Here is a 69,608-nt window from a genome sequence, read left to right on the forward strand (position 1 = left end):
TGCAAAACTATGAACTAGCCTTAATTATCCAGATATGATGTATGCATAATACACAACATGCAGGAGCAAATAATTGTTTCAGGAAACATCAGTATATTCTTTAGACTTAAACATTTTTTGCTGTAGTGCCCGTCACATTCCAATATTGTGTTTCTTGTATCTGTTTTCCCTCCTTTTTCCTCAGTTGGTTGTTTTGGGTTTTGTTTGGTGGGCAGTTGCCCAGCTCCGATACTTTGGTAGCTGTTGATGGCTTAATTTGTAAACACATGAAGTCCAATTATCTCTCAAGTTTGATGGAAAACTGTGGAAAACAGAATAAGAGGGAAATTTATCTTTTCAATATTTGTTTCACTGCAAATTCTTGAGGTAACTGAACTGGCGAAAATGGCGCCCAAGTAACCTTTCACAGCACAGAGAGGCAAGATCTTCTGAGAACTGTTATATGTGGTATGATTCATATCAGAGTTTGGGGCAACACGATACTCCAGATACCCTCAGCTAGGAGATCGCAAAGCCCATTTCTATTTGAATATCCCAGAATAGCACTATGAACCATACATTAGATGACATACAATGACTATTTACAGCAGCCCAAAGAATAGCCTGTGATGGATACCAGCTAGGACGTATTTTAAGCCCATATTCACTTTCATGTTTGGCCGGCATTAATGAATGGCAAGACATGCCACTGTAAACAGCCTGAAGACTGGGTGTACACTGAGATACACCAGTGTGGCAGATTTGCAGTATGTAAGCACTTCCACTGAAATCATACATCTATTTTGCATACAGATAACAGAAAAAGGAGGACACTTAATCTGCCAGGCAAGGATTTATCTGCAAAACTCACCAGAGGAGTAAGTTTTGGTGAAGCCTGGAGGCTGCAGACTGATATCAGGAGTGACGAGGGCACAGATAGAGTAAACCACTGAATAAAAGCATGATGAGGACACTTTGAAGAACTGACAAATGACCCATAGCATACAAATTAACAGTGATGCATCATTTTTTTCTCCATTTTGTTTATACCCGTGGGTTTTGAGGATTAGACATTTGTAATGCCTGCCATGCTGCAAAAGACCCATTTGCAGCTCAGAGCAGTGGATGGTATCAAGTATATCAACAACAAAGTATTCCTTCTTTAAAAAGTAGCCATGAATTTTTGGCCATGTTATCATTACATTTTGAATACATCCTGAGTCATATTTTCTTATATATATCTGTAGTTGATCAAAAATATAACTGAATTTGGAAAGTCTTAAGCATATGATGCAATTATGAAACTTTAATGCTTTTGCTGTTTTGTTTACATTATCTTCAAAAGGCTAAGAATTTCTGAAACATTTTGTATCTAGTTTAAAAGAGGCAAGCTGCATCTTCTACAGCCCTTTTTTTGTGATTCTTCTTCTGGGTTCTTCTTAATTTAAAATAAAATTACTGGTTGTTGTGATAATGAAAGAGAACAAAAAGTATCCAGCTATTTATCACTTTACTGATAAGCAACTAAGTAGCAACATAGACAATACATTCCAAATGACAAACACAGTTGGTTCAATAAGGAATATATATGTCTGATAGGAATTCACAGAGTATGTATTTAAGAGCACAAGAATAAGACTATTTGCTTCTTGGAAGAAGGCAAAGTCTGCCTTGATACACAAAATTAAATTGCTTCCTTAAATTAATGTGGCAAAGGTGCTATGTTACCTCACAGCTGAATTTTGCCTTGATACTTCTTAATGTACTGAGACATTTCTTCTAGCAGTACATCTCCACTAAAAGCATATTACAAGAGTTCAGAATAAGCTGTGTGTCTTTCAGCTGTCATGAAGTCCTAATTATTTCTTAGAAATATTTGTTACAGCCTTTTCATGTTTTGTACATTAGAAGTCTCATTTTTATAAGAAAAAAACATTCAGAAAATAGAGGAGAGTGGGGAGAATCATGGAATCTGTTCCACCTCAGACAGCTTACATCATGACACCTCAGATTTTGAGTTTATTTATTTTTCCCTCAGCCAGGGGGTTGTGTGTGGTGACCAGAACTGCCCATTTGGGCTGGTGGGGCCCCTGTCTCCCCTCTCCTTCCTGTCCCCATGGGCAGTATCCCTGGCTGGGTCCCAGGACCATGTCCTAGCCCAGGGTCAGCAGCCACACATGCCTGGTGGGAGCCGGTCGGGGCTCTGAGGCTCTGGACACTCCGACACTGAGCCAGGCTCTCTGCTCCCTGGCCCTGCCGCTGGCAGGGTCTCTCCTTTTGAAAATGGAAGTGGAAAAAAACAACAAAAAATGAGGAAACCGGGTGATGTTCTTTCTTGCCATTCATTGTGTTGTGGGTATGTGTTGTACAATATTATGTGCGCAGAGCAGCAGGCTGGTTTTGTTCCTTGGCACCTCACTCTACACTCAAGGACGTCTGAGGTTAAACACTTCATTATTATTCTGTCATTAGCACCGTGATGCAATTCCCAGCCCACTGACAGCTGCCAGAGCGGCGTCACTCAGCAAGCTGCCAGGAATTGCAAACGCGCAGGGCTGGGGCTGCTCAACACCCTCTGGGGCAAACGTCCTTCCTGCTTTAAATATTGAATTTCTCTGCCATGTGTTTTCTGTATCACTAGAACAAGGAGGAGTGATGTAAATATAGAGCTGGGAATTTGGAAACGTACTGATTGTAACACAGTGCTGTATTTTAGGCATGTTTTATCTCAGTATTAAAAGCATCCCCAAGCATTACATTTCACAAAATCCGTGAATGTTAAGATAAGTATCCGAATTCAGTTTGTGTTAGGATGAATCCACCAATCCCTTGGGCTTTCTTCCCAGAACGCTCCCCTCAGCAGAACTCTCCCACACCTCCTCACTGCTGGCAGGAGCAGGGTGGCTGCTGGGGTCCCAGCAGGGCAGGGGCTCCATCGCCCTGTCTGACCTCGACCCGCTCCTACCACCACTGGGACTATGGAACATGCTGGAACTTTCAGGGAGTGTTATTATATATATTTATTTATTTATTTAAATTTTAGCTTTTTAGGGATTCCTGATCCCTACATTTAGGGATTCCTGATCCCTAAAGAAGACTTTTCTCAGCACATTCACAAAGTGCTTGGTGGCTAAATGCTGCCCTGGAAAACATGATTGAGCTATAAAAATACAGCCTATAGGGATAGCAGCCCAATCCCTGAAGATTAGATATAATAATTCATTAAACTATTATTATGAAATTAATTAATATTAATAGTTTAATTAAAATATTAAATTTTACATGTTGATTAGAGACCAACTGTCCTACAAACCCTACTGGATATAAAGCAATTGTATGCTAAATTTTATTGGTGGCATAGCTGGGACGAAACTGTCTTTTAACCATGTTCTCCAAGTATGAAACCTCTAACGCAGCGCTGGGTTTTCTTCTGCAACTCAGAACCCAACAGAACATGGCTCCAGCCACTTGGCCTGGCCACATCTGAACCGTGGAGGTCTCCCATGTTTTACCTGCGAATTCCCACATGGAATCAAACAATGGTTTGATGAAAACTAAATACTTCGATGTGGTGTTTATATCCGTGCACCTTCTGCTTGGTGTTGCAGAGGAGGTCTAGGTAGAAAATGAGAGTTTACCTGGTCATTGCTGTAGAAGGGGACCGGTGCCCAACGCGTGGGTGCTGTGCCAGCGTGACCAGGACACCCTTCAGCGGGCTGTGACATGCCGACAAGGGTTCCACTTTTTTAGTACATGAGGTTGTTAAAATAGAGAAGGGTGGCAGAGATTTCACTGAAATTTTGGGAGGGTCAAGGCAGAATCACCTGTGTGGTCCTCCTGAATGGGGATGACACAAAATGACGAAGTCCTAACAGCAAACCAGAACCCCTTGGGGGACACCAAGGTCCTTTTCTGCAAAACCTGTTTCCAGAAATTGTCATTTGTTTTTCTTTTAGGTCTTTTTCTGCAAAACCTGTGTTTCCAGAAATTGTAATTTATTTATATTTAGGTCCTTCTCTGCTAAATCTGTTTCCAGAAATTGTAACTTTAAAAAATAATAAAAAATAAAATCCGTTTTCCTTCAGGCCTGGTGTGTTATAATCAGGTCATTACGCCACAGGGAAAAACAAATAGTTTAAATAAAACTGCCTTTCTGTTTGCGCCGAGAGCCACGGCCGCCTCCTTAAAGCCTCACCCGCAAAAGGAAATAACACGCAGCCCTTTACAGTGCTGCCAAGTTCTGACTTTGTCGCATTTTTCTCCAATTCTTAGAAGACTGTAAGAGTAAAACGGCCCACACAAGCAGAGTGGGGATGCCGGGACGCCCGCCCCGCCGCCGCGGAGGGGCGTGACCGCCGCTAGCCCCGCCCCGAGCGCGCTCCCGCGCCTGCGCCCTAGCGCCTGAGCGCAGTCTCGCGAGAGGTCGCCCCCCTCCTTTCAGCGCTCCGCTCGGCCGCGGCGCGACGGGATCTTTCGAGAAGTCCCCCCGCCCCGAGGAGGCAGCGCCCGCCGCCGCCGCGCATTTAAACGGGCCGAGCCGCCGCTCCTCAGGCGTCTCAGTCCTTTCGCTTCCTGCAGCCATGTCGGTGGTGGGCATCGATTTGGGTTTCCAGAGCTGCTATGTGGCCGTGGCTCGCGCTGGCGGCATCGAGACCGTCGCTAACGAGTATAGCGACCGCAGTACGCCGTGAGTGGGGCTTGGGGCGGGCCGCGCCGCTTTTCCGCCGTTGGCTGAGGTGCGGGGCTGAGGCGGCAGCCTCCCGCTGAGGGGAGGCGCCCGCGGGGCACGGGCCTGCTGCGGCGGCACGCTATCGGGAAGGGAGCGGGCCGGGCCGAACGGCCTCCGGAGTGCTGAGAGAAAGAAACGATGTCATGAGGCGCACGGGGAGAGGCGGCCGGGTGAGCCTCCGCGCCTTTCCGTGTAGTGTGATCAGTTTGTCCCCCTGGGGCAGGGCTATGTGACCATCCAGGGGATGGGCGTCGCGAATAGGACGGAAAGCAGCCCAGTCTCTGGTGCCGGACCGAAGAGCCGTGGTTTCTGTGCTGGGTGCTCCCGGCGGCGTGCCTGTCCGCTCTGCAGGCGGGGTCGTGCCGCCGGGCTGGGGCGGCGAGCTGCGGGTGGCTCTGGGCGAGCGCCTTGGCCTGCCGCTGGGTCTGAGCTTGGAAAAGCTTCTTAACAGCCTTCCCTTCAGCCTGTGTGTCTCTTTGTTCGACAGGGGTTCTCAAAAAAAAAAAAAAAAAAAAGTAATGCACTTGCTTGGCGTAACCGGTCTTTTAAACCCTCGCTTGAAACTAGGCACTGGGTTGAGGAGGGGACAGGGAAGCAGAATGTGAATGGATATACAGTGCCAGGCATCTGTTTCCCTGCGAAGGGGACTGACCAGTAGTGCAGTTTGCTGGTGAACTTGGTCTTCAAACACGTTATACTTTACAACCTGTGTAGTATATTTTAACTCTGCTTACATAAATAGGGCTCCCAACACATTTTTCAATACAGTGTGCACTGCCTATTTCTATTAAGAAACTTGCTAAGAAGGAGAGGGAGAACTGGGATAAAATTCTTCTAAGAATGAGTTGCAAAATAAAGGTGCAAAAGGAACTTCCAGTGCATCAGATCTGAAAGGGAACTGCTTGGAAAGCTGTATTAAAGTGTTTCAATATCTTACCTCCATTTTTAAGCAGTTACTAAAGTAAATGGCAGTCTTGTGAGATAATTGCATTGTCTTTGGGGTTTTTCTTGTTTTGTAGTTGCTTGGGTTTTTTTTAGATCTCTTACATCTGTTTATAAACACTGGAGCCATAAAATGACCTTGCTCCTCATTAAACACTACTTCAGCTTTGTGCCTGTTACTGTCACTAAGCAATGAATAAACAGAGAAGGAAACTTTATTTGGTACCTGTGCTAGAGTAAGGACTAGTTTCATAAGTATTCCTAATAATATGGAAGTTTTAAAGATGACATGAACTAAGAAGCTATTTTTTAAAATTTCTAGCGGTCTTCTAATAGTTCTAGGTATCTGGCCCTCAGGAAGCTGGAGTTATGCTTATGTCTATTTGAGATATGAACACAAATAGCACTCATTGAAGGAGATGAGCTATACAAAGTATCTGACCCAATGCATCTTTCAGAAAATAATTCAGTTATGAAAGGCTGAAGTGAAATTGGAAAATATTAGCATATTGAAAATGATAGCTTTTCGCAGAACTCTAATCCTCAAGTACTGTTCTGAGGGAATGCAGAAAAACATTCTGTAATATTAAAATAAATTCTTAACAATTAAGTGGCTATCTCTAAACAGAAAGCCTCGTTCAGGAAAGCCAGTACTTAGCATTTCTTTACAGTGACCTCTGGGGAAAGTTGTGTAAGGTGTTGTGATGGGCTGCCTTAGGACTCTGCCTATGGTCAGGGTTAAAAACTGTTTTCTATGACATACAAGTTTTGGGAAGGATTAGCAGATACATCTTATTGTAATCATTTGTATTGGTAAACAATACTGTGAATGTATTGTACTTAGTTCAGTAGCACAGATGATGCTGTCACTGAATTCCTATAATGCTACATGAATTCTTCCAGAATCCTGTAAAACTTGAATTTGTATCTCCAAAAGCAGTGCAAAAATGTTTGTCTTTGAATATGATAATTCTTAAAGTAGAGAAGTAGTAGAGAGAAAGGTAGTAAAAAATGTAAGGTAGTTTCATTATCTCCCTAGAGATGGAGGGACTTAAGTTAAAGAGGTGTAACTAATCTTTGGAAGCTGGCGCAGACCCTCAGTGTAGAGGAAGTGTGACAGGGAAGGTCCTCTGAGAAGGTGATATCAGGTGTGAGGGTTGGGGTGAAGTAGTGCCTGCAGGTGTGTTAACAGAGCACATAGCTCTGCTTAAGCTGCTCCGTTAGACCTCTGATGACCTTCACTGTGATTGTTTCTACTTAAAATGCTATGGTTAGTTACTCAACTTCCAGTAAACCATGTAATAGTATAACTTATCTTTAATGAGTTAGCTGTGGTGAACTGATTTGGGGAATGAGACTGGCTGAAAGATCTTCCTTACCCCTCTCTTCAGTTTAACTTACCTCTGTGCTGTGTCCCTCTGTGGCTCCCCAACGCTGTTAGGAGCCAGGGTCAACTCTGGACAAGGGTTGGGGTGGACAGAATGGGAAGGACTAGGGCCAAGTAAAAACCATCCCACCTGTCTAGCTGCAGCTCCCCAGAGACACTTGCCTGTTCATAAAGCCAAGCATATTTAAGAATAATGTACGTGCTTAAGGGTTTTATTCTCTGTATATCATATGGAAGCCTGTATGTTTGATTACTGTATATCTCCTTTTGTAGAGGGGGGGCTTCTACCTTGAGGTTTTAGTCTGGCAGGCTTAAAGAAATCTATAATCTAAATTAGTGGATTTGTGGTGAATGGGGGCTGATGGCTTGTGAATTTAGCAGTGAAGCAGATGGATTTTTTTTTTTTTTTGTCCAGGAGAAAAGCAACAATTTATGTTTGTCTTAATTCCTTCCTGTAGACCAGAGTAAATTAATAACTACCTTTCTGTTCAGGGCCTGTTAGATATTTTTTTAGCTGTATGCTCCGCAGCTCCTGTTCCCTTAGTATGGGCCTTAGGGTCTACTTAGCATAGAACTTCCTCACTTCTTGTGAAGTGATCCTTGAATAATTGTTTCAAATAACATTTCTGAATGAATCTGTTAATTCTTTTGCAACATAGGCTTTAGGGTGGGCCTTCTTTCATTTGTTAAGTTATTAATAAATTGGAGGAAGATATGAAACCAGTGCAATTATATCACTAGTTAGTCTTCAGGTCTGATTTCGATAGTTTCTGTTTGGAATACCAATTCTAAACCTCAGACTGAGCTGGAATTTGTTTCTTAAGGCATAATCCTGCTGTAAAGCAAATTCTTGACCTGCTGCATAGAGAGTAGCTTAATTGTGCTGTTAATATGTTGTATGAATGGTAAAGATCTGCTTGACTAATAGCAATTTTTTTCCCCCAGTAAGTTCACCTCAATGGTATGAGGAACTTGGATTAGAGGGCTGGATTTAATTTTGTTAGATATCTAAATCAAAAGGCTTAACAGGACTATGAATTTTTCCAAAAAGGAGGGATTTTCTTTGTCTCTTCCAGAGCTACAGGCTGTCACAAAGTAGTTTGAAGTAAAGTATGATTTTTTTTTTTCCCTGTTATCTACATTATTTCAGTGAGTACAGATGAAACTCATAAACACCAATCTTCCTGTGCAGGTTTTCTTCCTGCTCTTGAAGGGGTTTGCAAAGCTGGGAAGCTCAGTTACATTTGGTATAGATGTGTAGGAAGGTTTTTCTTAATATCTGATTTAACTCATGTATTTCTTCTGAACAGTTGCAGATTTCCTGTATGATTAGCAAACAGCTTTGAGTGGCTTAGATTTATGGGTAATTACTGAGATAAAGGGACTCTACCCAATTATTGCATAGCTGTAAAGCTTGAAGTAGCATGAATAAGCTTGGGTTTGGTGCTATCTTGCAGTGAGGAGCATTGCTGTTCTAATTGAACTTAGTGCTTTTTTCTTTCCAGAATTCACAGAATGTTCCGTGCACATGTTGCAGTGAGTGACCAACTTTAAACAGTATTTGGTCCATTAAGAATCTCTAGTCTGATTATTATCAACACTTCTTAAGAAAGAGATGCAGTGCAGTTCTAGCAATCACTTAACTGGCCATCTTTCTTGTTATTACAGATCATGTATAGCCTTTGGACCCAAGAATCGCTCAATTGGTGCTGCAGCTAAAAGCCAGGTGAGCGTATAGTTTGGGTAAAAGCAACTGCAGTAGTCAAGAATCAGATTAGTGAATGTATTTATCACTGAAGATGATGTCTCTGACCTGGTGTCCTAGTGTCTCTGTAACTGTAATGAACAGCTGAGCTGAATTCAGCTGTTCAGCATGTAATGCTGCTTTGTCATCTTGGATAGGAATCTAAGGGTTGGTTATTGTACATAGTGAAATGTACAAAACCCCCACCTCTTAAAAAAATCAGTATTATCAGGATTTCTTTTTTTGGTTGCAAATGTAAGTTCTAAAGCTAAGCAGTAGTGTTTCACCCTACCTTAGCTTGTTCCAGTTTGTGTGTGTTACGATAGCTTTTAATTATGTGACTACATTCTGTAGAATTCCATTAAGTGCATAGTTTTGGCTGGAAGGGGACACACTTGAATGTAAAGTATGTGTAGCTTTCTTGACTCTTTGTTATTGTATTGCAACCTAAATATCTTGAGCATTCTTGCTCATACTTTTTTGAGTTTCTCTTGGTGTAGGAAGATAAATATGATTTAAGGACTGAGAAGAAGTTAAGCTGACTTGTCTGGCTTATGACATTTGGGTCCTGCTGTATTGTATCTTGTGTTGCTGTGAAACCCCTATAAAACATTATCTTTTTTTGAAGTCCTCTACAGGAAGTGACTATTCAAACACTTGGTTTTTCTTAGCCTAAAATACCTAGAGATGTGTGAAGATTCATTATCTAGAATACAAAAATGACTGGACACAACCATGTTATTCAAGAACAGAACAACTGTACTAGAACTAAATACAGATGTTTTTTCTGGAATTGAGTGTCTGCTTAGTTAAAGAAATTCATTGATACAGAGATCCAGTAGAGATGAGGTACGTCCTGCAGAAACTAAACCTACAGAAAATCAAAACCAGGTTACTTAGGAAATAGAGACTTGACTGAAACTGAATCACAGGTAAATGTTATGTGGTACAGTGCTTGTGTGCTTTGTCAACTACTGCAGTTTTTTTCAGGATGTGTATTGCTGTAATGTAAAGGAAAGAATTTAAAAAGTTTACTTACACTACATGAAAACAATCTATAATTATTTTTCACCTGTTTGCACTGATCTCTGCTATTAATAAAAGATATATACCTTTTGTCAGTTGAATCAAGTTGACAGTATAGTCTTGAGGCCCTCTTGACTCTTTAAAACTTCATGATGAAGGTCCTTGAGCTGTTTTGTGAGAATCTGTTGACTGTCACATGCATGTGATGCACCTGAACTGGAGTTTACATCAATATGCTTGTTATGTTTGCAAAATTCCTGGCTGCAGCACAATAGAAAGGTAGGATGGTAGGAAACAGATGAATGGAGAAAGATGCTTTGCTAACACTTGTAAAGTGTTTCCTACACATAAACTATGAAACTGAGTGGTGTGTTAAAAAATTCTTGATAGAATCTTGGCTCTGCTTTCTAGCATACATTTTATTTTAAGTCTCAAATTCCTGTAGGTTACCTGAGCAGTCAGAGGGAGGCGGCCTTCTAGCAACTACCTTAATATCATTAAGATACAACTGACAAAAAAATTCTGGCGAAAGAAGCATGATAACAAAGCTCTGTTTTCTGTTTGAAATTCAAATGTTCCCTGACACATTGTATTAAAGATTTCTTTTCCTTTAGGTTATTTCAAATGCAAAGAATACAGTACAAAGTTTTAAAAGATTTCATGGTCGTGCATTCTCAGATCCCTTTGTTCAAGCTGAAAAAGCAAGCCTTGCGTATGAACTTGTCCAGCTGCCAACAGGCTCAACTGGCATCAAGGTAAGCCTGGCATACTTGACAAAGAGCCAGAGGAGGAAACTTTTATCAGTTTCCTTCTGTCTGTTTTGAATCTGCTTGCTGTAGTTTGTGTTCCCTTGTGGATGAAAAGCCTTAAATAAGGAATAAAAGGCTAATGATGCAGGTAGTCTCACCAGGTATTAGGTGAGACTTTTTTTTTTTAGTTAGTTTCTCTGCCTTGCAGAGCTGGTCCCACATGAACTGCTTTAGCAGTACTTTCTTCCTATGGTGAATTTGGAAGGCAAGCTGCTTGACCAGTATACATACATAGCTGCTGTCCAGATGCTACAAGGGTGTGTAAGGTGTCAGCTTAGTATTTCAGGTGATGTGGTTAAAGATTTGGGTTTTTTCAACAATGGCTGAACTTCTGATTAGGATTTTAGCAATAACATTATTATACTCCAAAACAGTAGGGGGAAAGGCATCCTAGGCATTTTCTAGCAGTTGTGATTAAAAGAAAAAAAACAAAACCTGTGTATGTGAATTTACACGTGCATTCCATTGTTTATCTTCTAAACTGATCTGCACAAGCTAGGCTATTGAAGAGAAGGTTGTATAGAGCTGCATTACTACTTAAGCTTGCTCTTAGTAAAAACAGTTCCTTGCATCTGTTTCTTGTGTTTGTAGAACATGGTTTTTGCTGTAGTGTAATGTGTGCACAATTTTTATTTGAAGGCCATGTATATGGGAGAAGAAAGAAACTTTACTATTGAACAGGTGACAGGAATGCTTCTTACCAAACTAAAAGAGACTGCTGAGAATGCACTTAAGAAGCCTGTAGTTGACTGTGTTGTTTCTGTAAGTATGTGATAGTAAGTTTTACGTATTTGGTTAGTATCTTAAACTGAGATGACTGCAGTATTAAATTGCCTGTGAAACCTGAATTTCAGGTATTTGTCTGCTCTGTTTAAAATAGGATCTTATTCACATCTTTTCTTCAAAACTAGACTTGCTTCATTAATGATAAAATGTCTTAAATTGCTGCTAATGAGAAGCATAAATAATATTTTATACCTCTTTCTGGTTCTTCACTCCTAAAATGAGTGGCTTGCAGGACAGAATGGAATAAGATTCACAAAATAACTTTGTCCTCATGTAATGTCTTCTGTGCTTATTCTGTTGCAACTGAAACTAACACTAAATCTGAAGGGTACATCAGCTGCACTCTATACTGGCTCTCTATACACACTTGTAACTATTAGCTAAAGATTGCTCTTCTAAATGCTATTATTAGCTGTCTAATCTTCTTGCAGGTTCCTTCTTTCTACACAGATGCGGAAAGAAGATCTGTGATGGATGCTACACAGATCGCTGGTCTCAACTGTCTGAGACTGATAAATGAAACAACTGCAGGTAATGGCTTACTATCTCTCCCTCACTTAATGTTGTGGGTTTATTAGCTAAAAGGGCTTTTAATCTGTCAGTGATCCATGCCCCTCTGGAATTACTGCTGGTTTTGTAAATTGAAAATTGATTAGTTGATTGTAAAGCTCCTTAATCTCTGGTCTGTTTTTTCATTGCTTTAGAGGCATAAAGATATTTCTTGAATATCTGTTTTTAAGCAGTGTAGCCCTTCCTACTAGCTGCATTGTGTTCTTCCATGTTCCTTTGGCATTGGGAGTTTCATTTAATGAGATACTGATTTCTGTAGCTTGAAAAATAAGATGAAATGCTAATGCTGTTTGCTGATGTACCACTTATTTTTTAAGGAATTACAAAACTGAATGTCCTAATTATACTCTTCAACTTGTTTCTGTGTAGTTGCCCTAGCATATGGAATCTATAAGCAAGACCTGCCTGCCTTGGAAGAGAAGCCACGGAATGTTGTTTTTGTGGATATGGGGCATTCTGCATATCAAGTTTCTGTTTGTGCATTCAACAAAGGAAAACTGAAAGTAAACAGTCTGTTATGCATCCATTTTAATTACCAGTAGAAATATTCATCGGTGCCTACATGGATGGTGACAGGCAGGCTTGCCTGTCTTGACACAAGTGTGTCCAGACAGCTCAATTCATAGTCTTAAAACAGCACTTTGTCTGGAGTTAAGTAGGGCAGGGAACTAGAGAGCTTTTGAGTAGTACGTGGAGGAAGCAAATATGCCTTAATCAGCAGACTTTAGCAAAGAATAAAAAAACTGGATTAAATTGTTTATTTGGAAATTATCTCACTGAATGCTGCTTTCAAAAATACTCAGCTCAATAATGAGATCTAGCATTAAACTAGGAATTCCTAGAATGGTGTAAGTGACTCTTTTAACACTAATGGTGCTTATGTAGTAAAAACATTCCTAATTACTTTAAGCTGCAAATGAAGCAAAGTGAGTTAGTCTACTTCTAAGTGTGAGTTGCCAAAGTATTATTGTTTTCCAGCAAATAGTAGCATTTGTTAGTTGGCTTTTTTGTGATGACAATCTGGACTTCTGCAGTTCCAGTAGCTTTCTCTTAATCAGCTAGAGAAACACAAACTTTAAAGGTTGAGGTAGTGAAATGAGGAGAAAGCTGAAAACATTAGTTTTGTTGTGGTTCTGTTTCCATCCTGTGAGGAAACGACCTACATCATGTTCCTCTCGGATTTGTCATTTAAACTTCAAAACCATAGAAGTATGGCAGGGATGCTTTTGAGTATAGAATGGAGAGCTGGACAGCAAGGCAGCTAAAACTGTGTAGAGACCAAATCTAGTCTTAAGGTGCATTGAGAATAATGTGATACTGTACTGAAATCCTACAACAGAATGATTTCTTGTGAACTGTAAATTTTTTTTTTAGGAATAGATGTTTAAGGAGTAAATCAGCTGAGGTGGATGGGCTACAGATGTTCTTTGCAGATAATTCTTTCATCAGAACTAAGCACCTATTTGCAAAAGTTACTAACAATCTCTTAATGTTTTATTTTTAGCTTGGTGTAGGCATGTTCTAGCCTTGTGAGGCATCAAATATTAAAACTGGGATATGATTCAAACTGACAGTGGCTAAGCAGAATTTGGAAACTCTGATGGTCTGCTTAAGAGTACAAATTACTGAGCAGATAGGGCAAGGCTTAACACAATCTTTCTAAATTTCTTTTGAAAGTTGTCACCTCACTGAAGGACAGCTGGGTGCCTAAGGCTGCTTTTTAGCATTTGAGATGGCAGATGTGTGTGTTCTTGGGTTTGTTTTCCTCCTCCTGGAGGAGGAAATTTTAGGCTTTAAAAATAAAGCATCTCTTAAGATGTGTACAGCTATTACTGAAGTTGTGATCCACATAAACTATCAGGTTTTAGTAATGCAATTGCTACTTGAATTGCCCTGAAATAGAAGAATAGCTTAATTGTTGCCAGCAGTGTGCATGAAATGTGAAAGATGAGTATAGGACATAGGCTTGTTGTTTGGGATAAATTAGGCTTCTAGGTGAGGCTTATCACTGGTGATGGCAGGGGCAGAATAGAAGTGAGCTGTAATGGGTTTCTTTCTGTTATGGTTGCATTAGTATGTCTTCCTCCATAGTAATGTTGGAATACGTGCTTTGATTTAAAGTTGGGCTGCATGTGAAACAAATGCTTTGACATTAAGTTCTCATTGGTTTTGCTGAGATAATGACAAATTGCACTATTACTGAAGAGTTAAATTTTTTTTAAGGTTCTTGCTACATCATTTGATACAACACTTGGAGGCAGGAAGTTTGATGAGATGTTAGTTGAATACTTTTGTGAAGAATTTGGAAAGAAATACAAACTAGATATAAAGTCAAAGATTCGTGCGTTGTTGAGGCTATACCAGGAATGTGAAAAACTGAAAAAACTGATGAGTGCCAATGCCTCTGATCTCCCAATGAACATAGAATGCTTCATGAATGACATAGATGTCTCTGGAACAATGAACAGGTAACACTTATACTTTTTCAAATGTAAGCTTTAGTGCCCTTTGTTCAGGTTGCTTTGGTCAAGAAAGAAACTTAGGAGGTGTAAGAACTGGCACTTTATACTTCCCTCCAGTCCTAACATGCAGAGGTGCTTATCAAAGTGATGTTTAGAAACTGGTCAGTGGCCTTGAGTTAAGAGGGCTGTGGATGTTGCATCTAGATTACTAAAACCAAGTTTGTCTGGGAGAATGTGCTAAGTAAGTATAAAACTAGGACTGGGGGCAGAAAACCCTGCAGTATGTAGTTAAAATGGCATTTTTTTCTATTTTGGCATCCTGTTGTATTTGCAGTATTAACTTGCTTATGGTATACTGCAGCTCTATTTATGGCTTCTTCCAACAGAAGCAAATTTTTAGAGATGTGTGACGGACTCCTTGCAAGAGTAGAACCACCCCTTCGCAGTGTGCTGGAGCAAGCCAGTAAGTGTATGCACATTCTCTATTCTGCATACAGAAAGGAGACAGGCTTCCTTTGGGTGTTGACAGAACCTGGACAGATGGTTTTAGCATAGCTAACAATTTTTTGCTTAGCAGTTACAGGCTTTCTAAAACTTCTTGCACAAGCTAAGATCTGAAATTCTTACTGCTTAGAAACTTACAGACCAACCATTATTCTAAGCTTGTTCCATAAAACTTTTAGTTTATGATATCAGGATATTCAAAAAATGTAGAAACACTTAATCTGTAAAACCTGTCTGACTCCCTTCTAGAGTTAAAGAAGGAAGATATTTATGCAGTAGAAATAGTCGGTGGTACCACAAGAATCCCTGCTGTAAAAGAGAAGATCAGTAAATTTTTTGGCAAAGAAGTCAGTACAACTTTGAATGCGGATGAGGCTGTTGCACGAGGTTGTGCACTGCAGGTAAAAAGTGCTGTTTGTTTTAGCTGTGAGTATTTTTACTGAAATCCATAAATATTTGAGCCAGAGTCCACATGTAATGTGAAAGATACTTAATGTGTATCATAGAATGCATTCAGATAAGCTTTTGGAAAGTGGTTGGAAGAATGAGAACAGCAGCTCAAGTGATTCCTTTGTGCTGTTCTAAGCCAAATTGGTGGATCAGTGTAGCTTGATGAAACATGTACACTGCTTCTGTTGTGGCTGGAAACTGGGAGTCTGATAAAGCTCTCATGTTTTCTCTTCTAGGCTCCTTTGGGGGCCTAGGTTAAACATGCAGAAACCGGAGTATTTTGGGGTTTTTGTGGTGTGTGGTTTCTTACAGCACTGTCAACTTGTGATATGGCAATTGCTTAATGTAGATGGAAGTGAAAGCTGTTCTTGCTGATGGAAACCTTTTCCCTGAGCTGGAGTCAATCACTGTTAAATAGCTTAGGCAGTAGTTAAGTATTTTACTAGTGCTACCACCTATTAAATATACCTTCATTTTGCCCTGATCACCTCATTTCTCTCTTCAAATGTTTAATGTGTGCTTACAGCTCCGTTCCATCAGTGGTATGAACTAGCTGTTGGAATCTACTTAAAGATAATTTTGTGTTACAGTATGCAAAAAGCCTGGTATTATTGTCACTCTAAAAAGTAAATTTAATTGAGGTTTTCTGACTTTTTATGTTGGCACTAAAAATTTGGTAGCCTAACCCTGGCAAACCAAACACCATGATGACTCTAAACCTTGTGTAATTCCATTTTCAGAGTGAACAGACTGTATAACAGCTCCCTGACAAGGAAGGGTATATACAAGCTTCCAGTGCCTGTTATGCAGATCCTATGTCTATCAGTATTAGTCTCTCTTAACCTAGAGTAAATCTACATATTAAGCAGCATAAATAGCTGCTTGCTGAATTAAACTGCTATTCACCTGAAGCTTGAATGTTTGTAATACGGTTTTTGTGCTCTTTCAGTGTGCTATTTTATCCCCGGCTTTCAAAGTGAGAGAATTTTCTATCACGGATTTGATACCATATTCTATTTCTTTACGATGGAATTCACCAGCAGAAGAAGGGTTAAGGTAAAAGTTCAATCTTCTTGTATGATTACACACATCCTAAAACTAAGTGGTGACAACTAGAGTAAATAATGCTTTTAGAACAGTGCCTGTTTAAAAAAAATCAAATTTTGATACTTTGTTTTGTTTTCTACTGTCATTAACTTTCAAAAAAAGTATTGAGTGGCAGTTTAGCACTTCCTGTGTGGCTGTTGGTCTTATTTTAACCTAAAATGTTAGGCTTTTACCACTTCTTCAAAAAGCTTTTCCTTAAGATATGAGTATCTAAAAATTTTTATTAACTTCATTGGATTCATTATTCCACATAGTGAATAAATGCTGTCTTCTCTTGCAGTGACTGTGAGGTCTTTCCCAAGAACCATGCTGCTCCATTTTCTAAGGTCCTCACATTCTACAGAAAGGAACCTTTTACTCTTGAGGCATACTACAGTTCTCCCAAGGAGCTGCCTTACCCAGATCCTGCTATAGGTTAAGACCATTCTATAGCTTTAAGCTTTGTTAATAGTGTCTTATACATGTTTGGTACTTTCTGCTGTCTACATAGCCTGGAAAGGGCAACCTACTGCCAGTGCTGTAGAGATAGGTTTCCAAATTCAGGGATCCACAGTAAAATGAGTAACAAATTTTATGGACAAGTAGGTTAAATAAAGAGCATCCTAATGCTGGAATAAATGTGAAAGGGGCGTACTGAGATTTGTGCAGTCTCTTGCTTTGATACAAGTAGCACTAGCTTTTACAGTGTACTGTAGAAAATTTCTAGTAGCCATGTATCCTAGCATTGCTGAGTAAAGAATTGAATTGTTTAACTTCAGTAGGATTTGATAATCCTCTGGGCATGTGGCAGTGATCCATTGTCAGAAACAGTCAGGTTTTACTTTACATCTAGTGATTAAGTTAATCAAATGGTATGGGTTTTCTTTGATTTTGCTTAGCTCACTTCTTGGTTCAGAAAGTCACTCCTCAAACAGATGGATCCAGTTCAAAAGTGAAAGTCAAAGTCAGAGTAAACATCCATGGTATCTTCAGTGTTTCAAGTGCATCTTTAGTGGAGGTTCATAAATCTGATGAGAGTGAAGAGCCTATGGAGACAGATCAACATGCAAAAGAGGAAGAGGTAATAAATTTTGTTGCTCCTAGTTACTTAGAAAACTGAAGCACAATTGGCCAGGGTCTGGGAAGGTTCTAAGACTTGTATAAGGATTTAGTAGACCTGTCCAGCAACTAATTATCAAGGTGTGATTAAGCACTAATTTAAGTATGTTACAGCAATGACAGATCTCTTGAAACCAGTACTGTGAGGTATAGATGAAATGCTTAACCATGGAGCTGTTGCTTGCCTATAAGCCTAGAAGCTTATTTCTGCCTTGAGGCTCTACTTCAGTTTTCATTCTGTTTATTTTGCCCAAAGAGCATTAGGTGTAAGTGATGAGCCTAGGAATGGAAGCAATCATTGTTGTATGAGTCTTCTAATATGTCAAATTGGATCTCTTTATGAATTTCAGAAGATGCAGGTAGACCAGGAAGAGCAACAAAAGACTGAAGAACAACAGCAGGCCCAGCCTGAAAATAAGGCAGAATCTGAAGAAATGGAGGTAACAAACATTTCAGACTTCTGTTTCCTTACAGGATACTTCTGGAAGACTTATGAGCATACGTAGTATGTGAGCATATTTGATACCTTTGTAGCTCTGGAAGCTAAACTTCTATTTGCGTATATTTGTAGTCTAGCAGTTAGAGCTGTAGAAGTACATGAGTGGCATGGATAATTGCAGACCTGTGAAGTGGCATGTACTGATAAAACGGGTGAACTCTCCTGTTCGTAAAAGAAATAATCATTCAGTTCTCAGTAACTTACTAGAATAGTGTTCTACTGCAAGCACCATTGCCCTGTGAATGTAGTCAGTGTGCCCTGAAAGGGTCAGTAGCTGTGCTAATTGTCTCTGATTTCAGCAGCTGAAGTGTCAGAATGCCAGGGTAGTATGTAGCTCTGATGTTGAGGTATACTAACTCGGTAACACTTTTTCCATTGTAAGTCTTGAATATTCAACTTTGATGCAGTTTTTTACTTCAGATGTATTCCTTCAATTCAGACTTCTCAGGCTGACTCAAAAGACAAGAAAGTGGATCAACCACCTCAAGCCAAGAAGGCAAAAGTAAAGACTACTACGGTGGACCTTCCCATTGAGAATCAGTTGGTGTGGCAGATAGGGAAAGACATGCTGAACTTATTCATTGAGAATGAGGTAAACTCTTACTTGCCAAAGCTAAAAATTCTATTAGCTGGGCTCCAGAAACTTTGCTGTTCATTAAACGTGGTTAATGGTGATCAAGGGGGAAAGCCACACCAGTTGCATGGGTGGTTGGTTTGTTGTCTGTTTTTGAGGTGAACAACAGTGCCTCATGGAGCCAAAATACATTTTTCCTGTAAAGTGAATGCCATAACTCTTTCTAAAGAGGTGTTCTGCAGGAAAGCTAGGTCACAGGGTGGTCATTTCCAAAATCACCTGCAGTTCCAAGATACTTGGCTGCTACCATCAGGGTGAAGGTTGCTCAACCAGAGCAAGATTGTTCCATACTGTGCTGGATATCCCACCAAAACTGAAATTTAGTTTTTATGTATGTGCTTTGTTTAAAACAGTTCTGTAAATCACAGTATGTCAAACTTATGCTTTTGCTAACAAGGTATCCTGGTAATAAATGTTAATTATTTAACTCATTAGTTAACTAATTTTACAACTTGTTTACAGGGTAAAATGATAATGCAGGACAAGCTTGAGAAAGAGAGGAATGATGCCAAGAATGCAGTGGAAGAATATGTGTATGATATGAGAGACAAACTCTGTGGTATTTATGAGAAATTTGTTAGTGAAGATGTAAGTATTACTAGCTTGATCGTACTCTAATACATTTTGTTGCAATGAACAGTTATAGTCTAAAACACAGTATCCAATACAAGTCTGAAGTTACTAAACTATTTTCAGACTTTGTTTGGAGAAATCTTCATAGCCAGAAAGCTTAAAAGCTATAACCTAAATGTGGCCCAAGTACAAGCAGGTGGTACCCAGGATATTTCGGGTGCTCTTTTCCAAAACAGTTGCAGCAATAAAGATATTATCAGAGCATGTGTTTGCAGACTGAAACAGAGTAGGAACACTTGCACAATTGTCTTAAGGCGACCTATTCTATTTGGACCCTTTGTCAGTATTTAGTGACAGTTTAAGATTACAAAAAAAAAAACCAAACCACCCTAGCTAGGAACATAATAGGCGGGATTAGTCTGACTAAATCTGGGCCCTTGCATCTGAACAGGTTGCCTAAAAATTTCTTGATATTATTAATTAGCTCTCCTTGTTGTACTGAAGGAACTTGGTGTATAATTAATAGAATTCTAAGCTAGGCGACTGCACTAGTCAGGTGAATCACTCAAAGATTATAGCAGGAGCCTTGCCAGCAGGGTGTCTGCAGAGCCTAGATACCCATATTGGAGCTAAAACTGGAGAAAGTTAAGTGAGATTCATGACACCTTTGAAGAGTTTCCTCTTTTCAGTGACTTCATCATACAGTGATGATGAAAATGTGAAGGGGGGAAAACAGGCTTTTATGTGGCAGTATTGATGTGAACTGTGGGTGTTGTGGATGGTGCTTCCTCTGGCCTGCTCTCCACCACAAAGCCAAACTGAAGAATTTTACTTTACTATTTTTCACTTGAATAGGATAGTTTCAGACAGTTCTTTACACTCTAAAAATGTAACCCTTCCAGAAAGGTTCCAAATACTTCATACCGTCTGCCATCTAATAGAATCCTCACCTATCTATTTTGTGTGGATTACTTCAGGATCGGAATAATTTCACACTGAAGCTGGAAGATACAGAAAACTGGCTTTATGAAGATGGTGAAGACCAACCCAAGCAAATTTACATTGACAAGTTGGCAGAACTGAAGGTAAGTGGTTCTGGCATTCCAATAGGAATTTACTGAATCTAGAGAACTTCCCTCACACAGGAGCTGCCGTGGGTCTGCTGATTCAGAGATGAGCACTGGTAGCTACTTTGTTTGTTTATGAAGTATACAAGGAGCAGATCTCCAAAGGACCTGTAATGTTACAGGGTTGAGGGAGACTCAGTCCTGTCTGTTCCAGGGAGCTCAGAAATGTTGGTGTTTCCTGTCTGATCTTGCAGAATCTTATTGTGTTTGCTGCATGGATTTTGATACCTGTTGTGCTTTGGTTTAGGCATTGGGTCAACCTATTCAGGCAAGATTTCAAGAATCGGAGGAAAGACCAAAAGCATTTGATGACTTGGGGAAGCAAATTCAACAGTACATGAAAACAGTTCTTGCATTCAAAGCTAAGGTATTTCCATACTTAATTTCTGGCAAATGCAAGGAAGTGGTACAGATCTCCTCAGAGTTCTGAGTAAGCTCTGCCAGACAAAAAGCTGGCACAACCTCCTGGCTAGCTTGTGAGTTCCCCATATTTATGGTATTTTCAGAAGTGGATGCTGGCTTGAGAACTTGATGGTCTTTCTAATCAGGTGTTGGTTTCCTCATGGAGGGAAAATGTCAGCAGCAGCAGAACTTCACTTCTCAGATTAGAGCTGTGGGTGATCAGCTTTACTTGCTTTGCTAACCAGAACAGCTTTCTGGCTAAATAGTCTTTTCAGTATTTTGAAGGTAAAAGTGTGAAGAAATAAGCACACAGATTACATGTTCAAAACAAATACTTGCACAGCTACTACTGATTTGGCTGTTTCAGGATGAACAATATGACCATCTAGATGAAGCAGATATAGCTAAAGTGGAGAAGAGTGCAAATGAAGCTATGGAGTGGATGAACAATAAACTTAATCTTCAAGACAAGAGAAGTCTTACTTTGGACCCAGTTATAAAAGCTAAAGACATAGAAGCTAAAACTAAAGTAAGTCTTTCTACATAATCCTCTGTTTCCATGAATCCTTATATTTGTGGTCAGAGGGAAACTGAGCTGAGCAGTCTGTGTTAGAAAGATGGTGGTTGGGTGTTAATCTGTTAAACTTGTCTTGGGGAGCATCAGCCATGACTTGAATATCCACCTGGTGCTGTCAAAAGTGAGCATGAGCAAGAGGTTCAGGTACAACTGCCGGTAAATAAAAAATTTCTAACAGGCTTTTTCTTTTTATTTCTGTGGTTTTCTAGGAATTGACAAGTATTTGTAATCCCATAGTCAGAAAACTAAAACCCAAAGTTGAACTCCCCAAGGAGGAACAGAAGCCAGCAGAGCCCAATGGCCCAGTGGAAGGGCAGGGAGAAGCCAGCACTGGGTCCCAGGCTGCTGACCAGGGCACTGCTGCCAGTGCCCCCACAGCCACAGAGAAGAAGCTTCCTGAAATGGACATTGACTGAATTTCAGCACTTGTTTATATTATTGCAAACTACAATAAAGCTTTAAGTTGTCAACTTTGTATGTTCTGAATACAGGTTCAAGCAAGTGCATACCACAGCACTCCTCGTAACTCTTGGAGAGCTTCGGTCAGTGCATCAGGTCAGAATGCCTAGGGAGCTAGTGCCCCAGTCACATGAGCTCAGGCTGTTGCTGTTGTATTTAAAAGTTTTGTGTTCCTGCTAGAGCTGTGGAAACAGCCACCAGCTGATTCTGTCTGATCACTGCAGAGCTGTGCCTCGGTGCAGGGCTCTCTGCCCATCCTCCTTACAGCAGCTGCTCTAAGGTGCTGCTGGGAATGTGGGGGGACACAGCCCTTTGCTCATCCTGGTTCTAGAGTAACTGACTTGTGCCTGATACGTAGTTGCAGGAGCTTTGGGAAGTTGGGGGACGGGGGAGCAGTGGGGTTATATATCCCTGGCTGCCCCCGGGGCACCCAAGGGCACCAGCTGCCTGGCATCCACTGTGCTGAGGCAGGGATGTGCTCCTGCCCAGCTCATTAGACCCTGCTTGCTCGTCTAAATTAGCAGCTTGATACAGGAGGGACCACCTGTATGTCAGCTGCCTACACCGCTGGTCTGGTCGGTTCTGACTTGTTTCTAACGTTTTGTGAGGGGATGTGCTTGCTTCCATCAGGCCCTCCTTGGGAATGCTGGGGCGCGTTTTGTTTTCCCCTGGGAAAACATATGACACGTTAGGGTTTTGTGGGGTGTGGTGTGTTTTTTTCCTCCTATGAGCTTTATACAATGATTTGCTTCTAGTGCTGACTGTCACTGAACTTGCAAACGTTGATCGGCGTGTTACCGCCCAGCGCTGAGCCGCGCGTTCAGCAGTTGCAAGGAATAAAGGCGCTGGATGCCGTCGGGTGGCCGCCGCCGCTACTGCGGGGGGCTCGGTGCCAGCGGCAGCCCTGGACCCCGGAGCTCCGCGCCCGGCGCCGCCGCCCCTCCCAGCCGCCGGGGGCGCTGCGGAGCCGGGCGGGCCCACGGCCCTTCCCCCGCCCCCTCCCTGCGCCGCCCCAGCCGCGGCGCCGGCCGGGGCCGGGCCGAGCTGCCGCCTCGCAGTCCCCGGGCCCGCTGGCGGCTGCCTGCGGCCGAGGTGAGCGCCGGGCCGGGCCGGGCCGGGCCTGGCCTCTCCGCCTCGGCGGGCCGAGAGCCCCGGGCGGCCGCGCTGCCCCCGGCGGGGTGGGGGCGGGCTTGGAGATTCTTTCCGGTTTGTTTCTGTTTCTTCTTTCGTTCCTGCGCCGCGCGGTGCTGGGGCTGCTGCCCCCCGGCGGGGAGCGGGGGGGCCCTGCCGGGCTGCCAGGCCCGGGGGCCGCGGCCATCGCAGCCTGCGCCGGGGAGCTGGAAAATACCAACGATTGTATCGGTGCTGTGAGTTACCGGGCGGGCCCGGGCCCGCGCAACGACAGCGACAGCGCCGGGAGGGGTCGCACGGCGCCGGGCGCAGCGGGACGGAGTGCGGGGGCCGCGAAGCCTGGGCAGCGCCGCCAGCCCCCTCCCGGCCAGCGCGGGCGGGCCCCGGGACCCCCCCCCCCGGTAAGGGCAAGAGGCCCCGGGACCCCCGGGAAGGGAGGGAGCCCAGCCTGGCCCGGCCGGCAGCTGCGGCCCGCGGTCCCGGTCCCACGCCCGCCCGGTGCCTGCGCGGGAGGCCCCGGCCGCCGCCAGCGGCGCTGCGCGCACGGGGCTGTTGCCGCGCCTGGTGCAGGGCGCTGGGCCGCGGCCCCGGTCCCGGTGCTTGCCTTCGGGTCCGTTGTCCCTTTCACACGCTCACGGATTGTGCCCCGCCGCTTTTGCCGTTGGTGTATTTCACCGTCTCCCCCCCCCCGCCCGGCCTTGCAGCTGTCCTTGGCCATCAACACTTATTTACGGTCTGCTTTTTGACTTTCCAATGTTCTCTTAAGGTGCTTTTTTTTATTTTATCAAGCTATCGATATTTTTGAACCTGTAAAAAAAGCTGTGTTATATTTTACCTTGTTTTATATCACTTACTTTGGTTTCTAAATCTTATAGTAGTATAAAATAGCTACCAAAATTAATAATTTGAATAGGATGTGTTAACTTGGTTGATGTTGTAGAGTGATGTTAACTCCACAGGAAATTTAAATGTCTTCAGAAGACAAAGAAGCTCAGGAGGACGAGCTGCTGGCTTTGGCTAGCATATATGACGAAGATGAGTTCAAGAGAGCCGAGTCCGCCCAAGGAGGAGAAACAAGAATTTGTCTGGAGTTACCCCAAAACTTCAAAGTATTCGTGAGCGGTGAGTTGCGATGTTCTGTGTCACCCCAGCGTCAGGTTGTGCCGAGCCGATTGTCTGGTACTTGCATGGTGGTCGCTGCGGTGGTCGCTGCGGTGGCAATGTGTAGGAGCACCCATGGAGAGCACCAGGACCGACCCTGTGCTGTGCTTGTGCTGTTCCTGGCGTTTATACCTGAGCTGGTGGTTTCATCATATATATAATCTCTTTATTGAGCTTTAAAATTAAGAAATGAGTAATAGTATGCCTTTGGAATAATTAAGTTTTGGTGTTGTTTTTTTTTTCCCCCTTGAGGATAAGTCTTTCCAGGTTCTCGGTTTGCGCAGGATCTTGTATTTCACAGTCCTAGGGTTTGCTGTTTTAATCGTATAGATGCAAACCCATGATATTTTACTGCACTGAGAAGTTTTTGTTATTTACAGTTGGATAAATAATTTTAAACCCAGAAATCTATCAAATGAAAAGACATATATTGGGTGCTGTCATAAACAGGTGCAGTTCCTTAGTTTTTCCTTTCTTTTATTTCTCAAGCTGTCTCAATTGTCTCTGATTCAGACAGTTCCCCGGAGAACCTGCAGAGCGGTGGGTTTGAGTACACCGTTTGCTTTCTGCCTCCCCTCGTGCTGAATTTTGAGCTCCCACCAGACTACCCGTCAACCTCCCCGCCGGCGTTCACCCTCAGTGGGAAATGGCTCTCCCAGGCCCAGGTTTGCACAATGGTTTTAACATTTTAACAGAGCTTTTGTGTTCATGAGCAAGTTCATAATTAACAGTGCTCTGGGGGATGTTAATATAGTAGATGAAAGGAAAATTAAGACACATTTACAATTACTCTTTTAGTTGGCTCTTCTTTTCTTTCCTACTCGTTTGTGTTTGGTCACCATTCTGAGGAATGACAGTTTGCATCTGTGAGCATTATTTTATGTGTATTCTCTGTATATATTAAACCCTCCAGTATCTGAAATCTTAAGTGTGCACCAAGGCTGGCTGTGGGAGGAGAGGAAGATGGTAACAAGTTGTCAGAACTTACTGAAATCTGGAATGTTTTTTTCTTCCCTAGCTCAGTGCTCTTTGCAAACACTTGGACAACGTATGGGAAGAGAACCGAGGCTGTGTGGTCTTATTTGCCTGGATGCAGTTTCTGAAGGAAGAAACACTGAATTACCTGAATATTTCCTCCCCATACGAGCTAAAACTGTGCTGTCCAGGGAGTGGGCAGAGCAGGACACCTTTGGTCCCTCTTGACAGCGAGGATAGTGGTGGTGCAGCAGGCTGTGCCGCAGCCAAAGAAGAAGTCATTGATGCAAGAGCTGTACAGGATGTGGAATCATTGTCGAGTCTGATTAGGGAAATCTTGGACTTTGATCAGGCTCAGAGGAGGAAGTGCTTTAACAGTAAGATGTACTTGTGCAATATCTGCTTCTGTGAGAAGCTGGGTAGTGAGTGTATGTACTTCATCGAGTGCAGCCACGTGTACTGCAAAGCCTGCCTGAAGGACTACTTTGAAATACAGATCAGGGATGGTCAGGTCCGCTGCCTCAACTGCCCGGAACCGAAGTGTTCTTCTGTTGCTACTCCTGGCCAGGTAATAGAAGTGTGCAAGCAGGGCTGGTGGCATTCTGCTAACTTGCCAATAATTACAGAAGACAAAGTGTGGCTTTTCATGGTGAGCGTTGTGAATGAATATCCCCAGGGAAATTTTTTTCATGCTCTGAGCCACACAGAGGCATCGGACTTAAAACCGGATCACTTTTGCCTGCTTTATTAGTACTGGCATTGGTCAGAGGTCTGAATTAGTGTCCCATTGCATTCAACACTGCATGCTTTTCGTTTGATTAATTGTTATTAAAATAGCATTTATAGGAGTATTTTCATGACCCACGGGAGACTATAAAGTGGATTCATACCAGCTGTAGGTACTTTTTCATTGACTTGCTGGTTTTTGCTGAAGCTTGCCAGCTCAGAATTTCAGATGCACACAATCTGTCTTTGATCTTTGTTTAGGTGAAAGAGCTGGTTGGAGAGCAGCTGTTTGCGCGCTATGACCGCCTGCTTCTGCAGTCCAGCCTGGACCTGATGGCGGATGTAGTGTACTGCCCCCGCCCCGGCTGCCAGACACCGGTCATGCAGGAACCGGGCTGCACCATGGGCATGTGTTCCTGTTGCAACTATGCTTTTTGTACCCTCTGCAGGATGACTTACCATGGGGTCTCTCCGTGTAAAGTCACCGCAGGTGAGTCATCGTATTTCAGAAGTGGATGGAGAAGCAGTTAAGTCTCATGTGAAAAAGACTGGAAGTCAGAAATGAAGCAAGGAAACTCATCACTGTGTGAGCTTTCTAAAATATCAGGCAGATTCATTTGGAGTAGGTCTGTTGCTGACAATTAAAAATTGTTCCTTTGACACGCCACAGCTCAGGAGGTCCCTAAACTGCTGATGGCCAAATGCTGAGGGGCCATAGCAGGGGAAGAATAATTTTATATGTGCCCTTTTTTACGCTTTCCTATGAATCCACTACTTTCTGTTGTCAGAGTTGATGCTGGAATTAGGTGGATGCTACTCTGCCTGTTTAACCTCAAAATCCAGTGACAAAGTTTCATTAAATGTATGTTCAGAAAAAATATTTCCATTCTTCCATTTATTTTACATTGTAGACTTGTTCTAATTCCATTGACTTGTCTCTTATTATAATGAAATGGCGTAAAACAGTTGAATTTTGGGGTAGCGGGGTTTTAATAGTCTCATCTTTTTCTTATGTATTCTAATGTTGCACTTGCTTTTTAATTAGTGATGTTAGTTTCCTTCGAGAATACTTCATGCTGTTATTAGCTGGACATCTTTATATAATATATTACAAAAGCTGTTTTGTTTTATTTTATTTCCAGAGAAATTAATGGAATTGCGAAATGAGTATCTAGAAGCAGATGAGGCAAGTAAAAGATTTTTGGAACAACGCTATGGCAAACGGGTGATTCAGAAAGCCCTTGAGGAGATGGAGAGTAAGGAATGGCTAGAAAAGAACTCCAAGTCTTGCCCTTGCTGTGGGACTCCTATAGAGGTAAGCATGGAAGGGAAAGGCTGAAGGATCATAGTTACTGTTGAGGGTTACTAACATAAATCGAGTCAGATCTTATTTAGGCTGAAACAGAGATTTGTTTGTAGCCTCCAAGTTCACCTGGGTAGGTAAATTTCTAGGAAACAGTATGAGAACTTTCCATTTCTGTCTGTGTTCTGTAGAAAAGGTGATGTTTCTGGAGCTCAGGGACTTGAGTAAATACAGCAACTGGTACTGTTCAGACTCAGTACTAAAAAGATCCAGGTTGACTATGGATCCATATGAATCCCTTTTGTTTTCCCTGTGTTTCAGGCTACTGCTGTTTCAGGCTACGGCCAGGAGATAAAACTAGCTTCAGAAAAATATTAATTTCCAGTATTACTAGTGTTATAGCCAATTTACAATTCTCTGATTCTAGCCCCTAGTTCTTTTGAAGGGTGAGAAGATACCAGTGTTACGACAGAGTTGGTATAAAATGTATTCATTAGCTGATGTGGTTTTGAGGACTGTTACCACATAGAGGCAGGCCTGACTGATTTTGTTACTGCTGTTTCTTGTTTTCTTCCCCTCAGAAACTAGATGGCTGTAACAAAATGACGTGCACTGGCTGCATGCAGTATTTCTGCTGGCTTTGTATGGGTTCTCTGTCAAGGGTGAACCCATACAGGCACTTCAACGATCCATCTTCCCCATGCTTTAACAGGTACGTATTGACGTGTCCCTTCTAGTGCTGTGCCACTTATTTTTCTCCTTTTTCTTATAGTCTCTCCCAGATTATTCTTACCTTGAAATCTGTAGTTACATGGTTTCTTCTTTCAAATATTTACACTGACAAGGACTCAACACTAACAATAAAAAAACAGGAGTGATTCGGGGTATGGTTTTGCTTTTTAAGAACTTTTGGTTTATAAATTCTAGAGAAGTCTTCTGGGCCTGTTCCTAATACTTTATTTGCTGCCTCTGACTAGGAGACAGCCTGTAGTGAAGTTTCCTTGGAGATGCTCAGGGGCAGCACAAGGTTTTGGGTAAGAGCTGCTTCTAGAAAGCTGCAAACTTGCCTTATGTCATCTCTATTAGGGCTGTATCCAGAGACAAAGGATGCCGCTACTGTCAGCACGAACGAAAGGGCAGGCGGGTCAGAGAGGAGTCGTAGTGGCAGCCTCTGCGTTTGTGTGTATTCCGTTGGGTCCTGTGCCCACTGCGGTGATATGCAGTGCCTGGATACAGAAGTCAAAATACCAGTAGTTCACTCAGTCCTCCACTGTGTTCTGCTGTAACAGATGTGCCTGACAGGCATTACTTTTCTCTCTTGGCCCTTCTTTTTCACCATTTCTTCTCCCAACAGGATTTTTTTCACTTCCTACCCCATTTTCCTTTCTGGTTTTGTTCTGGTGTTCTTTTTTCTGTCCATTTACCTTAATCTCTGCCTATTGAAATATTTTCTTGCCTTTTGTTCGCCCCACTATTTATACGTTACAGCTGTTTGCCCAGCTCTGTGTTGTCAGGTTAGATCGTAAGCTGTTGGGAGCAGGCAGGCTTGGCCTGCTGGAATATTGCTGCCTAAAGACCAACTAGGAACTAGTGGGCTAGGTGTCTTCTCATGCATTTTTTGATTAGTAATAATTTTCAGGGATTTCTTGAGACGACATGTTTGTGAGGTACTGCAAAACCTTCTGGTGTAATGTGCTGTAGAAGTGCAGAGTGGCTTATTTTAATCAACTTTGAGGACCGCAGCATGAGGCGTTTATGATACTGGAAAAGAATAGTGAAACTTTCTGCTTTTGTATTTTTTGTCACGTTTAGATTGTGGGTTTTTTTAACATATTTTACTTTTTTAACATCCTGATGTAAATTATTTGCTTTCTTTCAGATTGTTTCAAGCCATGCATATTGATGGTGAGTTCTGGGAAGTTGAAGACCAGTAGCTTTTTCTAGCAACAACAGCAGAACAAACCAGAGACAGATGCTTTCCATTTTTGTGTCATTTGTTTGCTTTTCACTTCCATTACATGATAGAAGAATAACTACCTTGCACTGCAGGATAGTCACATTTCAGAGGCTGTTGCCAAAACCAAAGGAGACCATTTTACCCATCCTGTGGTCAGGGACACCGTGGAAGGCCCCAATAATCATATTGATTGTTAAAGACAAATACAACCAGTCAGAAGTTGGAAAATTACTATGAAAATACTTACTAAGAGGTGCCCCTTTTTCAAAAGCAAGCAAAAAAACTGAACCCCCAAATCATAGAAGTATTTGGCAGTTCCCTTTAGGGAGGCTGACCTTTTTAGGATCTTGGCTCATATCCATTGTGAGTTTTCGGGCACTTTTATTATGGCTGTAGTGCTCTTTCTGGAACTGATGCTGCTTGGACAGGGAAAGTTTTCTGATTCAATACAGAAAATTTCTTCCGTATTTAGCAGCTGAACTTGTTGCTTCTATAGCATTTCCTGACCCATTTCTCTGAAAAGCAGCTCTGTCACTGATACTTCCTAATGATGCTAAAGTTGATTATCCCTAACCCCCTTCTTACCGGCTCTAGTGCCTGGGCCTTTGCATTACTAAATGCTTTGGCAGAAAATGGATGACAACCATTTCCACAAATTCAGATCAGTCTGACTCATCTCAGCATTGCTGTTCTGTTCACTCGCGTTGCCTCTCCTTATTTTGACAGTGATGAGTGCTAAGGCGATGAACTGAGTATGTGGCCAGTGAGAGGGTGAAAAGTGTGTCACATATTGAAACACATTTTTATGGATACGATACATAGTTGATATTAACTTGAATTCCTCAAGATACTGAAAATTACCTTGTCTTCTCAGATGGTGAAGTAATTTATTTTTTACTAACCCCTTCATATGAGGAATTTGATTAGTTGATAGTTTTGCTTCTGGACTTGATGCCTTCTTTCCACTGTTTTTGCCCTTCAAATTATTTCAAAACCCAAGTTGTTTACCCTAAAATCTCAGTAAGTAGTTTTGTGATTGTGAAAGTAATTACTGGAGGGAGCCACTAATTTTTTAGAAGTTTTTCCACTTGCAGAATGGTCTAAATATTTGTTTTGAAATGAAAACTGCATGTGCTGTGTTCAGAACAAATAGCAGGGTCCGGATGGATAGCTCAGGAGCTGAAATACTCTTCAGAAACTCAAGGTAAACACCTCTCACTCAGTTTTGACCGATAGTAAATAAATTTATGCTCGGATAATCTGGCCAAAATGAGTGCTGATTTAGTTCCCTTCACAGAGGATTAAAGTCTGTGCTATTAGAATTGGCAGTGATTAAAATGATGAGATGATAAAGAGTGGATCTCTTTGTCTCGGTTTAGGCTATAGGACAGCATGTAGGGAAAGTTTACATTGTGTATGGTTTGAATTGTATTTCCTGCACCTTTCACATGCACTAAATTCACTTTAAGACAGTAAACATAGTTGTCTCCCCGTTTTGTCTTCAGTCTGGCATGTATATGGCAGCACAGGTTGTGTGTGGGACAGCTCTACTTTGCGTCTGGGTGATGATCGCTTCTAGCCCACATCTGCTACAGGGCCAAGGCCCTCGTGCACGTGATCATCCATAGAATGATGTCGACCAGACCTGGCTTGCACAAAGCTCTCAAGTGAAGCTGGCAGAGGACGTGTTCAACTGATAAATGTTTGGACATTTATGTATGCAGAGTGCCCTCTGACCCATGAGCCCTCATTTCCTTTCGGAGGTACGAGCCCCTAACTCCTACGTGGTGCCATCGTTGACGTTGCTCTGCGGTCACTGCACTGGATGTAGCCAGCTCTGAGCTGCGATCCCCAGTCATTTCCACTCTGGCCACAATTTTAACTCTACAGGCTGAATCCAAAAGCTGCCTGCTTTCAGGAGGAGCTTCTTCCTGCTGAACTGCTTTTGTGGGCAGATGGGCAATGTCTGTGACACGGGGTGTGTGCTTAAACCCCGTTGTCCTGCCTGGGTGGAGGATGGATCTCTTAACCCTACAGAGGAGGCTGGTCAGGTCCCGGATGCCAGGGGGTACACTGGGATGAAAAGCTGTGGCTGGGGATGCCTGCCAGAGCGTAAGTGCTACAGTGAAGTATTTGAAGATGTTGCAGTGAACTACCTCTGCTTTTCAAGAAGTTTGGAGAGAGAAGGAACAGTGATGTAGTCACCACTGTGTCTGTGAACTCTGGGCACTTGGGGACCCCTGGGCTGGAGCTCCCACATTCTGCAGTGAGGCAGAAGGGGATAGACCCTCTGAAGAGGGGACAATCAGCTGGTGTCGCAAAGGTAGGACAGCTAAAACCAGAACCTGTCTTTACAGGCAGACAGCATGGTGGGCAACTCGTAACGTACTGCAGTTTCTTCAGGGTTTGGGGGTTTTCCCCCTCTTGCAGACCTCACTTTCTCCGTTTCTGTGCATGCACCAGCAGCATCAGATTATTTGCAGACACTGTGGTACTAGGTAGAGAGCTGTCACCCCCTCCTTTCTCCATCAGGGATCCCCACTTTTTTACATGAAATGGCTGCTGCTGGCAGGACAGAACCATAACAGGTGTTTGGTGGAAACCTGCCAGCAGACTGGACAAAGCAGGCAGCTCTCGAAGCAGGGAGCAGCAGCAGCCATGTCTACCAAACTGCTTTCAATATAGCTTTGCTTCTAGGCAACAGAGAAACCTTGTGCAAGCTACGAGGTCTTTCTCATGCTCTGAAGGTTGTGGTGGTCTGTTCAAAGATGGTATTCCAAGTCCTTCCTGTTCAGCCACAAACGGTCCAGTCAATGTAACCATTAAAAAAAAAAAAAAAAAAAAAGAAGACATTTAGCGTAGAAAGTTACATTACAGATCGACAGCTTACAAAATTTCTGCATAAATAAATGCTGCCTTGTTTGTCTTGCTCCTCATGTGACTGCATTTGATAGGAAACTCGGGAATCGAGTTTCAGAACTGGTGGGTTTTTGCCAATACAGGCTGTTGTCCACCTGTATGGGCCTTTGTAATTAAACACAGGCTGAAGCCAGGGGGAACAGGGTGGTTTTTTGAGGGTTATATGGCATGTACTTGTAGCAATATAAAGCACTGGGCAGGGAAGGGGGGGGATGTCGAGGGGAGAGAGAACCGCTTCAGGCTCTGCACTGACACAAATTAAGACAGTACTGAGCAGCACAGGGAGAAATCACTTAGGTTTAATCTAAACAAATCTACCCTCCTGTAGTGTACTTCATAAAGCACCAGGGCATAGAAAATTATACCCCAAAACTGAACATGTAAGGCTTCTTGTGTGACAAGAAACAAAAGCATACCGATACATAAAATGCATTATCATTACAGCACTGGTGAATGCTGCCTATAGCCTCTCTCTTGCTGAGACGGTAGAGCTCAAAGCAGGGTTCAGACAGGGCTTTATCCAGTCAGGTCTTGAAAAACTCTTAAGGACGGACTGCACAGCCTCTCTGGGCAGCCTGCCCCACTGCTTGACTGTCCCTCTGGGGAGTTTTTTTTCCTTACATCCAGTCTAAGCATCTTGTCTCAACTCAAGCCCCGTTGCCTCTTCTCATCTTCCCCCATGCACTGCCCAGGGCAGCCTGGCTTCATCTCCTTGATGACCTCCTCACAGCTGTGAAGCACACTGCTGTTAAATGGTCACACTAAAGCTGCGCAAGCTCAGTTCACATTTTAAATGACTGTAATGCAAGAGATTTTTGTGAGGGGGAATGATACAAAAGGTACCTGTCCTAACAGCAAGGAATGCATCCCAAAGCGATACCCGTTTGGTTTCTGCAACATTGTACTTCCCTGTATCTTCATATTTGTGTTTTGTGGCCTTCAGTCCATTCACAGATTAAAGAACTCATCCTCCATTAACTTTACCTTCAGAGAGTAAGTTAGTGGAACGCAAGTGTGCTGGAGCCCATCCTTATTTGGGTAATTAAGGCAGGTGTTTGGCATCTGTCTTTTTAATGGACAGAAGCAAGGACACAATCATTTTGCTGATTTAAGAACAAGTTTCTGCAGCAGTTCCCTTTTCTCACAGCTGGTTTTCAACAGAAAAGCTGGTTCAGCACTACTCCGATTAATCGCTGTATGGCTTCTTAGACTGGCTCCTTTCTGCTTCCATCTCCTTCATGCTGTATAAGGGTTCCACAAGCTTGTTGTGAACCAGCATTAAACCTGATGTACAAAGTAAGAAGATGACTTAAATAGATAATAAAGCACAATTCTCATTCATTGGATGCTAATGAAACTAGACATTGCTAGAGCCCTTGGTCCCTTACCCATACCCATACAGTTAAGCATTTACCTTTGTACTTTTATTATTGCTGTACACCTCAGCTGTTATTATTTAAGGAACATACTCCTTTAGGAGCTGATCAAACAAAGATCTAATGGAAAGCATGGCTTGTGCCATTTCAAAACTAACAGCTGCTTGGCCTGGTCAAACGCTCACCTTTAAAGTATTTCACTGTCTTAACTTTGAGTTCCAGCGTGGCATCCTCATCACACACAAACACAGTGTTGGGGTGCTTCTGGAAAGCAGATACTGTCCACATGTGGTTGACACCTTCCTCAATAGCTTTGTACAAAGCAAAGGCTTTGTGGGCTCCTGTGATAAGAATCATCACCTGGACTCCGAGACACAGAGGATGGCAGTTAGGGTCCAGAAAATGCATTCAGAATGAGCACACCCACACCCTGCTGAACCGAGAGCAGGCTGCCCTGGTGCCTAACAGGGGGAGATCTCTGTCATCCTCCACAGAGGCACTTCACTGTATCACAGTTCTGTCTGTATTTTATTTGTCAAATTAAATCACAGCCTGATGGGTCATCGTAACGTTTCACATCCTTTTAGCTCCCCTGTTAGGCACCTATATGCGGAGACTTAACAAGTATAAATCAAGGTATAGTCTCAGTTAAAAGTTATCCCATACAGTTTTCATGATCTGCTGGTGTAACGTCAAGTCAATCAGTGATTCTTGCAGTTATTTCCCCAGATGAAATTATTTACCAAAGACATCCTCCCAAACCTTTCTAGCTCCCTGTGGATAACAGCTGTACTGCAGGGTTATGCAAATGTAAGTGTTAGCAGAGCGGAAATGGAAGACAGAGCAAGAGCCTTTCCACAGTGTTGCAGGATGCAACAGAACAGGAGGATCAGGAATTCAATTCAGCCACCTGTGGCAGGAAAAGCATAAGCTGGCCTGTGCCAGCAGGGTGCCTTGCTGCTCCAGGACTGGAAAATCTTAGGCACTCCAGGAAGCCCTGCTCAGGAGCTATTGTATGAAGTCACTGCTTTTCTCCTAACCTCTCTGGCATCCATGACAGTGCCTACTCCGACTGTCAAAGCCATTGTGGGGACTTTGGAGAGGTCACCATCGAAGAACCTGGCGTTAGCCAAGATAGTGTCCATAGCCAAGGTCTTCACCCGTGTCCTGGATACCAAGCTTGATCCAGGCTCGTTGAAGGCAATGTGACCGTCTGGGCCGATACCTGTGACGGAGACAGTTTGACAAAGTCTGGCTCTAACAGTTATTGTAGGAGGCAGAGCCAACAGCACTCCTATTCAGGAGGATATAAAGGGCATTCAGTGCTTCCAGGAACAGATACAGATTGGAGGAAAACACTTGCAATTTTTCTGCTCAAGCTCAAATTTTCTTCTGGTAGGAATGACAGCAAAAGCCCCCTCTGAGGCCAACAGAGACTCTGCCCTAACTGTGCTGGGAGAACAATAAAGCAAAGTAGACAGCAGAATCTTAAGGCAAGCTGATGGGAAAAGCTTGCATTAAGCTCGTGTTGGCTCAGAGGACTCTACTCCTAGCAGCTTCCTCTTTGCACTGGCAATTGTAATACAATTTATATTTGGTACAATTCTAGCCCAGCTTGTTTCTCCTACTAATTGTTTCCCGAACAATTCACTTACTAGATTGAAATACTTAAAACTGGAGGAGTGGTACAGTGAAAGACAAGGTTGCCAGCACCCATGAGCGCCCAGAGTGACAGAATATGGGGTGGCTTTCAATGCAAATCCACTGGACTGCACTGAAGATAAACTCTCCTGACAGTAAGTGAGATAGCTGGTGGAAGACAGGCAGTGCTGCCTGCCGGTGTTCAGAAACGGCTAGTCCTTTGGGTTTTCACCTCCAACAAAGAGTTCAATTCCTCCAGCGGCTTTGATTTTATCCTCAAACGCATCACATTCTGCTTGTAGATCAGGTGCATTTCCATCCAAAATGTGAACGTTTTCTGCCAAGATGTCAATATGCTTAAAGAAGTTATTCCACATGAAGGAATGGTAACTTTCCGGATGATCCCTTGGGAGACCTGGTAACAGAGCATGCACAGGACTAAGACCAACTGAAAGAGTTCTCACCTGTAACAAACACCTATATGCCCCTGCAGTGGCTTTGGTAATAGAGCACGGCTTTCTCTGTCTGTCATTTGTGACTCCCTCAACTTCCGTGAGTTGTTTTTATTTCCCTAAATAGCAAAATTACAATCAATCACAACAGCTCCTGTAAGACATGCTCATTTTAACATGCAATAGATGTTCCAGAAAAGCAGGCACGCACTGTGCCTCATCTGATACTAACCTTCCAGCCTTCCTTCCAGTTCATATTAGGAGGAATGATTAAAAAACTGTGCAGAAGCCTGGAAAATAACTTTGTGCATTTCCCCCCCACCTTACACGCTATAAATCCACGCTGGACTGCCTACTGTCTAATGTTGCTTGATAAGGATTGTTCACAGAAAAAAATTCTTGACCAGAGTAAAATCAGCATTAGCAAATATTTAGCTTGTATGTTTTTCACCTTTGGAGCTTTAGGCTTGCCACTGATCTCTGTACCCTTTCTTCTGAGAAGGCTATTTCACCACAGCTTCATAAATGAAACAATCCTCTGCTATCTTAGCAGGAGCGCACGTCGGTTACAGAAGGGCACTTGGACAGGTAACACATCAGTCCTTGTAAGAGATCTGAAGCTCAAGCGACCTTTATAATCCCAGAGCAAAGGCGGTGGTTCATACTGCATGCTCTCTCAGCTTGAAATAGTAAGGTGAGCCCTTAGCTGATCGATACCTAAGTTCAGGCAAAAATACAGCAGTGCCTGCTGTGCGCAATACCGGGCAAGCCCTGACACCCTTTAATACTTCTTGTGCATGCTTTCAAACTGGCCCTGTTCGCTCCCTTGGCTGACACAGATTTTAGCCCTTCCTACCTTGCCCTTTTGCAGGCGGGATGCGCCCCACCGGCCGCGGCGCCGGCGCGGGGGCACAGCAGCCACTCGCGCAGAACGACCAACCAAAGCCAAACGCTTCTTGCGTGCGGGCACTCACCCACGTACTCGTCCATGTTGAAGGTTTTCACGTACTTGAAGGAGAGGTCCCCGTTGCGGCAGTACTCCACCAGCTTCCCGTAGCAGCCCAGCGGCGTGCCGCCTGCGGGGAAGGTGCCACCTCAGCCCCGGGGAGAGGCCCGCGGCCCCGCTCCCGGCCCCGGCACCCACCTGTGGGCAGCCCCAGCGTGAAGAACCGCCCGGGGCCGGGCCCGAATTGGACGATGCGGTTGCGGATGTACTTGGCGGCCCACTCGCTGGCCTGCTCGTACGTCTCCAGAATGACGAGCTTCATGGCGGGGCCGGGCGTCGCCTGGGCAGGGCGGGAGCCGAGCTGAGGAGCGCGGCCATCTTACCGCCGCCGCCCCGCTCACCCGCGCACCCACCCACGCACCTACCTGCCTGCTGCCGCGCGCTCGCGCTGCCGTTGCCCGCCGGTCTCCTCAGCGGGCACGGCCGCGGCCGCCCTCCGCGCCCGCCCCGAGGTGGGCGGTGAGCGCCGGGCCCGGCCCCTCCCGGCCGCTCGCCCCAGGAGCCCGCGGGCGGGAGGAGCGGGCCGGGCGCTCGCCTCAGGAGCCCGCCGGTGCGAGTGCCCCCGCAGCGTCACTGCGCGCCCTGCAAAGGCCTGACCGGAGCTGTTAACTCTTCAAGAGCTGTCCCCTCCACAGGCTGCTAGCTCCAGAAGACTAATAACAGTTTGGGTATTCAAGCCTTCCCCCCCACCTTTCTCTCTAACTTTGCTGCACTGGTACTACAGGAGAACTTGTTCCAGCAGCGCTGTGAGCAGTATTAGCTCCTCAGTTTGGAAGCTCTAAAGCCCCGTGGCTGGCTTGGAGAAGACAAACAGTAATACCACATTTTGAGTTATTGGATCGGTTTACTATAAACTGCTGAAAACTCCAACTTTAAAAACACAAACATCATCTACGAATGTCAAAACGATGCAGAACTTCAAATTAAAATACAACTTACTAAAAAACAATCCTGGGTTTTTTACTGATTTTCACCTAGTATCAAATCCTTATCATTATATACTGAGCTATGGTTATATATATATGCAGTTCAATGTGGAGAAAAGCTTCTATGAATGCACTCATGTTTTCGCCACTGCATGATAAGTACACACTTAACACACAGCCTACTAGATCCCAGTGCAAGATGAAGAAATGAAAGAAAAAAAGCTGAAGGTTTTTTTCCATTTTCTAAGACTAAATTTCATAGCTTTCTGCTAAAAATCAAGACTGAGTACATTTTTTGTCCACAAAAACTGGACTTAAAATTATTTAGCATTTTCAGTGTTCACCACAGAGCAATTCTGCCTGAAACAAAACCAGTTATTAATTTATCCACTGAAAATATTTAAATCATTTAGCAGAAGGAATTTTGAGAAATCCAAGGCAAATTCTTAAGTGTTATGGATGAAATTCATACTCTGCAATGACAGCAGCACTATTTTCACTTTATAACAGTTTAGGTGGTGCATAACCTTATGCAGGCTTGTCCTCCTCCACCTCAGAGTGGATTCCTTTCATTACAGGACAGCTGGAACACCTGGTGACACACCACAGGAAGCTGTAGCAAATGTGGTGTGATCATACAGTGTTTCATGCCTGGAGTAATTTAAAAGCATGGGTGTCGCCCATTGCCAAGAGACCATCTGCTATCATAGTTTTGTTTAACTCACTCTTTTTTTTCCCAGTTTTGTCCTTCAAACTGCACTTAGAAACCTAGCTCAGGCTCAGATTCTCACCTTTCAGAAATTGCCTGGGAATTCAGCAATTTTCCTTTATGCTTTCAACCACCCTGAGACAACCAGGCCTGTTCGCATATCCTCACTGCTGCCAGAAGGCAGGCTCTTGTTTAAAGACAGCCTTTCTGATCCAGTTTCTTCCACTGAACTTCTTTCAGGTGTTGAAAAGACCTACGTAAGGCCAAGTGTTCCAAGAGGCACTGAACAATTTTTCATCTCTCGGATGCCCCTAGGTGGTGCCCACAATGTGCAGGTGAAAGGAGAATAAAAACATTTTTTGTCCTACCGAGCCCCACCAGAGACAGATGGGCATCCCAGACTCCAGTGTGCAGTGGTGGTTATTTAGTGTTGCTTTGTGCCTTTCCCAGATACTGGAAGCAGCTTGGCTAGTACTCCTTAGAACAAGGGTCTAGGAGTGTGGAGTTTACACAGTGCCTCCCACAGCATTCCTGGCTCTTCTGGCTGTTGCCAGCTGACAGCAGGAATGAACTATGGAAAACAGTGTCAGAAAACAGAAGTTATACACTTCCAGATTTAAGTCATGCTTTTTATATTTAGATACGCATTCCAGAATTTGTCTCCAGACACCCTGAACTAGAAAACAAAACAGATTTCTACTCCTTCCAAGTTCAGGGAGAAATTGGGAAAGAGGAATTAACACACACGTGTGGGATGGCAGGTGGTGGAAACCACCAAAACCCAACAAACAAACCAAACCCAAACCCCAGCCAAGACCCTTAGTCTCAGATTCCTAAAAGAGAGCAAAGGAACCTAAACTGCATAACTTGACATGATTGTTTTCATACTTAAGACTAGACCTACAGTTACGAGGTCATTAAGCATTACTAATGTATGTATTTCCTAGTCAAACCATCCCAGCTAGTTTCGTTCCTAGACATGAGGTGGCAGCACAGGGACACAGTCCCTGCAGCCTGTTGGTGCTGCCTCCCAGAAAGCGACCAGCCCAGTCACACGTGACACAAGCTGCTCTCTAAAGTTGAGAAATCATCAGAAAACTCTAAAGCCTGCACAAAAGAACTTTGCGTGTAATTCTTTCACCTACTACCACTTGGCCACACCTGCCCTCAAAAGCAATTGTAAGCTACCACCACCCTAGAGAAAAAGCGCAACATCCCTGTCGCTTCCTGTCCTGCCAGTCGCTGCTGTCAGGCAGCCAGCTTCTCCAGCCCATGAACCACGGCATGCATTGCAGTCTTTCCTTCACCTCTCAGAATCGCAATAGCCCCTACTGGAAAAGGCATAAAAAGCAGCCGCTGCCCACCACCCAAAAAAAACCCCAACAACCCACCCACACAAATTCTGGAAGACCCTTCTTTCTGTCCAGCATTCCTGCTTCAGAAAAGGAGGATTGCTTCCTGCTTCTGAGCATTTGCCTCCTTCAGACAGGAAAGCTTATAAAACCCACCTTGCAAGAATACTGAGTGGTTTCGTATTTCGAATGGAACCTATATGCATTTACAATCAGCCTGTAGTTTGGAATGTGCATTCTCCAAAAACCCACAACGCCAAGGAAAGCCTGTGTTTGTGTCTTACCCGCTAGTGGAGACAAAGCTGTTTTGTTATCACATCATGGGAATCTCATGACGTCCATCTTGCCATTTTTTCCCCCCAAACTGGATCTCCTGTGCAGGTGCCTTGACCTTACTTTGTTTTATGGCGAAGCCAGCTTTCAGAAGGATTGGAACTATTTCTTCCCTTTCACGAAGACTTCTGCTGTAATGCCCCACATGTTGATGACATGTTTTCAAAATTTTTAAACGCTTCTGTAATTAGCTGGGAGAAGAGCAGTGGGTGTAGGAAGATGTTTCCCCCACAGGCTGGCTCTCTTGAGAAAAGGCAAAAGGTGTAATTATTACTAGTTCCCATGAGATGGCACCAGAAGTACAAAGGTGATGACAATACCGAGTACACAGACCTGACTAGTTTCACAACCAACAATTCTAGCATACTGCAAGCCAGTACTACAAAGTACAACAAAACGAGAACCTTGGCCCAGGCCCCAAGGGCAATTAATACCAAAGCAGCGAGCATATGCTGCAAGTAAGGTGTCACACAGCTCTGAGAACAAGCGCAACAACTCTGAGAGTAAATAAAGCAACACTGTGACTGGTGACCATTAAACCAATACAATGAACACTTAATGACAAACTTGTTTCCACACACTCTGATCAGACCTGTCGTTATCTCAACCCTTCGTGCCCCATGTCAGATGCCAAAAAGGAATGTCGTGGTTTAACCCCAGCCAGCAGCTAAGCACCACACAGCTGCGTGCTCCCTCTCCACTCCCTTCAGTGGGATGGGGAGGAGAATCAGAAAAAAGTAACACTTGTGGGTTGAAATAAGAACAATTTAATAACTGAAATACAATACAATAATAATAATAATAATAAAACCAATTGTTATTAAAAGGAGAGAGAAAGAAAGAAGAATAAAACCCAAGGGGAGGGGGGTGGACAACCAAGTTATGCACAATACAATTGCTTCCCGCTCACTGACTGATGCCCAGCCAGGCCCCCAGCAGCGATTGGCAGGTCCTGGCCAACACCCCCAGCTTATATCCTCAGCATGACATCCTATGGTATGGAATTGCCCTTTAGTTAGTTCAGGTCAGCTGTCCTGGCTCTGCTCCCTCCCAGCTTCTTGTGCACCTGCTTGCTGGCAGAGCATGGGAAACTGGAAAATCCCTGATTTAGAGTAAGCGCTACTTAACACACTGATGTTTCAGTTGTTACTATCAACGTTATTCTTATAATAAATTCAAAACATCATTGCACCAGCTACTAAGAAGAAAATTAACTCTATCCCCAGCCAAAACCAGGACAAGGAATCTTTAAAAACAGAAGGACCCTATACAGGAGGCAGGCGTACATAAGCCACATGCAATCAGGATGCTGACATTTACAATAACAGGAGAAAAAAAAAAAGCACTGGTGATCTTAATCTAAGAATCACAGAAAAGCCAAGAAGCATTTAAAAGCACATGGTTTAGGTGATACAGATGAAATTGTATTTTCCTGAGTAAAGCACAGACCAGCATTCATCAAAACACAAGAACAATTCAACATCCCTGCAAGGGCAACAAAATCCAAGTAGCTACTACAATGGGGCATAGTTTCAAAAAGAGAGTTAAACTATTTTTAAATAAAGAGAAAGTAGTAGTGCAGCTAGAAAAGTAAAAACATTTTCTAGTGACAAGAAAACTATTTAAATACATTACCAATCACTTTTTATTGCCTGTTAGGAAAGGCTAAGCACCAATCAAAAATAATAATTCAGACAAAGTGGAAGAATGACATCCCTTAAGAAGTGGAAGTTATGCTGAAATGCAGAAAATAGATGAGGTTGCAAACTATTGTATTAAAACACAATATGGCAGGCCAGAAGTATGGCTTGGGGAAAACAGCTTGCAGACAGGAAGAGAACCAAGGACTCCTTTCTCAGCTGCATCAGGGACTGTGAGACAATCAGAGAGTTCTTAAGGCCAACTGATGGTCAAAACATAAGGAGGGCACCAAAAGTGATTTTTGCACCTATTTTGTTTCAGAAGAATTCCTGTGACAAAAACTTCCTTTACAGCAGTTGCGTTTCAGAATATTTTAAACCGAAGTGTCTGTAGGATAGATTACAGAAGAGATTAAGCCATCAAAATGAATAACAACAAGTCATTAGACCATATGGTACCCCTTCAAATGCTCAACTTGAGGATGAAATAACAAGCATAATAGCTGTGGTGTTCTACCTCAGTACCAGGGGACTGGATGGTACCATACATAACATGAATTTTCATAAAGGCTTCAGAAAGCTACAGGCTTATAAATCCGACGTCCCCAGGCATGCTAGCAGAAGCTAGCTACAATTAGTGGGTACATGAGTAAGTAGTAAATTGAGATAAAACATCAGTACAGTTTTTGTAAAGGAAGTTCTTGCCTGCCAAATCCTTTAGAATTATTCTGAATAATCAATGAGCACATGGACATGAGAAATTCTTCTAATGTACTGTATTTGGATTTCTATAAACTGTTCAGTACAGACCCTTTCCAAAGGCTCTTAAACTACATTGCGTGGGAAACATTGCGTGGGACAACAGGAACAGTTCTCCCCCAGAAAAGCAACTCATTAAAAGGCTGAAAGAACTGGAATAAACAGCCAGTTCATAGTTGGGCAAAAATTGCCAGCAGACTCATGCAGAGATCTCTGCTTAGCCCTAGGAAACCATGCTTCCCGAGTGCTTGAAAACGGTCAGGTGAATACTGAGGTGACAGATTTCTAACAGTGTAACAATGTGCTCCTTCTGTGTAGTTAAAGAAATGCCCCTATAGAGTTGCTGCAGGGGCTAACAACATTTTGGGAACAGACAGTAAAGCTGCAGATGAATTTCTGTGTGGATAATGAAAAAAACCCACTAAACAGGCACAGGGGATGGGGGTTCAACATTTGAACATTATATACTGTATGGTGGTCTCTGAGAGAACTGTTATGACCCAAAAAAAGATGTTTATAATAGGTTTAAAAGCTCATTGCTGAAAAGCCAGATAGGAAGTTTGGAAATACTCTGAAAAGAAAAGAAACATAGGAGGAGGAAAAAACCCAACAACCCATACATTACAATTAATCCACATAATTCCTCTGTCTTGATTGTGGTATATGGCGCAGGCTTCTACCTCTCAGAAGTGACAGAGCAGTATGACAAAAGGTACATTAATGGATGTGAGTTTAAACACACCTCTCCATGCAGCACCTGGATATGCTAAAGTTCGCCTTTCCCTCAGGCATCGGTTGTGGTGGATAGACCTTGGCTGGACACCTGGTACCCATCAAGCCACTCTATCACTCCCCTCCTCAGCAGAACTGGGGGTAGAAAATAAGATGGACAAAATGTTGTGTGTCAAGATAAAGGCAGTTTAATGAAGCAACAGCAAAAGTCATGCCCGCGGAAGCAAAGGAAAACAAAAGATGTTGTCCTCTACTTCCCATCAGCAGGCGATGTTCAGCCACTTCCCGGGAAGCAGGGCTTCAGTGAGCAAAAGACAGACATCATAAATGATGAATGCCCCCACCTTCCTTCCCCTTTCTCTTAGCTTTTATGTCTGAGCAGATGTCATATGGTATGGAATATCCTGTTGGTCACTTTGGGTCAGCTTTCCTGGCTATGTCCCCCCAAAAATCTTGCCCACCCCCAGAGAGCTGCAGGGGGGGGTGGGGGATGGGGGGGCTGGGGAGCCTCGCTGCTGTGCAAGCCCTGCTCAGCAGCAGCCACAAGACTGGTGTGTCACTGCCACCTTTCCAGCTACTGATAGAAACACGGTGCTGAGGGCTGCTGTGGGGCTCAGCCCGACCCAGTACCATTGCAAATGCTAAAACTTTATATAGCCTAACAACTCACTTGGACAAAGTTAGATGAAATGTGCAAAGACATGTGCTCTAACTCATGAAATTTATCAGCAGCAGGTCACAATCACCAGAATACTCCAGGGCTACCTTGGACAATGGACCAGAGACTGAACTTCTCTGGACTGAGTATGACAGTTCCTTTAACAAATTTCATCAATGTTTCCTTGCTTTTTAACTACTATATGTTAATGTAGGCATGCTTTTTTTTTAAAAAAAGGGTCGTGTGTTCACTTCATGACCCCAGAGATCTATGGCATATTACAGCCACACTCATAGCACCTCAGGTGGCCTGTTTTGTCCACAAAAGGCCTTCCTCCTTGGGGAAAACCATGAGATTCATTGACAGGTTCCACCATTAAATTCAATGCCTCGCAGTTGCTTTCCAGTTCATTTGAATGAATCTGGAGTTTCTTGTAATTCTCAAGCTTATTTACACAAACAGGAGCTAAGAATCATGGCCAAGACCTTTAATCACAAGTATCTTCAGATCAAAATGCTGCTGCTGTACATTTCCTTCAAATTTGTGTCAGATTTCCAACTATATATAAAGATACTTCCAAGTCCAGTCCTCCAGCTAATTAGGAAGAGGCCATATAGACAATATTCTAAGAACCACTGATGACATTTTGTTCCAGGAAGTTTGTAGTAAGATTTACCCATCAAGTCTCTCCCTTCATTTCCTTAGGCTTCAGCGTTCTTTCAGGTGCTCCAAAAGCACAGTCAAAACTATTAAAAGTGGTAAAACTAAACTCATTAACTCCAGTGCATTCATTGTCCAGGACTTAATTACACTTCTTTGACCAATGTTTAGGTTTTACTAAGGTGTGTTTACAGTATTTTGAGGGTTTCCTGAAGCTGCCGTGACTAGAACTGCTGTACACACAGACCTGGACACATAGTTCCAGCTCACGCTCTCAGCCCAGAACACCACATGTCAGAACACACCAGGCAGCTCAATGATTTAGTATGCAGCCTGGCACGTTCAGGTAGGCAACCTGAAGGCTACCCACAGCTGCGCAGTCAAAGGAGTGCGGCAATTGGTATAAACACATTTTAGATGTTCATTATGCAACATGTTTTCAAGAGCTTCTAAAGCTATCCCCAACTAAACTTGTCAGACTGAAGAACAGCCACGACCAGGTAGCAAGTAATGCTCAGGCTGTGTAAGTTTTAACTGCATCTTCACAAGATGCTGGAGGCGCTCACCACCTTTTAAAGGTCAAATCAAGCATCTCCCTGTCCCTCCAGATCTGATGTTCACAAGTCTATTTGTGATCAACAGTTTTATTGTACAGGGGAAGCCCACTATTGCAGTAATCAAGGTAACAGAAATCAGGTTAAATCACTCAGGTCAACATTACAGAGGACACTGGATAGCAGAACTTCTAGCTACTGACATTCTTACTGGTATTGTTGTGTATCACACAACATTTTGGAGATACAAAAAAACCACCTGTAGTATGAAAAGTTTGCAAAACAAAAAAGATAAGGCTATATGTTTATTTTAAAAAATAAAAAAGCATGCTTTAATAATATTTTTTATAGTTAAGGAAGTGAAATGTGCACGCTGGAAACACTTCAGCCTAACCATCTATCTTTTCCATTACAGTGGTGCTAAAGTACCATCAGAAATTGAAGCCTGCAAGTGCTAGACACTGTATAAGCATCAGCCTCTTACTTAATAAGACAGAGTTTCATTAGTGAAGTCAAGACCATAAATCATTAAAGTTTATCAGTCAAGGCTGGCTTTTTAAAAACAGACACTTTGATTATAGCAGAACAATGTAACTATTTAAAAAGTTCTTGTTCTTTAGCTATGGCTCGCATTTCATCCTAGTCTCACAATGCACTTTAAACCATTTACCCTTCCTTCTAGGTCCAATAGTGCTTGTTAGGTAATGTAAACAAGTGAAAACATGGAATGTTTAGCTCAAGAATCACACAGCCAAGCCATCTTCATAAATAACCTATCTCCTCTCATAACTCTTGACAATTCTAGAGTCTACCGGGCCACAAAAAAAAACATTGACAGGAACAGCCACTTGTAACAAAAAGCCAAATAGCCTAGCTCTAGCTGACAGTTTGCTTTTGAAAGGGCTAAAGCCCCCCTACTGAGCCAGCCTTCAGCCACTCGCCTCAGCTTCTGCCAGGCTTGGCAATGGCGGGGGCAGCTCTGCTAAGGGCGCCTGCTGCAGCTCCACCACCTTCAGCCCCCTGCGACCAGTTTACACTCCGCAAGGTGATTTTCCTGGGGTTACTTAAGGTTAGGAGCACAAAATCATTCCTTGTGGCGCCGACGCATACCAGCCCAGAGACAAGAGAGGCCCATGGCCACCTCACTCTCCACTCCGCAGCCTCTGCCTACAGCTCTGCTCTTGTGAGGCCTCGTCCCTTCGGTCAGCCCAGGCCCACGGCCGACCGGTGCGCGTGCTTCACAGCCTCAACAGGCAGAGCCTGAACAGCGGCCTGGCACCAGCAGCGCACGGCCCTGCGGCGGCGTTGCCGAGGGGGGGGGGCGGTGGTGGTGGTGCGTGCAGCCTGTCGCAGGCACACCGGGCTCTTTACGCGTGCCCCATTAAAACATTGAGGGTTTTATCTCCTTATTTCTAAAGGGAAAGAAAAATTAAGACAGATCTTTTCTAGTGTAATTGGAGCACAAAGCAGGCGCCTGGGCAGCGACTGCCCGCGCTTCCCCACGCCAACAGCGGCTCACGGAACGGCTCTGCCGGGGAGAGGCCTAGGGGCCCGGCCCCGCGGGGCTACCCGGGCTGGGCCGACCCGTCACCGAGGCCGCAGCCGGCAGGGAGGGACCATTGGGGCCGGCAGCTGCCACCAGCCCGTGCCCGGTGCTGGGCCCGGCGCGGGGCCCGACCCCGGCGAGGGCCCCAACAGGCCGCTGAGGGGCGGAGCTCAGCACCGGGGCTGCGTGAGCAGGAAACGCCTTTTATGGGCTTCGGAAGTGCCATAAAAGGAGCGGAGGAAACACCAAATATGGCGGCGGATTCCGGCCGCGTTTCCGCTCGGCCTTGGGCGCCCCGCGGCCGCGTGACGGGCCCCGCCCTCCGGCGCGCTCCCGGTCCTGGCGCGGTGCCGGGTCCGCGCTCCGCCAGCCCCGCGGGGCCCCGCCCCCCGCCCTGCCCGGCGCGCCCGCCGGTGCGGGTGTGGAGCGCGGCTGCAACCTGCCGGGGCTCGGCCGAGCCGGGGGGTACCCGCCGGCACCGGAGAGGCGAGACGCTCGGTCCCTCCGCGGCTGCGAGGGCTCGGTGCACGGGGGGCGCGGGGCTTCCCCGGGCGGCGCTCCCAGGCCGCTGCCGGCGGCGCCCCCGAGCCCCCTGCACCCGGCGGCAGCCGCCGTGCGGTCCCGGCGCTCGGGCCAACCGCAAACGGAAGGGTCTGGCAGCAAAGCGAGCGCGGCCGGTGCCCCCCAGCCCTGCGGGCCGCTGCCGAGCGGTGGGGCACGGGCCGTGCAAGGGGGGGCGAAAGCCCCCCGGCGGGCTCCTCCTTCATGCCACAGAGCCAGCAAATGCGAAGCACGAGTCCGGCCCGAAAGCCAGGGTCTGAACGGTGAGCGCTTCCCGGGAGGCTGCACCAAAGGGTGGCTGCGTGGAAGAGGCCCTGGCTGGTGTGTGCCGGCAGTATTTGCAAATCTGCCTTTATTTCCCGCCCCCACAACGAGAGGCTCCATGGTGCTGGGGACCATCCTGCAAGGAGGCACCGCGGTTCGGACAAGTGACCCCCTGCCGGGTGGGCAGTGCCCTTTGCCAGGCTGCTATAGCAAGCTACGGTGCACAGGTGGTGAGCCTGTCCTTGGCCACGCTGCTTTGTGGGTCGGGGCTAACACGGGGCTGGTGGTAGCCCTGTGCACCCAGCTCGGTGCCTCTGGGCACCCCTGCAGCTGGGCACAGCTACCTGCCAGCTGCCTGTGACTAGCCCATCCATTCAAAGGCAGACCAGCACCCTCAGGAGAAGGCCTGAGTGGGTGGCCGAGGGGTCGGGGCAAGGGTTAGGGTGGATTTCTGGAGGCCTCCACAAGTCAGAAGGATCCACCATTGCAAAGTGGCGAAAGCATGGGGCAAGCAGGACCAGCGTTGCTTTGAGATAGAGAAGCCTTGCAGAGCTCATCACCTCCCTCATGCTGCGGCCTTGGCACCCAGAAGCCAGTCTGGTGCACAGAGGTGGCCAGCTGGGCATCAGAGCGGTGGCCAGCCGGGTGTCAGAGCTGTGCCCTGACGCTGGGGAGGGCACCCTGGCCTTTGTTCCTGCACCGCCGCCTGCCTCAGCCCACCCACTGCACCATGTACCCCACAGCACCCGGCTGCTTCTAGGTGTGGCAGTTCCCACTACTGCTCATTTCTGTGCAAAGTGCTCTGGAGGACCTGGGGCACCATCAAGCATTGCTTGAGCTCCTGCTGGGTCAGTTTTTAGCACAATTGCAATTCTGGAAAGCCAGACCAGGACTTAGCAGACTAGCTTGAAATGACAGCAGCATCTACAGCCTAGAAATGGCTCTGCTATCTGACCATCCAGTAAGATTTCCGATTACCTATGAACACGCAGTTGAGATTCTAATTTTCAGACCTCATTTTCAGCACTGGGAGAATTTGGTTTTCTTCCTATGATTAGCTTGCATGCTTCTGGAGAAGCCAGAAAATAGGAATTGTGGCTACTTCAGAAGAGCAGATGACGCACCTAATGCAAAGACATGTGTGCTCCATCCACACCTTTGTGAGCAACTGGACGTAAGAGCGATTGGCCTCCCCTCCTTTCTTGGGTGGGTGTTTCACCAAGAGACAAGCAGCACTCATCACTTCCCAGCTGCTCAAGGAGTCAGGGTTACTGCAGCACCATCTTTTCCTCTGTAGAAACTTAAAGGAAAATATGGAACTCCGTGTGATTTGATATTTTATTTATTTTTTTCTGAAGGGTATTGTACACCAAATAGCCCATTGGCAAGAAAGCGCATTCGATGTGTTTAGAAGCCAAACAGTCACTTTCATTTTAACAAACACAATTACAAAGTAAAAATAAACCACAAAATAATGAACCGCATGTTCATAACATACAAAAATTGCTGCCTACTCAGTAGGTAACTACAACATTCCAACTCCTGAATATATATATATATATATATATAAATTTACATTTTTGTAACAAAAATAGACTTTGAGAGGTGTGGGGGGTTTTTTTTTTGCTTACATTCCGTCCCCCAGGGCTTTCTCGTGCTCCCCTCCCCACCCGTTCCCTGCTCTCCCTTACATTGAGTAACATCCTTTTCACTTTAAGGCAAGATGCAAAGCATCCATTCACACAAATGCATGACGTCAGCAAGGCTTCACAAAAAGGCACCAAGACTTGTAACTTTAAAAACAAAACTTCTGCCACATGTGAGTGTCTCATCAGGTGATATTTACATAGCATCACTCTAACATGCTCAAATACAGTAAGTGCTGTTCCCAAAGAAGTTTGAAACTCATTACAGCATTGTCACTGAAATAGAATTAACATTTACAAAATATGGCCCTGCAAACTCCAAATAATACAACGTGGATATGCGAAGATTTTTCACATCAATAGTACCTAAAGGAAAGCAAAACCATGGCACATGTACAATTTACATCAGCTACATACTTAATCAAAAGTCCTTTCTTCCTAATAAAAGACTATTGTTTACGGGGAAAATTATACTGAACTTATATCCACAGTCCATGCAAATTAAGTCATTCAACAGAGGTGGAAAACTTAACGGCAGTTGTTTCAGGCAGCTGAAGTTTAAAGAAAAGTTAAACAGCCTTGCAACGTATGGTCTTGGGGGAGTAATTGGAGACTTTGTGTCTGACAATACCAATGGAAAAGGTGAAGTCTCCTGTTCCAGAAGGTAATCTCAGCAAATCTCAATTGTCCTTGGGGAAAAGGCTGACGTCATGTCTGAAAGTGTTGAGGTCACCTGTGAGCTGAAATTGTTGGTGACCCCTGGAGATGAGAAGGAGGTGGCCACTTGGGTCTGAAAAGTGGCAGTGCCAGAGGGGTAAGTGGTCGCTATAGAGGGAGACGGGAATGTGGTGTGGGCAGGGGAGGGGTAGGAAGAGGGAGCAGGGGAGGAATACACTGTGCGCACTGGCGAGGGGTAAGTGGTGGCAATGGATGAAGGGTAGGACGTAGTCACAGAGGATGAGTAGGCAGGAATGGGAGAAGCAGTGGAGACAGGAGCTGCCTTTTCCACCTTCTTGTCCTTCTGCCTCAGGTGGATTTTAGTGTGTCTCTTCCTCTCATCGCTTCTGGCAAACTTTCTGCCACAAATGTCACAGGCAAATGGCTTCTCTCCTGTGTGCGTGCGGATGTGTGTAGTCAAGTGGTCACTCCTGCTGAAGTTCCGCATGCAGATGCGGCACTGGAAAGGCTTCTGTCCCGTGTGGATGCGGATGTGCCGCGTTAGCTCATCAGACCGTGAAAACCGCCGGTCACAGGACTCCACCGGGCAGGCGTAGGGTCGCTCGTGAGGAGGGGTCTTGCTGGGACGGTTTGGGTATTTCCTCATCCTGCTGGGCTTGATCAGCTGGGACTGATAGTTAGTGTTGAGGGTCTTCAACTCTTGGGAGCCAGTCTGGGTGGCGAACGCCTTGATGGTGGACAGCGGCGTGAGGGAAGGCTGCTGTGCTCTGGTCTCCAAGGTTGGGAAGGGCTTCTGGTCGGTTGGAACAAGGCTGATCTCACCCTGCTGCTGCGGGAACAGGTAATCCGGGATCATTGGCACCTGGAAGTTGGCTTTAGCAGTCGGGTAAGCTGGAGGTGGGTACTGGATGGGGGCTCCAGAGGGGTTGGGAAAGGACTGGGTTTGTGGTTCAGGGAAAATGTCAGAGCTGGAACTGGGAAAAGTCGGTGCGGCTGAGTAGATGGGGCTGTTCTCGCTGGCTTGGACAGAGCAGCTCAGAGGGGGACTCTGCGCGGAAGAGGACGGCGACGACGAAGAAGGCGTAGAGGTGGGGGGTGCATTCGCCATGCCCACCAGCCCGCTGACGAGGCTGAAGAGGGGCTCTGGCCACAGGGTGTTGCTGCTGTTGGGGGCCGGCTCCAGGGAGAAGCGCCCGGTGTAGGTTATGGGCGGCAGCCGCGTCGTTTGGTTGGGATAGCTGGTTTCTGGCAGGGCTTTCTCGTTGTTGAGGGACATCTCGGGGAAAGTGTCTGTGAAGAGAGGAACATCGGTTACTTCCAGCAGCCGCCGCAGCTGCTGCCAGCGCTCCGCGAGCCGTACCCGCGCAGCGCAGCCTCGGATCCTCGTTTCTGGTTAATTACTAATTGAGCGTAACATATTGCGGCGCGGCTGGCAGCCCTCCAGCGGCGGCCGGCCCGGAGCCGCTGACGCAGGCGGGAGAATCCCCCCCGCGCAGCCGCCGCTGCAGCGCCGAGCCCCCCGCGGCGGGCCGAGCCCCCCGCCCGCCCGGGCCGCTTACCTGCTGCCAGGTGCTCGAAGTGCTGCTCCCCGGGCTCGCCGGCGGCGCCGAAGCCCGCGCTTTCGGGCGCCCCAGGGGGGGCGAGGAACTGCGGCCCCCCGCCGCTGAGCAGCATCATCTCCTCCAGCTTGGGGTAGTGCGTGTCCATGGCGGGGGGCGAGTGCGGGAAGGCGCCGAAGGGGTCGGCGATCTGCAGCGGGGGCAGGAGCTGCATCTCCGCCTTGGCCGCGGCCATGAGGGCGCCGGGCTCGGGGTCCGACGGGCGGGGGCGCTGCCGCCGTTGGCCCGGCGGACGGGCCGGCTGCGGCGGGGCGGCCGTCGCCTGCTGCGTGCCCTGCGCCGCGGTGGCCCCGGCGCTGCCCGCTGGAAGTGCCCGGCTCCCGGCTCCCTCCTCCCCGCCGCCCGCCCGCCCGCCCGCCCGGGACTCCCCCCGGCTCTGCCCGCTGGACGCGCTCGGCTCCCCGCCCGCCCCGGAGCCGCCTCTATATATCGGGTCCCACCAGCCGCAGCCCGCCCCGGCCCTGACGTACATGGCCATATATGGAAAGCAGGAAGCCCTAATATGGATGCGGGCTGGAGGACCCCGCCTGGCGTCAGCGCCTGGCACCGGGGAAAGCCGGGCCGCGGGGGCCCCGCCCGCCCCGGGCTGGGAGCCCTGCGCCCGTTGTGGGTCTGGCCCCCGCCGCGGGCAGCGCCGCTGCAGCGCCGCCGCAGTGCCGCCGGTCCCCGGGCGCGGAGTCCCCGGCCCCCGCCCGCCCCGGCCGGCCCGCCGGAAGCCCCCGCCGCACTTACCATATTTGGAAACAACCTTATAAGTCTCGGTTCCGGCGGAGGCTTCCCGCTCCTTATATGGCCATTCCGGCCCCAGCGGGGGGGGCGCGGGGAGTCCGGCCGCGGGAACCAGGTTGCCGCTGGGCCGCGCGCCCGCCCCCGGGCCACGGGAGCGCGCGGCGGGCGCGGCCGATACGGCGGCTTCGGGAAGGGCCCGGGAGCCCCCGGCGCCGCCGCGGCCCCGCGGGACCAGGCCCTGCTCGCCGCCACCCCCCACCCTCTGCCCGGCTACGGGGGAAGCTCCCCGGGCGCTGGCAGCGCGCCCCGCGCGGGGGCGGCCTCTGCTCCCGGGAACGGGGAATCTCTGGGACTGCGGGGGCTGCCGGGAGCGCCCTCCCCGCCCGCTCCCGCCGAGAGCGGGACAGCCGCGCCCGCAGCGGGGCAGGCCCGGGGGTGCTGCGCCTCCCTCCCACCGTGGGGAGCGGGTCAGCGCTGGACGCGGAGCCCCGGGTGCAGAAAGCGGCAGCACTCCCTACCGCCGCGCCCCCGGGCTGCCCCTGCCCGCCGGCCCCGCACGGAACCGCGGGCTGCGCACGGAGGGGCCGGGAACGCGGCGGGGAGCGCCTGCCGGGCCTGGGGAGCCTCCCGCGCTATAAATAGCCGTTCGACGCGGCCACCGCTCCGCGCCGCTCCGCCCCGCCCGGGCGGCCCCACCGCCGGCGCGGGGCTCCCCTGGCAGCGGGCCAGGCGGCACCGGCGACGCAGTGCGGCCGCGGTGCGCGTGCGCAGCGGCGGCCGGGGCTTTCCCCGCAGTGCGCGGGGCTCCCGGGGCGGGGCGGGGCCGCGCGCTGCGGCGCGGGGCCGGGGGGGCGGCGGCGGCGCCGGGGCTGCGCGCTGTGCCGCGCACCGCGGGGGCGGCGGGGGGACGGGCGCTCCTCGCTGCGGGCACAGGGCTCCGCGGGCGGCCGCGGGGCTGGGCTGTCCCCGCGGGCGGGGCCGGGCAGCCTCAGCCCCCCCGGCGGAGGGCGGCTGTGTGCGGCGCGGGGTTCGCACAGATGCGGAGCGCCGCCGCGCACCGCTGTACGGCGCTGCAGCGCTCGGGGCCGTGACCTGCCCCCGCACCGAACCCCCCCGCAGCCGGCCCCAGGCTGCGGCCGCACCGACAGCAGTGCCCCGCGGCAGCCTCTGCCTGCGGCGCCTGCCGATGCACGGGCACGGCGGGCCCGTCGGTGCGGGGATGGGATCCCGTGCTTCTCCTGTTTTTCAACAAAATCAAATACCTGCTGGGGGTCTCGAGCAGCCCCACACGCAGTGATCGCAGCCAGCCTCCCCTTCCAGCAGCCTGTCGCAGCTCACAGCCCTCCCAGAAAAGGCAAACTGGCAGAACGTGGCTTTTTCTACAAAGGCTGTAGTTTTGGCTCCTGAGTATCTGACTGACATCGTAGAAGCCATTGCATCCTCCTTTCGTTCTTCCTCTTTTCCCTACCAAAACCAGAAGGAATTTTATTTCAGCTGCTGCCTGGCCCCAGAGAATTTCACTTGCACCCCCTGCATGGGTTAGGTGCGATGCTCCTTTTTAACTGAGGTACATAATTCAGAAAAGCTTTTGTTGTTGTTTCTCCCCAAAATCTGAAATTGCAAAGAGACAGAAAATCTATTGCTTGCTTTCTTTTCACTTACCTTCATTTCTATCAACATAATTCTAATCATTTCTATCAACATAATTCTAATCTAACAATTAATAGAACGCAAGAGACCCGCTTCGGAGGGGCAGACGCAGCAGCGTAACTAGCTTGAGCTGCACATAAATTGCAGTGATAAAGGCTGTTCTGCAGCCCATCCTCCACAGTCCTGGGGAGGCTCCCTCGCCTCAGCAAGGTGCTGGGGTGGCACCAGGTGACCTACAGCCTCAACACCCAGCTGGGACATCACCTGTATTTGTTCCTGTGCTGAGGACAGGCAACATCTGCTGGTTTCCCAAACTCATGTTCTCTGTTCCGTTTACTTTTTCCAAATACAACATTTGGTCTGCAGGAACTACAGTACAAGAGTTTTTTTACTACTGAAACCCAAGACCTGTTCAGCTCAGGCAGCCACTTGTTATGCGGAGGGAGGTTTGGTCAGAGTGGAAGATGTCGACGAAAGCCTTTGTAGTAAGCAGAGTTGCTAGCTACTGGGGTAGGATAATATCTGTGTTTTGTTTTCTAGGTCGCATAATTTGAATGGCCAAAGAATTTTCTGCTACAGATCAGTATTTTATAAATACTGTCTTTCCAAAATGGCAGTATTGTAATAAATTTGCAACATTTCATGCTTCTAGTGAAAGCACAGAAGTGTAAGACTTTGCTGCTGGATCAGTCACAATTTTATTTGGAAGTTCAATAAATTTTGGTTGTGATTGTCTAATGAATAAACATGTGTGACACTTTGGGTCTCCTTGAAAGTCCATTGCCATCAAACGTTAATTCTTGTATCTCAATATGTTTCAGTGAGAGGAATGCTGTTCCAAGGGCATGGAGTGAAGAACGCTATTGGGGAAGGGCAAGAGAAGAGAGAACAGGGTATCAAGCTCCACAAACCACCCATCTCAAGTCACCGGAAAACGCCAGTTTTATTGAATGGCTCGGTTTTTTCTACGTATTTGTTCAAACACTTCTTCTGTCTTTCACACTAGAGTGTATATCAGCATATGCATTAACCAGTTCTTTTAAGATTCTTGCATGCAAGTTACTTGTGACAGTTTGCTTAAAAATTCCTATTCATAAGAGATGTTCTCTATCATCTTTCCTATGTCCTAGTAGTCTAGAAAGCATTATATCATACTTTGAGAAACAGCTTGAATGTGCCTCTGCAAATTCACAGCAAACATCTTCATTGGGCTTCTATGCCTTTTCCGCATTGTATTAATAATTTATTAGCTTCAGTTAGTGATGAACCCATCCCATGATTAGGATGTCTTTTGCATTGGTGTATTTAAATGTGTCTTCCTAAGTTACTCTCCAGCCACAGAGTTTGTTTGTCTAGTTGTAATTTTTTTCTTCTAACAGAAATGCATTGGTAGGCTTTAAATTAATTTTTTTTTTTACTGCTTTTCTCTTTTTGTTCTTAATAACGATTTAATTTCATTTCTTAAGTGGGATGAGCTTTTAGCCACTGTAGTCCTTTTATATCATGGATTACTTTTTGCTATCTGGTAACCATTTTTGAAATAACTTCATTTTCATTCACTTTTCTTTGTCTAAACTTTGCCTTCCCCTTACATTTTACAAACTATTTTCTTCAGTGTCAAGAAATTATTCCTGTTTTTTAAGGCTCCAGTCATATTGCTGAATATATCTGATTTCTGCTTGCTCATACCAACCGTAATCGGGTCACGATCCCTAAGTAACCATGAAGGCCCAGCTCCAGCAGCTAAATGACTGGTCTCCCCTTGGCACAACAGGGCCACTCACCTACAGAGTACATTATCTTTTGTCTTAAAATAAACAAACAAATCAACCGAAGAAAAAACAGTCACACCTTTAACTTCTAGTAGTTTTAAGTATGGCAGCATGAGCCCTCCTGCACTGGGCTCAGTAACACCAGATGCAGATTTAACAGACACCAAACGAGCTGTGACTTCCCACCCAGGATCGCTGCCACCTCATGCACCGTGCCCATCACCATGTGATGCACAGCACCGACCTGACTGCACCTCACAGCTGCACCCATCCGTGACTGCACAAGTGTCCATTCCCCACCAGCACGAGACCGATGAACAGTTCCTTCCCTTTCGTTTGTTTGGCAGAGTTGCCCATAGTAGCCCCTGCACACTGTTGTTACCTTGCCCTGGTCTTTACTGTGTACCGCACTAATCCACAGGCATTCAAGACCATTCCCATCAGTAACCAGTTGTGCTATGACATGTAAGTGGTAGCACTGGCTCTCTGTGACAGGCTGAACACTTTGGGATCCAGCTCTGGCATCTGCATTGCTCCTCCTGGATGAGTGGTAACCTTGTAAGCTCAGCCTTAAGGTACAGGAGGAGCATTTCCATTAACAGTGGTATACAGGACTGAGACCAGGAAGAAAACTGCAGTTCAGTAAATAGCTGTGCTTAGTCCTGTTGTTAAGGAATTTCAACACTGGTTCATCTTGTGCCTGACGGGGAAAAAAGAGGGGGCAAAAAAAGCTTGTTTAATTATTCTGCTAGAAGGTGGACAGAAAGTGTGTGTGGTGTCACATGGTCTGAGTTTATCTGGCTGACAATTAGATGTCTTGAGTAACTCATCTGAGTGTCTGAGTTCTCCCTGTTGTCAGTGGAGCAGGGCAGGACCTGCAGCAGCCGATTCACCCTGCCTTGCTTATTTATATCCCTGCCCTGAATGAACCGGATCCCTCTCTGCGGACGTGTCTCACAGATGGCTACAGAAAGATTCTGCATAGTTTTTTCTGCATCCATATTTCATCTTTTTGACAGTTAAAAGTTAGCTGAGACCGGGTTTTGATCTGCTTGCTTTCTTGGTAGAAGCTGATGCAAACTATTTTATATTCAGCTCCAGTATAACTTTCAATGTTTAAAATTTTTTACTGTTTTTTTCATTCAAACCAATTTGTTGTGTTATTGTGCTAGTAAAAACGTCATGGTGAGTTTACAAGATATGTTCCCACACAATTGCAGCTTTGTGTCTCTTGGGTTTTTTTCATAACTCCTGCTTCCACAACTGCAGCTGACTTGCAGCTCTTGCCAACCTGTACCATGACGAAAAGTACCGTGGTCGCTGTTACTGTTGGCACTGGATATAACTGAGTCCAGCTCTGGAGGCAAGAAAAATTAACAAACTTTCCCATCTTTGTAATCTGTCTCATGTTCCAATATAAATTATGTTTTAATTAGATGCACTTTTGCTTCACCCACAAGCACAGTTCCCTTGTGTCCGGAATGCCCACTGACTTGGCAAAATGCAGTCATTTTCTTTCAGCAGTGTTGCTTTTCCCTGCACATATAATACTGGCAGCAGCACTCACAACGTGCCTCGGTGCCTGACTAGCTGCCTAGCACACGTGCCTCCCATTGCCTTTATCCCAAACCTCCCATCACCTCACTCTGCTCCCTCCTCTGTTTCCCCAGGGTTCTGTTTTTAATATTCCAGACTAAAAGAAGTTTACAGAGATACCCCTTTAAAAAGTTTTATTATTTTCTAATTCTATCCTTCTCTATTTATTGTGTTGCATTATTCTATCAGCCTGAAGAGTTAGAAGCAAGATGGGGTGTTCCAGCTTTTTAAAGAAATGATGCGGAGTTGTTTCTTCCCTCTCACCTCCCCCCCTCAGGACCAAGCCATCTGATTAAAAAAGCTGACATTTTTATGTATTGTACTTCAGGACATTCTATAGATATTTTAAACCTATTTATCATTAATTTTGCTTCCTGTGCAGTTATGTTCGTTACAGTAAGTCTATTGCTTTCAGATGGGGGCACAGAGGGAACGGATACAAATGCACACATAATTCAAAATGAAAAAAATACTTAAATTTAAGCAGCCTCTTCAGGCCTATGAGGAACGAGAGACAGATTTTTATCAGCACTTGCTGAACGCACGGCTTTGCTCTGACACGGAAATGGGTGTCCCCGCGTTTGCTGCAAAACTCTTGGTGAGTCCCATGACCCAGGCCGGGGCTTTTGGCTCGGTGGCCAGGCTGGCATGCGTGGCACACACCATTTGTAGGGGTGTTCTCTAACCACGAGAGGGAAGTCTTCCCTGTGATTACTTCAGGAGCTGGGCGTGGTCTACAAACATTAAATAGAGCATGGGTTGTGTAAGGATCAGGCTGCTTGTTTGGGTTTTTTCCTTTATCTCAGACATTAGAGATGTGCAGCAGAAAGGTGACATCACTGATTTTCCTCATACACCTAAGGCAGCTGAGGATTCTCCCCTCTGGCTTTCACGCTGCGAGTTAAAAAAATCCTTTACAAATAGTTCATTTGGGATGCGTGACTTAATAGACTTCAGAAGCCTGCAAAGGCTGTGCCATTGCAAAAGAAAGAGTTGCTATACGCTAGCTGAAGCATTCCAGCCTTTCCCCTATGCCTAAGAGCATCTCTGCTCTGGCGAGCTCTCATCTCCAGCCTGGAGGATTTGGCTGTGGTTGCTAAGAGACAGTCCTTACCTTGGTCCACCATCAGCTCTGTGACAAACGGCATTAGGTCTCCTATGGCATCGGGACGAGTAAGACGACTGACCATTTTTATAAGGCTGTCCTCGACTGTCCCTGCAGAATTACTGTGTGAGAAATATCAGAAAGGTGGAGATAAGGAGTGGAAGAAAGGCAAAGCAGGCGGCAGCTGCGGGCACTCCACTGGTGTCACCAGCCAAGGAAGGCAGCGGACACCTCTGCCCGTGCTGGGCGCTCACTGCTAGTGTGGCACAACATGCACCATCCTCCTCCAGCGGTAATAATTTCACATGTTCACGTTCTTCTTCAGACAAAAATCACCGACGCCACCTACTGTATGTGTACATGTCTTTAGCGATGAAGGGCTGTCCAAGATGCCAGCCACACTCAGCGCACTAAGCTAAGGAAAGCTTCCGACATTAGATTAATGTTCCGTTTGGGGAGGGAAATACACGTTACAGTCAAGTATTGTCTTGCCAGAGAAGACCAAGGCCTAGCAAGACCATTAACATCTGTACCATAGCACCCTGGACAAACATATATGTGGAATTGCTATTCATGTGAAAGAAAAAACCACAGGGATTTTATTACCCAGTAGGACTATGAACAACTTCCAGAGACATTACAGTTACTTTCTGAATGAATCCCGGCTCTGTAGTTTGACTTAATGAGGAAAAACCAATCAAGCAAAAAGAAAAAAAAACCCCAACATTGATTTCAAAGCCAGATTGGACAGTCTGTTATGGTTCTGTAACCAGACCCTGTGTATACCTGTGGCCACAGATCTCTATTCAGGACTTAGATAAGAAACGTAAACTTTATACATGAATATAAGCTGCACTATAAAGATTAACTGAATGCAATGTAAGGGACGTACAAAAACCCTGGAGATGTTCTTTGGAAGCAAGAGAACAAGAAAATAAGCAAGAGCACTGGTGCCTTTTCTTGAGATTCATTGCCTGCATCAGGCTATCACCTAGGATAGCTGATATCAAGGCATGTGACACTTAAATTCCTCATAGCTTTAATGATGGAGGAGATTGAGTTTCAGGGAAACCAATAGACAGGGAGTCCTCCTTTGAGCTATTCTGGATTAGGTTAGATGGATTTTCCAGGTTACTGTACCCCAGCATTAACAGCTACTACCCAGATGCAACCGGCCTCTGGTGCATGCCTTGGTTTGTGTAAGGGAAGCTGGGCTGGTGCTAGTGATGGGAAGAAAAATGTGAAAGAGCACTGTACATTCTTGTACATTCATACCACAGTACTAGAAAAGACCATGAAACTACTTAGGCTGACCCGTTTGTGTGGTGCACAACACAAAATGTTATTGTCTGTTATGCCCCAAAACGTTTTTTGGCAGAAACATATTCAGCATGTGGAGCTGCCACATGCTCCTTCAGACACTACGCCCATGCCCAAGGGCTGTCTACCCACATGGCCATGTCCCACCTTCTTTGCACCCATCTTTGCACCAAGCTTAACATCACCTAGCCCGCTGCTTCATTGGCAATGCATCTTTCATACGCTGCTCGTGTACCTGAATGGTGGCCTGATGCATGTGGCAGCACTCACACCAGTATTACCTTGGTTCACTCAAACCTGATGCAGCACCTCTGTCCATACACGCCTCGTTTGCCTGCATGTGCCCCAATGACTCCTTTCGTTGCAGCAGTGCAACTCCAGCTTGCTGCTCTAGCTCCGCGGTGTTCGGCAGCGGATACTGGCTGACTCCGCAGAGCTCCTCCCATGCTCCCGGCTTGTACGCAGGGGCCCAAACTATCTCCCTTGGAGAACGGGAATTCTCCCTTTCCAGAATAACATGGATATGCTGTGCCACACTCCTGTGTTTACATAGGAGGGCTTATGGTCTCTTTTTAAATTTTGAACTTACTCACAGTGTCTTCACCTTGCTGAAGCTGGCAGCCAGCAGTACTGATGAAGGCACAAGTGTTGGGAACAGCCAGGATATAGGACTCTCCCTCAGATGATGCTGTAGACACCAAAAATAAAAATCCTAAGCAATTTAAGATCTTCTAGTGTCTCAAGACATGTAACAGAATGAAATACTGGCCACACTCAGCTGGCTAAGACATCTGGACTCTAACAGCACATTTCACGCTTTTATGTAGATGAATGGTCTGGATTCACTGCTTCGTAGAGCATTTCCTGCAAACAAACTACCTATGGCTCACACAGCCACAGAGCTGAGGTCAGCCAGTGCTTTGGGTACATGCTTCCCATGGACAGAGGGAATGTGTGTCCCTGTGGCTGAGCAAACAGGATAGAATCAAGGGATACAAAAGGGGAGAACCAGGCATGGGTTGGGACAGCGAGAGGAAATACGTGTTCCCTCTTGTCATGGAAGAAACCCCAACAGCAATAATGCCTAACATGCTTCTAGGGCTCCGCAAAATGTTTGCACTCCCAAGCAGCAACACTGCACCATTCTGGAGGTGGTGCCATTGCAGATGGCCTGACCCGTGGGGCAGGAGGTGCGACTGTCACGGCCCATCTGTGAAAGCCTGGGAAAGTGGCAATTCCTAGACACCACGGGCACGCTCCTGCACTGTGACCCAGGGGTGCCGTGCAGCCTTGGCTGCCTCACCTCGCCTTCCATGGAGCAGAGTGAGGCTGTAAGTATGTTAGGACAGACAATGAGCCCCAGAAGGAGCCGCTCGGCACGCCTTGTGTACTTTGATGAGGAGCCGGAAGCCCTCTGCCCCTCTGTGCCTGCTCCTGGTGGCTTCCCACTGCTTCTGGCAACGTGTGTACACAATTGAAAAATAAGGGCGGACTGCTGGGCAGGCTTCCAGCGGCAATTTCTTACGAAAAAGGGTGAGCACCCACACAATGATGCCAGGTGCAGGAGCCTACCAGGATTCCTCTGGAGGACGAAGAGAGCCAAGGCTCCTGCCAGCAGCGTGCCCTCACTGACACCGATGTCAGCCACCACCACCGGCACGAGGAGTCACTCTTACAATTTTATTTATTTATTTATTTTTGAAACCAGGACTTGCTTATTAAAAGACTAATCTCAATAGGGAACTGCTCACTCTCAGCTATCTGTTGGCACCTTGAGACCAGAGGGAAAGCCTAGAGCAAGGAAGAACAACCCTGTGGTGGAGGAGGACCGGATCCGAGCGCTCGAGCAGGGAACGCGTCAGACCCCGGGGCCCTACAGCCCTGCACTAGAGTAGGTACTCTGCTCTTACTACAACCTCAGTTATACACCCCTCCTCAGTGTCTGTCAGAAGCCCACTATGCTATAGCCTTTTTCCTCCCCTGGTTTTATTTCTAATGGTGTGTATATATATATATGTATATATGTATATACTTTGGTTTATTTCTAATTGCAGCTTACCATGGTGCAAATGCCTTGCATTTCTTATACACTGCTTCCTAGGTAGGCAGATAGTATTTTTTTTTCTCCACCCATCCTCAAATGCCCATTTTCTGCTTTTCCTTTAAAATGACAGCACAGAGCGTGCTGGGGGGGCGGTGGGGGGGAGAGCCCGCCTTAGGAAGCAAGCTGTAGTTCCTGTGAGTGTCAGTGCTGCTTCTGGCTCAGTATCCATGGAAACCCGATTTCCCATCCTGCCGCAGGAATTAATTGAAGATCCCAACCCACTTGCTCAGGGAACCACTATGATATTAATTCACATCAGGCTATCAGGCTCACTTTGTTATCTCAGACGCGCTTTTCATTACTTTTTATCAGAACAAAAGGTTGAATTAGCTCTCACCAACGTAACAAAAAGAGGCCATCTAAATCTTCACCTCCTCAAAACTAGGGCACATCTTGGAAAACAGTGATTTCAAATGGAGCTTGGCCAAAATGTCAACAGCAGGAGATGGCGCAGTCGGGAGTGCTCTATGCAAATCTCCTTTCCTGCGTCATGTACTCGGCTCTATTTTTCACCTCTGCCACTAGCCGGATTACCTCGGGGGGGAAAAACTCACCGTCCACCACCCATCAGTATCAGAACCTTCCTCTTCTGCAGCTCACTCTGTCCTACGCTATAACGTGCAAAGCTTCAAAGAGAAGAAGCCAAAAGGGAAGCCCCTTTTGGGACTTGCTAAGGAATATTGTTTCCAGACTTCTCTTTGAAGGCTTTTCATTAATTACAAACATAAGCATGTCAATCTCCCATGGGGTCTGCTCCCAGATCACCCATCTCTGGATAGCTACCTTTGAACTAACTTTCCTCTTGCATTTATTTCCTGCTTAATACCCTCGTCACTGTCCCCGTTCACTTTACTTCTCCCTGACCTCCAAATCGCCTTATCTACCCTATGCTATTTTCTGCTTGGACAGTGATTTTCTCCGTTTTCATCTTTCTGATACTTTGTATTTAGCAGCTGGTCCTTTTGTAACCATGACAACTACATCTTGATGTCAGCAGAGGATCTCACTACCATCTGAGGAGCTGGATCTCATTAAATGCCAGGGATGCTGCCTGAGCAGATGATGAGTGCCGTGTGCCCAGGGGAGGAGCTCTGTTTGGAGTCTCCTGTATTTTGTCTGTGAGCCAGGAAAGGCCAGTTTCTTGTGCTAGCCGGTGTCCTTCAGACAGCAGCCCTTCTCCATCTCTAGTTTGCACTACGGAGATATAGTCCCTCCCACAGATGTGGGCTGTTCAAGGAGCATTATCACAGCAAAGGTGGCAGGGATGTCAGCACAGACTGATTGTACGGTCCTTGGGTTAGATCCAAAAAGTTACGCTGTGTTGCCCTGTTACATCTCAAACCCTGGCAGTTTTTGAGAAGCCGCCGACTGGTCTTGAGCCGTAACCCCAGGTACTGCAAAGCTGCGCATACTGGCCACACGACAGTTCTGGATTCATGGGCAAAGCTAAGCAGCACAGTTTTCTCCGACTGGTAAGTGCAGGCAGGGGAAAAGTGCAGTGATGTTTTGAACTGGCTTAGTGGCAACTCAAGACATGTTAGACAAACACTTAGAAGAAATACCAGTGAGAGACTGTACTGGAGTACCAGGACACCGGTATTCTTAAGGGATATAATTTTCCCTTCTAGCTGGGTTTACAAATTACATGTTATGCTGTACTGTTACTCACCACCAGGACTGAGAAACCCCATCTGTGATTAACTGCTCCTCAGCCTCAGGCTGCAATTTCCCAGCATCAGACTCTTTAGCATCCAGGGATTCAAATTCTGCCCGTTAGCCAAACACAGACTTCAGGGAGAACTCCGCAGGCAAGCACCTACTCCCCAGCACAGCACAGCCAGACCTTCTGTGTTCCTCCTCTCCCACTGTAAAACCACCAGCTCACCTGTACATCCTTCCTCTCTCTCCTCACGTCAATAAAGACCATCAGGTGCCGTGAATCTAAAGTCCTGGGACAAGGGACCATCTTGGTGAAAACACCTGCTGTACGTTCAGCTGCAAAAAGAATAGCAGCTGGTTTACTCTAAGAAAGTGCTGGCAGAAACCATTAGCGAAAATAATGCAGCTTCATTATACAGCCTCCTCTGTCTGTTTTTACTCAGATCAGGCTACTGGGACTTCAAAAAGAACCTTAAAAAAAAAAGGTGAGGCTACCAAATACAATTCGCTGTGAGCTTAGAAGGAAAGGGCGAACACGGTGAAGCAGTGAGGCAGCAAGCCTGGAACTTAGCACAGGACTTTTCCGTAGTAACACACAAGTAACATCGGTGCTGGATGGTGCTGTACAGGCCTTAAGTATGGATGGACAGTTACTAAACGGGCTACATAAACTAATGAAGGATAGCTCTACTGGTGGCTGTTAAACACCACGTTGAGAAGCAGAGCCTATGGCTCAGGAATCACTTAATGGTATATTGGACAGTGGGGGCAGGAGAAAGAAAAAATCACTCTGTGCTCACTTTGTTTGTTATGTATTACCAGCATCTGCTACTGGGAACGCACAGCCAAGAATTAGATGGGTTAAGAAGACCTGATCTGTCAGTTTTTCCAAAGGCAAAGTGCAATAAAGTACAGAAAAAAAATCTTAAAAAGTTCAGAAATCTTGCTTTTACAAAAGGAACAATTAAGATGCAACACAACTATGAGGGGGGAAAAAAAAGAAGGGCTGAATATATAACCTCTCAGAACAGAAGAGTAGGAACACCACAAAAAAAAAAAGGAAATACATTTTTGCACAGTACCTAACCCATGGAACTGTCATGAAATGCCACGCAGACATACATTCAGCAGATGCAGAAAACATTGAGCACCACATCTGGTTACCATGCTTCAACCTGGACTTATTCTCAAGACAGACTCTTCCCTCTCCCACCACCCCTGCTCCTTCACAGCATAATCCAAATTAAACCTTGCTCACTAGTGAGCGGAAGAACTGTTACCAGGTCAAGGCAGTTGACGTTGCTCGCAGCCACCTACCCGGGCACCGCTCCGTGGCAGCAGCTGTGAGCCTGGCCTGGCCCCACCGTGTGCCCGAGGGACTCGGCAGCGCTGAGGAATCTTTGGGACCTACAGCGGAGAAAGAACCCAAGATGATTCAGTCTCCCAAAAGCAGCAAGAACAGTGCTACCAATTTTCTGCTGCTTGTAAACACGTTTTCTCTACTACACAACTCCACAAAACTCACTGAAGTGAGAAAAATCATATTTTTCCAGTCTGTGAAGCATGGTATCTCTGTTTCTGCTTTTGTGGCTTTCCTGAAGGGCAACTTAATCAGAGTTTAATTCACTGGCAATAGGGAAGGAGGGGAGAACTTTTGCATGGGGAATTATTTTTTGGGAATAGACATTTCTGCTAATGCAGGGAATGGTGCAGCCCTTTAGAGAAGGAAATCCAGAACAGGTCAGCTCTGGTGTCTCATAAATAATACTTTTGTTAGGGATAATACCAGTACTCCAATTAGGTTTGTAAAGTTTGGAGCAGGTCCTCACATTTCTTTTGTAAGTAAGGCTAGGACGCAATTAGCATTTTAGAATATATGTACCAGTATTTTCCTTCTTTTGTTAGACTGAAAAGTTTACTCCAATCCATCCTTTCACCGAATGAACAGTGATCGTAAAAAAAAAAAAAAAAAAAGAAAAATCAGATGAAAATCAGCAGCTTTCATTTCTTATTGAGAAAAATATTTAAACTACAGGGTTTAGAGGTTACAGAAGTGCATCGATACTCAGCAACTAAAACTGTAGAAATGCAGCACATTTCCCCTGCCCTGCTCGAGGGAAGCAGTCAGCCCCCTGCCTTGCCCTTTCAGTTCTTTCTGTACTGCTGTTATTTTTAGTTTGGCAGTTTTGCTTAGTGAAAATTCAGCTGATCTATATAAAAGAGAAAAATACAACAAGAATACAATTAACAAAAACAATGCAACAAATTAATGGGCAATGGAAACATTTTCCTGTCTTTCAGGAAGATTTAAAAATACCTTTAGCAACGTTTTAACATATTTAATTATATTTGATCATACATTTAATTATATGTGACATTTAACTGACATTTATTTTCCAGTTTTTCTTGCACATCTCTAAAACATACCTGTCTTTGTGTATTTGCACTTGGCAATGTAAACACTCGGTCAGTTTGCTCCAGCTCGCTTCTTGGATCCAAAGCAGGGGACTGCTTTTGAGCACAGCTGCCTTGAGCTGGACAGGAACCTGCAGCAGTCCTAAAGGTTATTGCTAGTTTCCTGAGGCAATCGGTACCCTCTGACTGTAGCATAGTCTAAATTCTCCACGTATTTTACTTTATAAAAAATTAACTTACTAAACATTCCCAAAAGCTGCTTCTTGCTAATCAGATATGCTTCTCTTTACATTCGGTATGGTTGAATTAAATTAATTCTAAGGGATTAACATCTAAACTGCCACATAATCTTTCTTGTCTCCTCAGATAGCAACTTATTACTCTTGGATAGCACGTGGCTTTTAAGTTCATCTATTAACTGCTTTGGGTACCTTTCAGAGAAGAACAGATGCAACATCTGTCTCCGATATATAATGATGTGGCTGTTACTGCCTACTGCTAAGTTTTTCAGACATACAGAAAGAGTTCATGTCTGTACTTCTCAGTAGCATAGAGGATTTATTATATTACCCAGTGCTTTATTAGATTAATATGATCTTGCAGTTGAAACCCAAACATATTCTCTCTTTCCTATTATAGACACAAATCACGGCATGGACAAATGGATTGATTATATTTGCCTGAGAACTCCAACTTAATTTTGTTGTTGACACACAGTCAAAGCACCAGATAAACAGAATTAATTTCTTAGTGCAAAGAGATTACTGTATTTATTTATTTATGTTCAAAGAGCTAGAGCCTGCACATAGTGTCACTGTAAAAAGGAAATTAGATTTGAACACTTCTATGCTGTAAGAAAAATAAAATAAATTACAAGACCTAATTGCTAACAGAAAAGGGCCATTTTCTCAGTATGCAGGAAAAATAAATTCATCTTTCTCTTACCTTTGGGTCTTGTTCAAGCTTACATTTGACTCAGAGTTTGCCTGTCTTCTAGTAAGCTGTACGTAAATGCAGAAAGAGCAGCACTGCACTTTTTTTCAAGCCCTATGTGACAAGTTACCAGGGAACAAAGGTAACTGGAAGGTCTCTTCTGTTAATGTACAGTCATCCTTTGACTCTGCTTCAGTTTCTTCCACAACAAAAGGACCAAGCCGCAACAGACAATGCAGAGCTCCAGGCATCCAAGCAACAAGAGGACTGTAGCCATGCAGACTGGAAAGCAAGCAAGAAGTAAAGAGTTTGATTTCCAACTGAAGTTAGATTTGGGGTTTTTTTGGTAAATAAGGCCTGGGTAGTCCTGTCCTTGTCCACAGCAATTGCAAAGCTAGGGATTCAGGGTGATCCAAGGTGCTTTTCCTCTGCAGCAGCTTGTTCCATGATGGCAGTCTTTCTCACACCTTGGATTAGCAAACTGCCATCACCTGACAGGAACGGGCCACAGTGTGGGGCACTGCAGCCGTGCCCGTCCGCCGCAAACCCAGCTCGACTGTGCCCCGAGGCCCGTGCCCACCCTGGGCAGCGCTGTGCTGCTTCAGGCTCCTGGGTGGCCGCGGCACAGGACACACCGCGCTGCCTGGGGAGCTGCCCTGCGCTGCTGCCGATGCCACTCGCAGCGTCACCGCACCTGCTCCTTCGCGAGATCTTTACACAATTCCACGCAACATTCCTGTCTCTGCGTTGGAGAGATGCGGGTTTACCAGATGAACTGCTCAGCAGATAAGGGACTGGCCGGACGGCCGCAATTCAGAGCTGCAGTCAACGATGCCCAGATGGAGACCAGTGACCAGCAGCATCCCTCAGGGCTCCACACGGGGACCAGTACTGCTCAGTATCTTTATCAATAACGGAGGCAGTGGGACAGAGCGTGCCCATGGGATGCTTGTGGATGACACCGAGCTGAGCTGTGCGGAGCAGCCGTATGCTGGAGGGAAGAGAGAGATGCCATCCAGAGGGACCTCGACAGGCTGGAGGAGTGGGCCCACGTGAACCGCACCAAGTTCAGCAAGGCCTGGGATGGGACAGTCCCTGACACCAACACAGGCGGAGGGATGCACGGATCGAGAGCAGCCCTGCAGAAAAGGACTTAGGGATACCAGCAGATAAAAAACGGGCCGTGAGCCGGTACCGTGCGCTCGCAGCCCGGAAGGCCATATCATATCCTGGGCTGCACAAAAGGAAGCGTGGGCAGCAGGTGGGGGGAGGCGATTCTCCCCCTCTGCTCTGCTCCACCCCTCCTGGAGCCCTGCATCCCGCTCTGGGGTGCCCAGTACGAGACAGACACGGACCTGCTCGAGCGGGTCCCCAGGAGGGACACGACAACGATGAGGGGGCTGGAACACCGCTCCTGTGCAGAAAGGCTGAGACAGCTGGTGTGGGTCAGCCTGGAGAAGGGGCAGCCCCAGGGAGACCTGGCGGTGGCCTTTCTTATTATCCCCCTTTATATATTGAAAGATGGAGAGAGACTTTTTACCAGGGCCTGTAGTGACAGGACAAGGGGCAACACTTTTAGCTGGAAGAGGGGAGGTTCAGACTAGGTATTAGGAGGAAATCCTTCCCCGTGAGGGCGGCGAGGCGCTGGCACGGGCTGCCCAGAGCAGCTGTGGGTGCCCCATCCCTGGCAGTGCCCGAGGCCAGGCTGGACGGGGCTGGGGGCAACCTGGGCTGGTGGCCGGTGTCCCTGCCTGTGGCAGGGGGTGGGACTGGGTGGTCTTTAACATCCCTTCCACCCTAAATCCTTCTATGATAAATGCTGTAGGGCAAATGCTGGGTTACGTATCTATAGAGCACAAATACAGTTACACCTCTGTGGCGCACTACACACACCCAGAGCTGCTCTGTGCCCGCTCCGGGCGATGGCACTTCTGCAACTCCCGCCCTCGGCAGGCAGGTGGGGAAGGGAGGGAACAGCACTAGTTGTTGGTTCCTGGGATTTTTTTTCTTCTTTATCATTTGCCATAATGTTTTAAACTTGGATTTATCATGTATGCTATAAACCAAATTAAATATTTAAACTTAAACCTGAATTCTGCAATTTAGCAATTATAATGTTAAACTCCCGTGTATTACAGACAAACCTTAGGTTGTTGCAATGAAAGGAGCTAAATTAACTTTTTCTTATTCCCAGAGTGAGCCCAAGGAATTAATTTTCATATTATATAAGAATTTAACAATACCTCCTCTTCTTAAGCAGCAGAACAGGAGGAAACACAATGTGGTTGTATTGCGCTCACTCTGTTAACCTTCCCATTTGCATTTCCTTTTATTTTTAGATATTCAACTTCAGCAGTACACAAACAGGAGTTTTTTTGTGTTCAACAACATTTTAAGCACTTTGAAAAAATAAACGTTACAGACATTTTAGCCAGCTAATCTCCTGCCCCACCTTTCAGCAGGTTATTGCTCTTGTACGTGTATTATTTGGTTTTTTCTCAAGGTTGATCTGTGCCGGAAATTCCAAAATAAAGCACAAGTCTTGTTTCAAAGAAAATGTGATGCAAAAATTACTTTAGAATAGGTAGACCAATGGTTAACTAAGTTAAAAATCACAGCCTCCTGGTAGAAGTCTTACAGTTAGAATAGTGGTAGAGTTACAGGTTTTATGAGGTCCAGCTTGTAAAAGCTGAGGAAAGAAGCAGGATTGTCACACAGCTAAACCACGGCAGAGACAGCACCAGTGCTCCCGCTGACCCTGGGTTTGCCGTAACTGCTCGGTTAGCGAACGCTGGGAGGGCTCGTGGCAATCTGCGCAGGAACGCTAAACCAACCTGACTGAAAGCTCGTTGCTGCTTCCTCATTAATATGCCAGAAGGTCTGTGTGACATTTCCATGGAATGTCTCCATGCTCTTGGGACTGATGATTCAGTGCAGAGCTGCTTGGAATTTCTACAGAACTTCAGCCCTCCTCACTTCTCAAATGGCTTCCTTTTACCAGCCTGTCAAGCTACACTAAAAATAATTGCTTTGTGTGCAATAACAAGGGGAAGGATGGAAATTTCACAGCACAATGTATCAGGCAGCTCACTGGAAAGAGGAAGCGGCATTTTCAAGAGCAACATGAAACGGATCTCCCATGTTTAATTTTCTACAGTCAGGAAAAAAAGCGCCAAA

The 69,608-nt window shown here is 45.8% G+C and overlaps 5 protein-coding genes across 6 annotated transcripts; 3 read left to right on the forward strand and 2 right to left on the reverse strand.

The window, feature by feature from the left end:
• The first annotated feature begins 4,402 nt into the window (after positions 1-4,402).
• HSPA4 (heat shock protein family A (Hsp70) member 4) lies at positions 4,403-21,875 on the forward strand. 2 transcript variants are annotated; one of them, XM_080397808.1, is made up of 19 exons: positions 4,403-4,666; positions 8,706-8,763; positions 10,422-10,562; positions 11,256-11,378; positions 11,834-11,933; positions 12,342-12,475; positions 14,196-14,440; positions 14,821-14,897; positions 15,188-15,339; positions 16,338-16,444; positions 16,776-16,909; positions 17,374-17,555; positions 17,944-18,033; positions 18,532-18,684; positions 19,189-19,314; positions 20,277-20,384; positions 20,674-20,793; positions 21,196-21,357; positions 21,615-21,875. In XM_080397808.1, the coding sequence occupies exons 1-19, from the start codon at positions 4,560-4,562 to the stop codon at positions 21,819-21,821; spliced, it is 2,526 nt and encodes an 841-aa protein (XP_080253934.1). In that variant the 5' UTR covers positions 4,403-4,559; the 3' UTR covers positions 21,822-21,875. The 2 variants fall into 2 exon arrangements, with proteins under 2 accessions (XP_080253934.1, XP_080253935.1); XM_080397809.1 differs by lacking the exons at positions 4,403-4,666; positions 8,706-8,763 and adding an exon at positions 9,436-9,630.
• Positions 21,876-22,823: 948 nt separating this feature from the next.
• On the forward strand, positions 22,824-32,950 carry RNF14 (ring finger protein 14). Its single transcript, XM_080397810.1, has 9 exons — positions 22,824-22,956; positions 23,955-24,117; positions 24,670-24,821; positions 25,175-25,699; positions 26,119-26,347; positions 27,000-27,172; positions 27,742-27,872; positions 29,040-29,065; positions 30,623-32,950. The coding sequence occupies exons 2-9, from the start codon at positions 23,964-23,966 to the stop codon at positions 30,694-30,696; spliced, it is 1,464 nt and encodes a 487-aa protein (XP_080253936.1). The 5' UTR covers positions 22,824-22,956; positions 23,955-23,963; the 3' UTR covers positions 30,697-32,950.
• A 140-nt stretch (positions 32,951-33,090) lies between these two features.
• Positions 33,091-37,058, reverse strand: GNPDA1 (glucosamine-6-phosphate deaminase 1). The gene is made up of 6 exons (XM_080397811.1): positions 36,650-37,058; positions 36,480-36,581; positions 35,286-35,468; positions 34,453-34,637; positions 33,598-33,772; positions 33,091-33,320 (listed from the first exon to the last, which is right to left on the reverse strand). The coding sequence occupies exons 1-6, from the start codon at positions 36,771-36,773 to the stop codon at positions 33,223-33,225; spliced, it is 867 nt and encodes a 288-aa protein (XP_080253937.1). The 5' UTR covers positions 36,774-37,058; the 3' UTR covers positions 33,091-33,222.
• Positions 37,059-48,529: 11,471 nt separating this feature from the next.
• Positions 48,530-51,626, reverse strand: EGR1 (early growth response 1; the record flags this gene model as incomplete). The annotated part of the gene is made up of 2 exons (XM_080397814.1): positions 48,530-50,819; positions 51,089-51,626. 2 exons carry the CDS (start codon positions 51,624-51,626, stop codon positions 49,522-49,524), a joined length of 1,836 nt encoding a protein of 611 aa, XP_080253940.1. The 3' UTR covers positions 48,530-49,521.
• Positions 51,627-51,650: 24 nt separating this feature from the next.
• On the forward strand, positions 51,651-55,553 carry LOC308067999 (uncharacterized protein; the record flags this gene model as incomplete). Its single annotated transcript, XM_080397816.1, has 2 exons — positions 51,651-53,444; positions 54,349-55,553. The coding sequence occupies one exon, from the start codon at positions 51,651-51,653 to the stop codon at positions 53,172-53,174; it is 1,524 nt and encodes a 507-aa protein (XP_080253942.1). The 3' UTR covers positions 53,175-53,444; positions 54,349-55,553.
• Between the last annotated feature and the right edge of the window lie 14,055 nt (positions 55,554-69,608).

Source organism: Falco punctatus (genome assembly GCF_963210335.1).
Source record: "Falco punctatus genome assembly, chromosome: 8".
In the NCBI taxonomy this organism is placed as follows: Eukaryota; Metazoa; Chordata; class Aves; order Falconiformes; family Falconidae; genus Falco; species Falco punctatus.

Coding starts and splice junctions, on each gene's coding strand:
- HSPA4 (XM_080397808.1), top strand. CDS start 4,560: ATGTCGGTGGTGGGCATCGATTTGGGTTTCCAGAGCTGCTATGTGGCC. Junction 4,667..8,705: donor TATAGCGACCGCAGTACGCC/GTGAGTGGGGCT, acceptor TTGTTATTACAG/ATCATGTATAGCCTTTGGAC. Junction 16,445..16,775: donor CCAGCAGAAGAAGGGTTAAG/GTAAAAGTTCAA, acceptor CTTCTCTTGCAG/TGACTGTGAGGTCTTTCCCA.
- RNF14 (XM_080397810.1), top strand. CDS start 23,964: ATGTCTTCAGAAGACAAAGAAGCTCAGGAGGACGAGCTGCTGGCTTTG. Junction 26,348..26,999: donor TCCGTGTAAAGTCACCGCAG/GTGAGTCATCGT, acceptor TTTTATTTCCAG/AGAAATTAATGGAATTGCGA. Junction 27,173..27,741: donor GCTGTGGGACTCCTATAGAG/GTAAGCATGGAA, acceptor TCTTCCCCTCAG/AAACTAGATGGCTGTAACAA.
- GNPDA1 (XM_080397811.1), bottom strand. CDS start 36,773: ATGAAGCTCGTCATTCTGGAGACGTACGAGCAGGCCAGCGAGTGGGCC. Junction 36,582..36,649: donor CACGCTGGGGCTGCCCACAG/GTGGGTGCCGGG, acceptor CCTTCCCCGCAG/GCGGCACGCCGCTGGGCTGC. Junction 33,773..34,452: donor CTGTCATGGATGCCAGAGAG/GTTAGGAGAAAA, acceptor CTCGGAGTCCAG/GTGATGATTCTTATCACAGG.